The 72089-nt window shown below is 48.0% G+C and overlaps 2 protein-coding genes across 2 annotated transcripts in view; both read left to right on the top strand.

Annotated features, from left to right (window-relative positions):
- The window catches only part of ARHGDIB (Rho GDP dissociation inhibitor beta), a 39792-nt gene extending 22705 nt beyond the window's left edge, over window positions 1-17087 (top strand). The window contains exons 3-6 of the mRNA XM_077467455.1: window positions 8539-8622; window positions 13372-13448; window positions 13563-13626; window positions 15990-17087. Of these exons, the coding sequence (XP_077323581.1) occupies window positions 8539-8622; window positions 13372-13448; window positions 13563-13626; window positions 15990-16195 (431 nt within the window). The 3' untranslated portion in view covers window positions 16196-17087. The remainder of the gene's footprint in view (window positions 1-8538; window positions 8623-13371; window positions 13449-13562; window positions 13627-15989) is intronic.
- A 4833-nt stretch (window positions 17088-21920) lies between these two features.
- ERP27 (endoplasmic reticulum protein 27) lies at window positions 21921-49238 on the top strand. Its single transcript, XM_077467454.1, has 7 exons — window positions 21921-22086; window positions 26347-26438; window positions 29165-29302; window positions 30782-30898; window positions 34916-35041; window positions 41137-41334; window positions 49092-49238. Exons 1-7 carry the CDS (start codon window positions 21984-21986, stop codon window positions 49131-49133), a joined length of 816 nt encoding a protein of 271 aa, XP_077323580.1. The 5' UTR covers window positions 21921-21983; the 3' UTR covers window positions 49134-49238.
- The last annotated feature ends 22851 nt before the right edge of the window (window positions 49239-72089 follow it).

Genomic DNA, 72089 nt, shown 5'->3' with positions numbered 1-72089 from the left:
CGAGGAAACACTCCGTGCATTCCCAGTACACTGAGCTGACTCTGCAATCAGGATGTGCGGTCTGCTACAGGAAGAGCGGAGGGGACATTTCACAACTCTTCCTGCAAAATGCTACATTGTATGTTCTCTACATTGTATGTTCTCTACATCGCTCTGCTACACCCATGGAGACATTGTTATATCATCGTTGCACCCGTGGAGACATTGGGGTTAATTTTACTAAAACTGGAGAGTACAGAATCTGGTGCAGCTGTGCATAGAAATCTGGAAATACAAAGAGCTGCGCCAACAGGGAAATAATTTATACCCAACTACCCAGAATAAAAAGAAATTTTAAAGATTATAAATGGTTGATACATTCAAAATAAAAAAATAAAAAATATCAACCATTTATAATCTTTAAAATTTTATTTTTATTCTGGGTAGTTGGGTATAAATTATTTCCCTGTTGGCGCAGCTCTTTGTATCTCACTTACTGCTGCTGCCTTCTTTATAGATTATTGCACCCTTTTTTTTTTTTTCCCCCTTTTTCTTGTTTGTTTAGCGGTCTCACTCAAGCGCAGTTTATTTTTCCTTTGTGCATAGAAATCAGCTTCCAGGTTTTTTATTTTTTTGGCAAAGCTTAAAGTGGAGGAAACTCCCTTCCTTCCTTGTATAATGTTTACTTATAGGTAAGGCTGACCTATAGGCAGAGCTGATGCTACCATTAGGCCCCTGCCTAGGGCACACTGCCACCTAGGGCGCTGCCCCAGGCAGTTCCACATATCAATCCTAGAGCCGCCTTCCCTCCCAGCCACTCACCGCAGCTGAAGTCAGCCCAAAGCCCCACTTGCTGCCTGTCGTTGCCCGCCAGCGTGGGGGTGGGGGTCTTGGCGTGGCCGGTCTGCAGGACTGTACCGGAGGGGGGAGAGGGAATGTCAGCTATACGGGAGGCCATGCAGCCGCTGCAAGCTGACATGGAGGATTTCAGGCGCAGGTACGGCGAGGTGGCTGATGGATGTGCTGCACCTGGCGGGGTCCCTCTCCCGGACCTTCACTAACCTGCAAAGTGAGAACCTGAGTCGGCGGGGGGGGGGGGAGAGGGGCAGGTGAACAAACATGGCTGCCGGTGAAATTGCGGTGGGACTGAGCAGGGACGGACAGACCGGGTACTTCAGCCATGTGCTGCCTGCTGTGTCCAGCATGGCGGCTCAGGTCAGTTTAATGAGGGGGCAACAATCATCACAGTGTAGGTGTAGGGTTAAAGGGGGGGGGGGCATTATATGCAGGGGGGCAGTGTGTAAAGTTTTATTTTGGGGGGGGGGGGCAGTAGCTGGTATTCCTATGGTGCAAAATAGTCTAGCACCGACCCGGCCTATAGGTACAGTAGATATCTCCTAAACGTGCGCCGTTTAGAAGATTTTTACTATGGCTGCAGCTGGTGACGTCACCGACGCATGGCATACCGTGCCATTCCTTCAGAGCCGTGCCGTAAGCAGTGACTCCGTGTGCACCCGCAGGAGTGCCGCCATCGCTGGCTCAGCCATTCATATCTTCAAAGCCCGCAAACCCAGAAGGAAGAGCGGGTGAAGATGGAAGCGCCTTCAGTGGTGACGGCGTGCCGCTGGGAGGCTTCATTTCAGGCAAGTCTCTCCTCATGTGCTAGTATGCGATGCGCCCCACACATTATGACCGAACTACTTGCCGACTGATATACAAGGCGGCTCGGCTGCGAACCAATATACCCGTACCTTCGTCCATACATGTGATTGTGTGGGCGTGCGCCGGCCACCCGCAATCACTCCTCACAGAGGCAGAACGGGGATCTGCCAATGTAAACCAGGCTGATCACCGTTTTGCCAGGGGAGGAGAGAGCGAGATTTACTGTTCCTAGTGATCTGAAACATCCCTCTCCCTGTTAGTCCTTGCGCCGCCCCCCCCCCCCCCCCCCCAGTAAGAACGCACCTCCCTAGGAAACACTTAACCCCCTTGATCACCCCCTAGTGTTAACCCCTTTCCTGACTGTTTGTTTATACAGTGACGGTGCATTTTTCTAGCACTGATCACTGTATTGGTGTCACTGGTTTCCAAAAAGTGTCAAATGGTGTCAGATTTGTCCGCCGCAGTCCAGCTAAAAATCGCAGATTGCCACCATTACCAGCAAAATAATAAAAAAATTCAAGTCCCTAAATCGATCCCCTATTTTGTAGATGCGATAACTTTTGCTTAAACTAATCCAATATGTGCTAATTTTTTGTTTAAAAAAAAAAAAAATGTAGGAGAATACAATTTTTGAAAACCATTTATCTTCCTTCCACTTCACAATTATGTGACACTTTGTGTTGTTCTATCACATAAAATCCCAATAAAATACAATTGTTTTTGGTTGTAACATGAGAAAATGTGGGGAATTTCAAGGGGTATGAATACTTTTTTAAAGAGGAAGTAAACCCCTTCAGACCACTTTGACCTACAGGTAAGCCTAGTTGAAGGCTTACCTGTAGGTCCAAGCAATATCTCCTAAACCTATATGGTTTAGGAGATATTTGCCCGAAAATGGGCACTGCTGTCTACGGCGCATGCGCCGTAGACAGCGGCGCACAGGCGCACTAAATGTGGCAAGTCCAAGAATGGATTTGCCTAATTTGTCGACTCCCGTGCGCATGCGCGGGAGTGACGTCATCGCGGCTTCGCCGAATGTCAGCGGCGGAGCTGCGAGACGCGACTCCCGTGCGCAAGCGCGGGAGTGACGTCATCGCGGCTTCGCCGCTGTCATTGGTCGGAGCTGCGAGACGCCACCAGCAAGATGGATGCGGCGGACTACAGGGATCAGCGGCGACTTCGCTGGCTCCTGTGTCAGGTAAGTGACACATAATGAGCTACTATGCGATGCGATGCGATGCGATGCATAGTAGTCCATTATGCTTTACCTTTGCAGGGAAAAAAAGAGGAAGTAACACCCATCAGGGTTTACTTCCTCTTTAACCACTTGCCGACCGCCTAACGCCGATCTACGTCATCAGAATGGCACGGGCAGGCATAAGCACGTAGATGTACGTGTTTTGCCTCCCGCGGGTCGGGGGCCCGATCGGGCCCCCGCCCGGTGCCTGCGGCGGTCGGTTTTCGTTCGGGAGCGATCCCGGACGAGGGGACGGCCATTCATTCATGGCCACCCCCTCGCGATCGCTCCCGACGAATGGAAATCCCCGGTGACATCACTTCCTCTCCTGTAATGTAAACACAGGAGAGGAAGTGATGTATTCTCTCCTCCGTGTCGGTATTTTTCGTTCCGACACGGAGGAGAGCGGATCAGTGAGTTGCACCAACACATCCCACACACAGTAGAACATGCCAGGCACACTCACACCCCCCCTTTACCCCCCGATCACCCCCCCAATTACCCCTGCCCCCCAGTCACAGTGACACCAATGTCATTTTTTTTTTTTTTTTTTTTTTTTTTTGCATTGGTGTCATTTGTGACTGTAATAACTGTTAGGGCAGTTAGGGTTAGCCCCCTTTAGTTCTAATGTACCCCCCTAACCCCCCCAATAAAGGTTTAACCCCATGATCACCCCCCGTCGCCAGTGTCACTAAGGCTGGGTTCACATTGCAGCGGTTTATGAGAACGAATGTGATTCGCACCGCACTGCAGTGCAAATCACATCCGATCTCTGTGCGATTCGAGTTCAGCCATTCGCCGCACCCGCCGCACCCGCCACACCCGCCGCACCCGCCGCAAATTCGCACGGGACCCTTTTTTGGCCCGCAGCAGAATCGGATCGCATGGGTGTTCACACCATGCGATCCGAGTTTGCAGATCGCACTGCGATATGCGAACTGATCTGGGGGTGTCAGTAACATTTCACTGACACTCCCAGCAGTTCGCATAGGGCAGTGTGAACTGCCGCCGGGAGGCATGCGATGCGGGAACCCGCCGCGGATTCGCGGCGTTTCCGCATCGCTCCAGTGTGAACCCAGCCTAATAAGCGATCATTTTTCTGATCGCCGTATTAGTGTCACAGGTGACGCTAGTTAGGCAGGTAGGTATTTAGGTTCGCCGCAGCTTTTTATAGCGCTAGGGACCCCCATATACTACCGCATAAAGCCCCCTGATTGCCCCCTAGTTAACCCTTTCACCAGTGATCACCATATAACTGTTACAGGTGACGCTGGTTGGTTAGTTATTTTTTTATAGTTTCAGGGCACCCGCCATTTATTACCTAATAAAGGTTTAACCCCCTGATCACCCGGCAGGTGTCATTTGTGACTAATAACTGTTAGGGCAGTTAGGGTTAGCCCCCTTTAGTTCTAAGGTACCCCCCTAACCCCCCCAATAAAGGTTTAACCCCGTGATCACCCCCCGTCGCCAGTGTCACTAAGGCTGGGTTCACATTGCAGCGGTTTATGAGAACGGATGTGATTCGCACCGCACTGCAGTGCAAATCACATCCGATCTCTGTGCGATTCGAGTTCAGCTATACAGATAGTATGGCTGAATTCGTGTCGCACCCGCCGCACCCGCCGCAAACTCGCACGGGACCCTTTTTTTGGTCCGCAGCAGAATCGGATCGCATGGGTGTTCACACCATGCGATCCAAGTTTGCAGATCGCACTGCGATATGCGAACTGATCTGGGGGTGTCATTAACATTTCACTGACACTCCCAGCAGTTCGCATAGGGCAGTGTGAACTGCCGCCGGGAGGCATGCGATGCGGGAACCCGCCGCGCATTCGTGGCGTTCCCGCATCGCTCCAGTGTGAACCCAGCCTAATAAGCGATCGTTTTTCTGATCGCTGTATTAGTGTCACAGGTGACGCTAGTTAGGCAGGTAGGTATTTAGGTTCGCCGCAGCTTTTTATAGCGCCAGGGACCCCCATATACTACCGCATAAAGCCCCCTGATTGCCCCCTAGTTAACCCTTTCACCAGTGATCACCATATAACTGTTACAGGTGACGCTGGTTGGTTAGTTATTTTTTTATAGTTTCAGGGCACCCGCCATTTATTACCTAGTCTCACTAGTGTACCCCTAAATTTAGGGGTGTCTACTTTCTAAAATGGGGTCATTTGGGGGGGGGGGTTTGTGCCATCTTGGCATTTTATGGCCTTCAAAACTGTAACGCCCTTAGAAAGCCTGAAGGCGGTGCTTGGTTTTTGGGGCCCCGTACGCGGCTAGGCTCCCAAAAAGTCCCACATATGTGGTATCCCCGTACTCAGGAGAAGCAGCAGAATTTATTTTGGGGTGTCATTTCACATATGCCCATGGCATGCGTGAGCAATATATCATTTAGTGACAACTTTGTGAAAAAAAAAAAAAGTTTGTAATTTTCCCGCAACTTGTGGCAAAATATAAAATATTCCATGGACTCAACATGCCTCTCAGCAAATAGCTTGGGGTGTCTACTTTCTAAAATGGGGTCATTTGTGGGGGTTTTGTGCCATCTTGGCATTTTATGGCCTTCAAAACTGTAATAGGTAGTGAGAAGTGAACTCAAAAAATTACGCCCTTAGAAAGCCTGAAGGCGGTGCTTGGTTTTCGGGGCCCCGTACGCGGCTAGGCTCCCAAAAAGTCCCACATATGTGGTATCCCCGTACTCAGGAGAAGCAGCAGAATTTATTTTGGGGTGTCATTTCACATATGCCCATGGCATGCATGAGCAATATATCATTTAGTGACAACTTTGTGAAAAAAAAAAAAAAAAAAAAAAAAGTTTGTAATTTTCCCGCAACTTGTGGCAAAATATAAAATATTCCATGGACTCAACATGCCTCTCAGCAAATAGCTTGGGGTGTCTACTTTCTAAAATGGGGTCATTTGTGGGGGTTTTGTGCCATCTTGGCATTTTATGGCCTTCAAAACTGTAATAGGTAGTGAGGCGTGAAATCAAAAATTTACGCCCTTAGAAAGCCTGAAGGCGGTGCTTGGTTTTCGGGGCCCTGTACGCGGCTAGGCTCCCAAAAAGTCCCACATATGTGGTATCCCCGTACTCAGGAGAAGCAGCAGAATTTATTTTGGGGTGTCATTTCACATACGCCCATAGCATGTGTGAGCAATATATCATTTAGTGACAACTTTGTGTAAAAAAAAAAAAAAAATTTTTTTTTTGTCATTATTCAATCGCTTGAGGCAAAAAAATAAAATATTCAATGGGCTCAACATGCCTCTTATCAATTTCCTTAGGGGGTCTACTTTCCAAAATGGGGTCATTTGGGGGGGTTTTGTACTGCCCTGTCATTTTAGCACCTCAAGAAATGAGATAGGCAGTCGTAAACTAAAAGCTGCGTAAATTCCAGAAAACGTACCTTAGTTTGTAGATGTGACAACTTTTGCGCAAACCAATAAATATACAATTATTGACTTTTTTTTTACCAAAGACATGTGGCTGAATACATTTTGTCCTAAATGTATGACTAAAATTGAGTTTATTGGATTTTTCTAATAACAAAAAGTAGAAAATATCATTTTTTTTCAAAATTTGCGGTCTTTTTACGTTTATATCGCAAAAAATAAAAATCGCAGAGGCAATCAAATACCATCAAAAGAAAGCTCTATTTGTGGGAAGAAAAGGACGCAAATTTTGTTTGGGTACAACATTGCATGACCGCGCAATTACCAGTTAAAGCAGCGCAGTGCCAAAGTGTAAAAAGACCTCTGGTCATTTACCAGCAAAATGGTCCGGTCTGAAAGTGGTTAAGGCTCTGTACATTCTGTGCAACACCTGTGTAGTAGACATGTGCAGAGTAAAATATTTCGTTTCGGAATTTCGTTTTCGTCCGAAAGCTTAATTTATTTAGTTACTCCCGAAATTCGTTTTTATTTATTTTGTTTTTCGTTCAAAAATTGCATTCGTCCGAAAATCCACATGAATTACGGTCGAATCTGTCTTTGAAGGCTTATGGTGTCTGTCGAATGTATAAAGAAGATTCGACGGAGCTAGTATATATACTATATAGCATACTTTAAAAAATTTGACGTGGGGTTCCCCCTAAAAATCCATACCAGACCCTTTATCCGAGCACGCAACCTGGCAGGCCGCAGGAAAAGAGGGGGGGACGAGAGAGCGGCCCCCCTCCCTCCTGAACCGTACCAGGCCGTACCAGGACACCGTGCAGTGTCTCCGTGGAGGAGACAGAAGAAGGACGAAGGATTCGCTGCGCTGGATGAGATGAGACATCGCTGGAGAGATGACCGTCCGTCGCTGGATAGCAAGAGTGGATTACCGCCGCTGGAATCTTTTTTTTATTTTTTTATTTTTAATAAAGGAATTTTTCAAAAGTGTGTTTGTTTTATTTAACCATTTTTTACACTTTCTTTGTGAAATGGTAGGGGTACTTTTGTACCCCCTTACCATTTCAAACAGGGGGGGGGCCGGGATCTGGGGGTCCCCTTGTTAAAGGGGGCTTCCAGATTCTGATAAGCCCCCCGCCCGCAGACCTCCACAACCACCGGCCAGGGTTGTGGGGATGAGGCCCTTGTCCTCATCAACATGGGGACAAGGTGCTTTGAGGGGTCACGGACCCCCAAAGCATCCTCCCAATGTTGAGGGCATGTGGCCTGGTACGGTTCAGGAGGGAGGGGGGCCGCTCTCTCGTCCCCCCCTCTTTTCCTGCGGCCTGCCAGGTTGCGTGCTCGGATAAAGGGTCTGGTATGGATTTTTAGGGGGAACCCCACGTCAAATTTTTTCTTAAATTTGAGGCAGGGTTCCCCTTAATATCCATACCAGACCTGAAGGGCCTGGTAATTGAATTTGGGGGACCCCAACGCTTTTTTTTTTATTTATTTATTTTTTTATCAATGACCTTCAATGAGTGTTCTCTGTATTACGGAGCCGACAATTCATTATAGCTGCGAGTGATTTTAAAGGACTTTTTTTCCTGCATAAATGACACTTTGTGCAGGGACAGTTCTAAGCACGGGAAACATGCGCTCCTTCACAGGCATACTATAGACAACCCCCCCTACGAAATTTAAAGGAATATTACACTTTTATTGTTTCACTTTAATCATTATTAAAATCACTGCTCCCGAAAAAACGGCCGTTTTTAAAACTTTTTTTTGCATTGATCCATGTCCCCTGGGGCAGGACCCGGGTCCCCAAACACTTTTTAGGACAGTAACTTGCAGAATCTTTTCTCTCTGTCAAATCTTTTTTCTCTGTCGAATATTTTCTCTATATAATCTTGGACTAATAGAGGTAAGGTTAGGCACATTCGACCAAAGGTTCTATAGACACAGATTGTTGTGAGTCACGTCGAATCTCCTATTCTATATCGAACTGTTGTAACAATGAAAACGAAAATAAAGCATTTATTTATGTCGGATCTTTCGTTTTTCGGATTTTGTGCTTTCGTTATCGTTTGTCAAAGCGAAAACGAAAATAGCTGAAATTCGGACGAAAATGCATTCGGACGAAAACGAATGCACATGTCTACTGTGTAGTAAAGCAATTCTTTACAGAAAAACAATTGATACATTGACAATTATTGAAATGTTTATTGATATTCAATTTTCTTCCTTTTTTTTTTTTTTTTTTTTTTTTTTTTTTTTTTTTGTTATAGATCCATCAGTTCCAAATGTAAAGGTAACCCGACTCACACTGGTCTGCAACACGGCCCCCGCACCAATCACCATGGACCTCACCCGTAGGTGACATCATTCATGTGATAAAAAAAAAATATATATATATATATATATATAATAAAATAAAATATATTATGGGGCTAACAACCCAGGCTAATCCAAAATTAATATTTCTGTGCAAACTATCTCATCTCTTCTTCTAAGTCCAGGGCCATCCTAAGTTAAAACAAACTTTGACCATTTTTTTTTTGTTTTTTTAGTCATGACTTACCAGGTGATAAACTTATATATATATATATATATATATATATGTCCTTCTCAAAAAATTAGCATATTGTGATAAAGTTCATTATTTTCTGTAATGTACTGATAAACATTAGACTTTCATATATTTTAGATTCATTACACACAACTGAAGTAGTTCAAGCCTTTTCTTGTTTTAATATTGATGATTTTGGCATACAGCTCCTGAAAACCCAAAAATCCTATCTCCAAAAATTAGCATATTTCATCCGACCAATAAAAGAAAAGTGTTTTTAATACAAAAAAAGTCAACCTTCAAATAATTATGTTCAGTTATGCACTCAATACTTGGTCGGGAATCCTTTTGCAGAAATGACTGCTTCAATGCGGCGTGGCATGGAGGCAACCAGCCTGTGGCACTGCTGAGGTGTTATGGAGGCCCAAGGATGCTTCGATAGCGGCCTTAAGCTCATCCAGAGTGTTGGGTCTTGCGTCTCTCAACTTTCTCTTCCCAATATCCCACAGATTCTCTATGGGGTTCAGGTCAGGAGAGTTGGCAGGCCAATTGAGCACAGTAATACCATGGTCAGTAAACCCTTTACCAGTGGTTTTGGCACTGTGAGCAGGTGCCAGGTCGTGCTGAAAAATGAAATCTTCATCTCCATAAAGCTTTTCAGCAGATGGAAGCATGAAGTGCTCCAAAATCTCCTGATAGCTAGCTGCATTGACCCTGCCCTTGATAAAACACAGAGGACCAACACCAGCAGCTGACATGGCACCCCAGACCATCACTGACTGTGGGTACTTGACACTGGACCTCAGGCATTTTGGCATTTCCCTCTCCCCAGTCTTCCTCCAGACTCTGGCCCCTTGATTTCCGAATGACATGCAAAATTTGCTTTCATCCGAAAAAAGTACTTTGGACCACTGAGCAACAGTCCAGTGCTGCTTCTCTGTAGCCCAGGTCAGGCGCTTCTGCCGCTGTTTCTGGTTCAAAAGTGGCTTGACCTGGGGAATGCGGCACCTGTAGCCCATTTCCTGCACACGCCTGTTCACGGTGGCTCTGGATGTTTCTACTCCAGACTCAGTCCACTGCTTCCGCAGGTCCTCCAAGGTCTGGAATCGGTCCTTCTCCACAATCTTCTTCAGGGTCCGGTCACCTCTTCTCGTTGTGCAGCGTTTTCTGCCACACTTTTTCCTTCCCACAGACTTCCCACTGAGGTGCCTTGATACAGCACTCTGGGAACAGCCTATTCGTTCAGAAATTTCTTTCTGTGTCTTACCCTCTTGCTTGAGGGTGTCAATGATGGCCTTCTGGACAGCAGTCAGGTCGGCAGTCTTACCCATGATTGCGGTTTTGAGTAATGAACCAGGCTGGGAGTTTTTAAAAGCCTCAGGAATCTTTTGCAGGTGTTTAGAGTTAATTAGTTGATTCAGAGGATTAGGTTAATAGCTTGTTTAGAGAACCTTTTCATGATATGCTAATTTTTTGAGATAGGAATTTGGGGTTTTCATGAGCTGTATGCCAAAATCATCAATATTAAAACAAGAAAAGGCTTGAACTACTTCAGTTGTGTGTCATGAATCTAAAATATATGAAAGTCTAATGTTTATCAGTACATTACAGAAAATAATGAACTTTATCACAATATGCTAATTTTTTGAGAAGGACCTGTATATATATATAATTTATTAGTATTGCTTGCATTCTCTTATTCAAAAAAAAAACAAAAAACGCTTATTATCTTGGTCAAAAAAAAAAAAGACAGAATGCAAGTAATACTAATTCTATTTAATAATTATAAAAAATAGTATTGCTTGCATTCTCATTTTATTTGTTTTGACCAAGATAAACAGTGTGTGTGGGCTTTTTTTTTTTTTTTTTTTTTTTTTGGTCCTTTTTTTTATATTTACCATTTGTAGACAGCAGGTGGATCCCTGGGTTTTATTTCTACTTTTTAGCAGCTGGAATGTATTCCTTTGCTGTGTAATAACCTTGATTGTGAAAAGATCGCAGGAGCCCATCTTGGTAAAAAAAAAAAAAAATCGAAGTACACACAAATGCTATACACCCAGTGAGTACTAACGCTAGGTAGAGACTCCTTTAATTCTTCATGCCATGGAATCCACAAACCTTCATTTTTAGGATTTTATGTTGATGTTACTGAATAAGAGAAGTTTTGCAGATTTCTCAGCCGCACATTTATGCTGCAAATCACCCGTTCTATCGCTTTCCAAAGGCAGGGCTGCTAATAAGACAGTAAAGCCAGCCCTCCTGTACCAGGCCGGGCCCCATCAGTTCTGCCGAGCAGGAGGGCCGACCGTACTGCACTATTGCTGACACGTGTGGATCCAGTGCAGCTGAGGTTGAACAAGGGACTGATGAATCCGTCTTCAGACATCAGGGGTCTGTTTAAAAAAGAAATGTGTATATAAATGTGTAATTCTAAGTTAATAAAAAAAAAATAATTTGGGGACTTATGCAAATGTTTTATATTGCCCCCTCACTGGCTGTTTTAACTCCACATGGTTGCGGAGCAGTACTATGCAACTGAATGGGTATTCATCGGTGAGGGTATAGTTTATACCAGGGATATGCAATTGGCAGACCTCCAGCTGTTGCAAAACTACAAGTCCCATCATGCCTCTGCCTCTGGGTGTCATGCTTGTGTCTGTCAGTCTTGCTATGGCCTCATGGGACTTGTAGTTCTGCAACTGCTGGAGGTCCGCTAATTGCATATCCCTGGTTTATACCATGGCAGCATCGTAAGCATGGCATCTTAGTGAAAATATTCATTTTGATCTTTTCAGAGGTGGGGGGCTGTATGGAACCCCATGATTTTATGACCGCAGCCCTGCCCAAAGGCAGGCATGTACTGGCCATCGGGACTACCAGGAGTTTCCCGGTGGGCCGATGGCTCAGTGGGCCACTCTGATGTAAGGGGGCTGGTGATGGGACACTCTGTTGTAAGGGGGATGGTGATGGGACTCTCTGTTGTAAGGGGGATGGTGATGGGACACTCAAAATGTAAGTGGGCCAGTCTGGATGAAGTCCAGGGCCAGATTTCTGTCCCAGTCCAGCCCTGCCCAAAGGTGTACTATTGGCTCCAGATGCAATGACTGTGTTGTACCATCTATGCCTCCTCCGCGCCCGCCGCCCCCCCCCCCCCCCCCCAGCAGAAATTTTGAATTCATTGGACCAGCCTCTTATTATTCAGGATTCATACAGCACCACCAACAGTTTGCTCAGGGACAGTTACAACACAATTCAAGACAAATAAGGTTAGCGGGGTGCCACTCCTGAGAGCGTTCAATCCTAATGGGAGGAACAAATGATACAAAAGGTAATAATAAGGGGTGAGTTGATGGAGGAAGTAAAAGTTCAGGTGTTGGTTGGAGGAGGGATAGACTCCCCCTGAAGAGATGAGTTTTCAGGGATCGCCTAAAGGAGGTGTCTGGACAGATTGGTTTAGGGAATTCCAGAGGACAGCGGAGGCTCTGGAGAAGTCCAGTAGGTGAGAATGGTAGAGTGATGGAGAGCAGGAAGTCTTGAGAGGACGGTTTGGGTGATATTTTGAGACGAGGTTGGTGATGTAGCTCGGGGGGTTGTGTGGTGGCTTTGTATGTTGAATTTTATTCAATGGGTGAGTAGATGCCAATCGAGGGATTGGCAGTTGGAGGTGGTGGTCACTGAGTGAAGGGATTGGTAGCGAGGGGTGGAGGACAATGAGTAGAGGCCAGTGGAGGGAATTGACGTGATGAGTAGTGGCCAGTGGAGGGAATTGACGTGATGAGTAGTGGCCAGTGGAGGGAATTGACGTGATGAGTAGTGGCCAGTGGAGGGAATTGACGTGATGAGTAGAGGCCAGTGGAGGGATTGGCAGAGAGGGGTGGAGGACACGGAGTGGTTGGGAAGGTTGATGACTCTTGAAGCATTCTTGATAGACTGGGGGGGGGGGAAGCCTGTGTAGCGGAAGGCCAATGAGAAGGAGTTGCAATAGTCAAGAGATAACAAGAGTGAATTAGTAGGTTGGTTGGTGTCATTGGTTAACATGGAGTGAATTTTGGAAATGTTATGGCAGTGAGGGCAGCAAGATTTGGATAGGGATTGGATGTGGTGTGGAAAGGAGATGTTGGAGTCCAGGATTACACCTAGCACCCTGGTGTGGAGAGTAGAATGGTAGTTGTGCTATTTATTCTCCATGGAAAAGTTTCGGGGGGGGGGGGCACGCCACACATTTATTTTTCAGTCCTGTGACTGTACATTTTTGGGTATCCTGTGCCCACCACAGCCTCGGCTTTCTGTTCTTGGCTGACCGGAATGGACGCTGATATGGTCTTCTCCTGTTGTAGCCCATCCACCTCAAGGTTGAACATTTTGTGCATTCTGAGATGACATGAGATAAATCCTACTTTGTATGCCCCCAATAATCTTGATCAAAAATAATTCTTACTGGTTGCCGTCAGTCGTGGTGCGTTACACATCGCTCTTTGGTATTAGTATATAAGGGTGACAGAGTTCTTGCAGTCGGTACGGATTCTGTTTCATCTCCGGTTATCATTTGCAGAGGACCTGGAGAAACTCAAGAAGACGACGTTTGTCTTAAAAGAAGGTTCAGAGTACCGAGTGAAAATCCACTTTACGGTTAGTGTTTTTTTTTTTTTTTTTTTTATGAACTACAATACACGCTACAATACACGCTTAGCTACATTTTATTGTAATATAAAGAACTAAAAAAACTTGCTATGTGTCTTGCAGGTATGCAGAGAGATCGTATCCGGACTAAAGTATGTGCAGCACACCTTCAGGACCAGCGTGAAAGGTAAATCTCTGCTGGCAAATATTATTTTTGTTGCCAAAATCTGAAAGGGGTTAGGTGTACAGGACACCAGGAATGGGTCGTGGATGGGAGGCATAGGCGTGCGCACAGGGTGTGCCTGGGAACACCCTAACGCGTGTCCTGAGATCTGCTATAAAATTCTGCAAGAGACTGTATAGGGAGCTGCCTGTGAGATGGTTTCACATGGAGCAGTCGGGGAGGCATGTAAGAGCCGCTCAGTGCTTGAAACTGTAAGGGCCGGTTCACACTGCAGGCGATGCGAGGCGACACCGACTTGCCTCGCCGCGACCTGCCGCGACCTCAGCGGCAACTTGCAGATGACTTCTGTATAGAAGTCAATGCAAGTCGCCCCGAGGTCACCCGAAAGTAGTACAGGAACCTTTTTTCTGAGTCGGAGCGACTCGAGTCGCTCCTCTCAGAACGGTTCCATTGTACAGAACGGGGGCGACTTGTCAGATCGAGGCGAGGCAAGTCGCGTCGCCTCGCTTAGCCCGCAGTGTGAACCGGCTCTAATGTGATGTCACTGCTTGCAGAGACCAGCTGTCAAAACTCATCGCTGATGTGGTGGGTGGGCAGGACCGAACAGCTAGCCTATCGAACACAAGCCAGTGGGATATGGGCTGGGTAGGATGCTCTGTGTATGTGGCTCTGCCCCCTTGCTATTAAACACCAGCCAACGATTGTGCTGCTTGAGAAAGGGGGCGGGGCCACATACACTGAGCGGCCCGCCCAGCCCCTATTCCGTTGGCTGGTGTTTGATGGCTGATATATTTTATATTATATAAGGCCTCTTTCACACTACCGATCCGTTCAGGTCCACCTGTCAGTTTTTCAGGCGGACCTGAACAGATGCTCCATAGAGGTGACACCCGACCCGCTCCGATCCGAAAAAGTGTGACGGAGGAAAAAAAACTACTTTTCCATCCGTCATCGGATCGGGTGACGACGGACACTGCGGTCCGTCTTCATCGGATCTCCCATAGGGGAGAGCGGCACTCTGACAGGTCTGTCCCTGCACAGTGTGCAGAGATGGCCCTGTCATCTTCCTGCTCAGCGGGGATCAACGGAGAGATCCCCGCTGGGCAAGCGGATGTCCACAGGGGTGGATCATCGCTGATCCGCTCTGTGTGAAAGGACCCTAACAAGAGTGTTACATGGAACTGGAAAGCTTTGGGTTGGAAAGAGCTTTCCCACCCTGATTGCGGGAACTTTGGCCTTGAAAGGCTTAGCCTGCCTATGGATGAGGCTGGTAAGGAACAGTAAGGAGTCATCGGGTGTCTGTGAGGTGCAGTTGTGAGAAGAATGTAGGCTGTTGAACAGCGGAGACCCTGCTAGGCTCTTGTTAACTTTCTGGAACCCTGGAACAGGTGGGGACTTTAAAACCCTATTGAGGGACAAGTGTTGGTGGCGGTGAGCCGTAGTTTTGTATACCAGTAGCTGTGGACTGTTTTATCTTATGTTGATGAGGAGCTATTTGTTTTGACAATAAAAGACTTTTACAAAGTTGGCTGATTGGTGATCCTAGAGTCCCCCATGTTTATGGGAAAAATAAATTGCAACAAAATCCATACGCCACTTTTCTCCAAGAAGTCCCAGTATGATTGTAACCCTATATTGGCTAGGGAGTATCGAAAGGGGGCTGGATACTAAGCACTGAAAAGGGAATGACTACTCTGCATAGTACAGGAGGTGGAATGTAGCACAAGCAATCGTCTGCTGTCAAAGCAATATTTGGCCTTAAGATAGCCACAAACTAACCGATACTACCCTTCATCTGATGTTCCAGTAGGCCAAGGATTTAACAATTTTGGGCTGCTCTAGCAAGCAATAACCAGAACTTCCGACCACATGAAGAACTAGTTAGAAAACTACAACATTTTCCATCTGTGTGATGGGGAAGCAAGAGGTTTGGACTGGAGGAAGTTAAATGATCATGTGTGTGTGCTGCAACCATCCATCATACACAACACACGTAGGCGGGTTCCATTGCGTTTGAGGACAGGTAGATGTTTCCCAGCCCTTCATTCTCAGGAAATCTATCTATGGTCACACTTGGGAATGAAAACCAAAGGCATTTGGTTCCAGAAACCACTGTAAGCTCTGCAGTTTCTAGTTTGGTTCCTCACTTGTTGCACTTGGCCGTTTTGGGGATCTAAAATATTTTATTTTTATTTTTTTGCAATCAATGAGGAACTAGTCTAGAAACTGCAGAGCTAGCAGTGGTCCCTGAAGCCAAATGCTTTTTGCTCTTCTTCTTCGTTTTTGCCTTTTTGTCCTACATTTTATTTGCAATTTCTGTGGCTGTTTCCAGACAATTCTTTTTTTTATCTGGTTATTCCTCACAGTTGCCAAAGCCACATTTATGGTGGGAAGCTACGGACCCCGAGCCGAAGAGTACGAGTTTCTGACCCCCTTAGAAGAAGCCCCCAAAGGAATGTTATCGCGAGGAACGTACCACAACAAGTCCTTCTTCACCGACGATGACAATCACAACCACCTAACTTGGGAGTGGAATCTGTCCATCCGTAAGGAGTGGGATGACGCCTCCTAAATTCCCGCGTTGGCCAACAAGTGTCCGCAGTGTGCATTATTTCCCCCTCGTTGTATTGTACCACCCAATGTGCTTCATTACCTTCCAGCTCAGAGACACATAAAGCTACTCAAATGTGGACCAATTTGATCCATCTGCTTGCTCATTTTTGACCAAATGGATGAATGTGTTTTTGTCCCTCCTACAGGAAATCCCTTGCCCAAATGCATTGAACATAAAAAAATCTGGTTATTGATGTTGATATATATTTACAGTCACTGACCAACCAGGTAGAAATAAGTTCTGATGGGACAATTAAATATAATCTTTTAATCTGAAATATGAACAAGTGATTTTTAATGTCTAAGGATTTTCCATCAGCTGAATGACCAAACCCATCTACTATGACTAAAAAGTTTGAACTGCCTTTTCCCGCAAGATTGTGATAACGAGCAAAGCTCCCCAACTACTGCATGTTCTGCCACTGCCACTGGCTTCCAGGTCTTCTATCCCATAGTGTGGTATATTTTTAGGTGTGCACATGTTTGTTCTTCAGTGATGGCCTCCAAACCATGCAGTTCTAGGGAAGGAGGGGGGCAGGGAGGTCACATGGTTTCCTGACCACCACAGAAAAAAAGTAGGCAGGAGTTCTCCATGCAGCTTATGTAAAAACCAAAAATATCTTGGTTGAGATCTATTGTAAAGGCAGAAAGAGGACAACCAGAGGAACATGTTCACAAATACATCCTTAGATGGGCTTCCTAAAATATTAACACATAGCTTTGAAAATTTTTATATTTCAACCTGACCCCCCCACCCATGAATGGTCTCTGGAGCTTTTCATGAAAAGTCTTACTGTAAATTGTAATGTCTGTGCTAAAATCTAATGCAATAATAAAATTCTATTTGGTAATTTCCTCTTTGATACCCTTTTTCAATGGAAACCTACAGCCTGGGAATTTTTGTCTATTGGGATCCTACGGTGTTTGTGCATGGTTTTACAGGGTTGAGGTTTGTGTTGCATGAAAGTTGACTTTGACACATATATTAAAGTGGCTGTAAACCCTTACAACACACTTTGACCTACAGGTAAGCCTAGATTAAGGCTTACCTGTAGGTCCAAGAAATATCTCTTAAACCTATACGGTTTAGGAGATTTTTGCCCGAAGACAGGCACCGCTGTCTACGGCGTATGCGCCGTAGACAGTGGCGCACTGAGCGCAGCATCTTCAATGACGGAGCTGCCGCGCGTGTCGGCTCCCGTGCGCATGCGTGGGAGTGACGTCATCGCGGCTTCGCCGAATGACAGCGGCGGAGCTGCGAGACCCCACCGAGAAGATGGATGCGCCGGACTACAGGGGACATCGGTGACTTCGCTGGCTCCTGTGTCAGGTAAGTGACACATAATGGACTACTATGCGATGCGATGCATAGTAGTCCATTATGCTTTGCCTTTGCAGGGAATGAAAGAGGAAGTAAACCCATGAGGGTTTACTTCCTCTTTAAAACACATGAAGGCAAAGTGTAAGTCTTCTGTTTCACAACCCCCCCCCCCCCCCCCCAGTTAGGTGGCTGGGAAATTTTTTTGTTTTTTTGCTCCATTTTAATCAGTGGCGTGGTGGTTGATTGATTTAGTTCTGCTCAGGATTTCTAGGCTGAGAGTTTGATTGTTCCTCCCTGCCTCTGGAAGAAGTTTCCAGAAGTATAAGGCAGGAGATTCAAGTGATCATCTTGAATATTTTATCATGCCCCTGGAAAGAGGCATCCAGAACGTGGCTGGGGAGGTGATAAATGTGCAGGAGCCCAGAGAAGACCTTTCTCGTCAGAGTTCCAGCAGCTCCTGGAGCTGCTGCCCCTAGGAGGGGGAATCACTAAGACAAGAAACCACCATTTGGGCGTCAGCATTTGCAGCGCTAAGGGTCTAAGGAGGACACCTAAAAAGAGGATTTCTGCTGAAGAACACTGCTCGAGTCCAGGTCTGAAGGAGGACTTTGCCACTTTCCCCTTTTTAAGGATCTGCCTGTGGAGACTTGATGGCAGACAGCTCCTAGGACACTAATGCTGGATTCACACCTAGGGCATTTTTAGTGCTTTTTGCAGATTTGCACTACAGTCCATTTAGCATGGTTTCCTATGGAAAACGTTCTGTAGTGCAAATCTGCAAAATGCACTAAAAATGCCATAGGTGTGAATCGGGCCTTAGTTAGAACCGTGATGGGGAATGATAGTTGCATAGAAGCAGAGAGGGACTGACTGCCCTATGGTCTACAGTTGTGGGGGCTTGAAAATACTGACATCCCCAGTTGTGTCCAAAGAGGCTGATATTGAGAACCTAGATGGCTTATTTTTTGCTATTTTATAGTGTGGAGTATTCCATGACCCAAGACCCCTCTCCTGTTAAGGTCCGTGAGCAATAAATACTAAAGATTTGGGAAAAATAATAGGAAACAAAAAAATACTAAAGACTTCCCAGGACTGACCTTTTATTGACAGTGTGCTTGGGTGACTGGTGGCCTCTGTACTTCTTATGGAGAACCTGTCTGTTTCCAGTGGTCCCTTTGGCAGTAACGTTCAACATGCTGAATATTTATAACTAATATATTAAACAAATAATAAATATTTATAGCAATGCTGAATTTCTATTATCTTTTTACCCTTTTTTTTAAATTTTGCAGCACTTTTGTTATATTTTATAATAAGGTTTTGCCATTTTTATTTTAATGCAGTATTAAATTGCCTAGTTTGTTGTCTTGACAAAGTAAGCCAAGAAATGGTATAAAAAAAAAAAAAGCAAAGAACACAGACTAAGTGTACTGGGCGTGAAAACATTAAAAAAAAGGAGACAAGCTCTCTTGAAAGACCTTTTTGGTCCCGAAACATGTTGCCATGCCCCCTTGATGTCACTTCCTTCCTATCCTCCTCTGTGCTCCATCAATCCACCTGTGCTGCTTCCTGTTTCCTGTCCCGTGTCTCCCCAGCTACCACACATCGCCCCTTGCAGGGTCAGCGCCACTTTGGAATCCTGGATACCTCCTCCTCCCAGCTGCAGATGCCCACCAATGACTGTAATGCATGAGATCATCCAAACGCTGAGTTGCCAATTGTGTTCTGTGTCCGATTCTCCACTTTACTGCACTTAGATTGTCACCCCCTTTGGTGTCTCTCTTGGGTATTGTAGGTGCCATCCAGCCCATATCCAGTGTATCCGTTGTGGCGTTTTTCTTTGGTGTCCTCCCCAGCTGGGAATTTTTTTTTTTTTTTTTTTTTTAGAACCATCATAAGCAAAATTTGATTAATTTCATTAATTTGCTAATTGTTTTCCTTTGTTAATAAATGTTTACACACCCGCTGCACTTGCGCCCCATTCACACCTGACCGTTTTGTATCTTGAAGCTACAAAACGCTAGAGGGGGAAAAAAATCTATTATTCTCAATGGAGATGGTTCACATCTCCACTCCATGTCGCCTGAAGCCGAACGCCTGAAGCTCCAACAAGTTCTGGACCCTTTTTTGTCGCTCGAATGCAGCAGATTTGGGCGTTTTTCTTCTTTTTTACATTGGTGACCTTCAGGCTGGGTTCACACTGATGCGATGCGGGAACGCTGCGAATCAGCTGCGGGTTCCCGCATTGGCATGCCTCCCGGCGGCAGTTCACACTGCCCTATGCGAACTGCTGGGAGTGTCAGTGAAAAGTTAATGACACCCCCAGATCAGTTTGCATATCGCAGTGTGATCTGCAAACTCTCTGACAGGAATCGGATCGCATGGTGTGAACACCCATGCGATCCGATTTTGCTGCAGACCAAAAAAAGGGTCCTGTGCGAGTTTGGGCTGGGTGCGATGCGAATTCAGCCAGACTATCTGTATGGCCGAACTTGCATCGCACCAGAGATCGGATGTGATTTGCAGCGCGGTGCGAATCGCATCCGATATTATCACCGCAGCAGTTTGAACCCAGCCTCAGCCCTGCATAAAATCGTGGCAAAACGCCGTAAAAAAGCCACAAAATCGCAGTAAAGCAGAAAATCGCGCAAATTTACCGCGATTTTGTGCAGGGCAAAAGGTCACCAATGTTAAAAGAAGAAAAACGCCCAAATCTGCTCAATTCGAGCGACAAAAAAGGGTCCCGGAACTTGTTTGAGCTTCAGGCTGGGTTCACACTGCTGCGGTGTACGAGATCGGATGTGATTCTCACCGCACTGCAGCGCAAATCACATGCGATCTCTGTGTGACACGATTTCAGCCATACAGACAGTATGGCTGAATTCGCATCGCATCCGGCCTAAGCTTGTACAGGACCCTTTTTTTTTTTTTGGTCTGCAGCAGAATCGTATTGCATGGGTGTTCACACCTTGCGATCCGATTCCTGTCAGAGTTTGCAGATCGCACTGCGATATTCGAGCTGATCTGGGGGTGTCATTAACTTTTCACTGACACTCCCAGCAGTTCGCATAGGGCAGTGTGGACTGCCGCCGGGAGGCATGCGATGCGGGAACCTGCAGCGGATTCGCAGTGTTCCCGCATCGCAGCAGTGTGAACCCAGCCTCAGGCGTTCGGCTTCAGGTGCCATGGAGTGGAGATGTGAACCATCTCCATTGAGAATAGATTTTTTTTTTCCCGTCTAGCGTGTTGTAGCTTTAGGCTGGGTTCACACTGCTGCGATACGGGAACGCTGCGAATCTACTGCGGGTTCTCGCATCGCATGGCTCCCGGCGGCAGTTCACACTGCCCTATGAGAACTGCTGGGCCTTCAAGCTACAAAACGCTCAGGTGTGAATGGGGTCTAAATTCGCGCGATTTTCTGCTTGAAAACGCTACGCTCGGGTGTGAACGCAGCCGTAGGCTGGGTTCACACTGGAGCGATGCGGGAACGCCGCGAATCTGCTGCGTTTTCCCGCATCGCATGCCTCCCGCCGGCAGTTCACACTGCCCTATGCGGACTGCTGGGAGTGTCAGTGAAACCTTAATGACACCCCCAGATCAGTTCGCATATCGCAGTGCGATCTGCAAACTCGGACAGGAATCGGATCGCATGGTGTGAACACCCATGCGATCCGATTCTGCTGCGGACCAAAAAAAGGGTCCTGTATGAGTTTGGGCCCGGATGCGATGCGAATTCAGCCATATTATCTGTATGGCTGAAATCGCATCGCACAGAGACTGCATGCGATTTGCCGTGCAGTGCGAATCACATCCAATCTCATAAACCGCAGCAGTGTGAAACCAGCCTTAGTCTGCACAGTTTACATCTGTCCGCTGCTTGGAGATCTCTTCAGTCTCTCGGAAGTGTTGTATTATGTGTGCTGGATTGGATTCTTCAGCGGCCCCCCCCCCCCCCAAAGCCAAAGGATTTGTCCTGAGGGTTTGGACCACCCTGCGCCTTCCATCCATGTAGTTAGTCTCAGGCCAGGCTGCACCCATCGTGCCATATTGACCATTTTTATTAAAGAAATAGTTTAATCCCAAATCCAACTATATTTGTTGCTGGCTACTATGATACAAACTATTCACATCGAACGCATGCGTGGCCCTTTTCAATAGAATTGGAACTTGTGGGAATTCTTTGACCAACTCCAACGTTTTTCAGATAATTCCTCCTGAATGGCCCAGCTGTATTCAGGGAAAGCCGTGTATGAAATCGGCACGGTCGGTCTCCACCAATCACCTCTGGCCTGTTATCTCGACGAGTAGAATGTGAGAACAGGTGTTGAGTTCTCAGAGCTTCGAGGTCTTCGGCATCGTCACCATTTCTCTGTACAATGAGTCACTTCTGAAGACGGCGAGCAACGACCGGCCACCAACAGACCCAATGGACAGAAGAAGAATGCTCTCTACCTTATCCGTCTTACTACTTCTCAACTTAGTGAATACTTCACTATGTACAGAGGATGGGAACAGCACTTCTATTGAAGGTAACTGATATATGATATTGATATAGGGTGTTTCTTTATTGTATAGATGTGAAAACTAGACCTGGATGTAAAGGGTGCCATGAGCTCTCCAAACCTCCAACCATCTGAAGGCTCTCCTCTTCAATGCCCTCAGTCAATGTCATGATGGGGTTATTTTATTCAAGACCTGGAAACAAATGAAAGAGATGAAGTATAGTGGGTCTGGGGTTGGTTGGTTGTAGTGGGTCTGGGTTGGTTGGTTGTAGTGGGTCTGGGGTTGGTGGGTTGTAGTGGGTCTGGGGTTGGTTGGTTGTAGTGGGTCTGGGGTTGGTTGTAGTGGGTCTGGGTTGGTTGGTTGTAGTGGGTCTGGGTTGGTTGGTTGTAGTGGGTCTGGGGTTGGTTGGTTGTAGTGGGTCTGGGTTGGTTGGTTGGTTGTAGTGGGTCTGGGGTTGGTTGGTTGTAGTGGGTCTGGGTTGGTTGGTTGTAGTGGGTCTGGGTTGGTTGTAGTGGGTCTGGGTTGGTTGGTTGTAGTGGGTCTGGGTTGGTTGGTTGTAGTGGGTCTGGGGTTGGTTGGTTGTAGTGGGTCTGGGGTTGGTTGTAGTGGGTCTGGGGTTGGTTGGTTGTAGTGGGTCTGGGTTGGTTGTAGTGGGTCTGGGGTTGGTTGGTTGTAGTGGGTCTGGGGTTGGTTGGTTGTAGTGGGTCTGGGTTGGTTGGTTGTAGTGGGTCTGGGGTTGGTTGGTTGTAGTGGGTCTGGGTTGGTTGTAGTGGGTCTGGGGTTGGTTGGTTGTAGTGGGTCTGGGTTGGTTGGTTGTAGTGGGTCTGGGTAGGTTGGTTGTAGTGGGTCTGGGGTTGGTTTTTCAAACTAAATCTGTTGATAGTTAAAGCTGAGGACCCCTTTTATCTGTGGCGCTTCACCATGACCTTCCATCTACAGTGTTGGTCTCCATGAAGAAAATTGAGAGGAATTGACAAGAAAGAAAAGGAACCCCAGTTAGTGTGATCTTCACGAGGGGCCCTTGATTTTTGGTTTGAATGCTACCTCTTTTTTCCTCCTTTTTTTTTTTTTTTTTGAGAACTCATGGGTGCCTTCTCCAAGTCACCCTTAAGAGGTGGGCACAGCAGGAACTCAGTAGCATGCATGGATGGTGGGAATTTGTCATAATGGGCACAACAGCTGATCAGCACCAGGAACAGTGCAAAGACGGTGAAAACCTTTTGTTTTGTGCACAGTAGGTGTGCCAACCCAGGAAATCAGAGCTAGGCTGGTGGGAAACCCTTATAATGAGCACCAAATGTGTGCAGTGATGGTGGGAACCCCTCATATTGGGCACAGCAGGTGTACAGACCTGGGAACTTGGCACAGGGAAGGTGGGAACCCCTCATAATGGGCACAGCGGGTGTACAGACCCAGGAACTAAGCACAGGGATGGTGGGAAACCCTCATAATGGGCACAGCGGGTGTACAGACCCGGGAACTCAGCACAGGGATGGTGGGAACCCCTCATAATGGGCACAGCGGGTGTACAGACCCGGGAACTCGGCACAGGGATGGTGGGAACCCCTCATAATGGGCACAGCGGGTGTACAGACCCAGGAACTCAGCACAGGGATGGTGGGAACCCCTCATAATGGGCACAGCGGGTGTACAGACCCGGGAACTCAGCATAGGGATGGTGGGAACCCCTCATAATGGGCACAGCGGGTGTACAGACCCGGGAACTCAGCACAGGGATGGTGGGAACCCCTCATAATGGGCACAGTGGGTGTACAGACCTGGGAACATGGCACAGGGATGGTGGGAACCCCTTATAATGGGCACAGGAGGTGTACAGACCCGGCAACTCAGCACAGGGATGGTGAGAACCCCTCATAATGGGCACAGCAGGTGTACAGACCTGGGAACTTGGCACAGGGATGGTGGGAACCCCTTATAATGGGCACAGGAGGTGTACAGACCCGGCAACTCAGCACAGGGATGGTGGGAACCCCTCATAATGGGCACAGCAGGTGTACAGACCCGGCAACTCAGCACAGGGATGGTGGGAACCCCTCATAATGGGCACAGCAGGTGTACAGACCTGGGAACTTGGCACAGGGATGGTGGGAACCCCTTATAATGGGCACAGGAGGTGTACAGACCCGGCAACTCAGCACAGGGATGGTGGGAACCCCTCATAATGGGCACAGCGGGTGTACAGACCCGGGAACTCAGCACAGGGGTGGTGGGAACCCCTCATAATGGGCACAGCGGGTGTACAGACCCGGGAACTCAGCACAGGGGTGGTGGGAACCCCTCATAATGGGCACAGCGGGTGTACAGACCCGGGAACTCAGCACAGGGGTGGTGGGAACCCCTCATAATGGGCACAGCGGATGTACAGACCCGGGAACTCAGCACAGGGATGGTGGGAACCCCTCATAATGGGCACAGCGGATGTACAGACCCGGGAACTCAGCACAGGGGTGGTGGGAACCCCTCATAATGGGCACAGCGGATGTACAGACCCGGGAACTCAGCACAGGGATGGTGGGAACCCCTCATACTGACACATCTTTCACATAAACCAGCTTCTCATTGAAGGAAGACAGTCCAATCCATTTTATTTCCCCCAGCATAGGTATTCACGTTCCGCGGACTCGCACGGATATCCTTCACCTGTATCGAGCTGCCTGCAGGTTTGTGATCTCTGTAACACAACATCTGCCTCACTTTACATTACAAATTGTCAGGCAGAGAGTGTCAGGTGCGGAGAGGCCGATCGGAGGTCCCAGGAGATGGAAGGAAATTATTATAATCAATCCTCATTATAACAAAATGGAAAAATGGTGTCCGGTGGGAGCAGACGGCGGCCCCCATGGACATGTCACGCGGATCTACCGAATCCCATAGAGCCAACAATGATCCGTGTGGAGTGTCAGCTCATGCTCCAGAAATTAATTCAAGAGGAGCGGCATAGGAGAAATGTGGGGGGGGGGGGGGTACAAGCAAGACGTTGATCACTGACCTAGTCAATGTTTGTTTGTTGTTTTTTTTTTACTTTCATAAAGGGACAATTTCTAAGATTTAAAAACGTTATTTTTGATAGTAAGGGAGGGAGGTCCACACTAAACAATACTGAAGACCAGGAGAAGTGCAGAAGCATGAACCAGCCCCATCCCTAGGTTCACATCTATGCGGTTGATGCAGTTTTTAGACACGTTTTGTGGTGCGCTTTGAACGTGCGTTTTTTTGTGTTTTTTTTTTGTCTTTAACAAGCTGGTATAGCTGGTTGCTAAGGAGCAGGCCGGGAAGCCGCCACGTCATTAACAACCAATGAGTCGTCAGCGGGCTTCCCCACTGACAGCTGAATGTAAAGACAAGAATTGCCGGCAATAACAAAATCTCAAAAAAAAAACAAAAAAAACATGCAGTCCATACTTGGCCCTTTGGGTCTGGTATGGATTTTGAGGAGAACCACATGCCTAAATATTAAAAAATGGCGTGGGGTCCCCCCCAAAATCCATAACACACCCTTATCTGAGCATGCAGCCCCCCCCACAACCATACCGGGTTACATGCCCCCAACATGGAGTGGGGTGCTTTTAAGGCAGGGGGGCTCTTCCTACCCCCAAAGCACCTTGTCCTGTGGGCGGTGGGCTTATCCAGAATCTGTAAGCCCCCAGATCCCGGTGCCCCTCTCCCCATGTGAATGAGTACGGGGTGCATAGTACCCTGACCCATTCACAAAAAGAGTATAAAAAGTGGCCCCACCCCCACCACAAAGCACCCACCCCCCCCCCATCATGTTGAGGGCATGTGGCCTGGTATGGTTCAGGTTTCCTGCCCTGCCGTTCTACATGCTCGGATAAGGATCTGGTATGGAATGTCGGGGGGAACCCAAGCCATTTTATTTTATTTATTTTTTTGGTGCAGGGAACTTGGCTGACCTGCACAGACCTCAACCCGATAGAACACCTTTGGTATGAATTTGAGCGCAGACTGCGAGCCAGGCCTTCTCATCCAACATCAGTGCCTGACCTCACAAATGCTCTTCTGGAAGAATGGTCAACCATTCCCATAGACACCCTCCTAAACCTTGTGGACGGCCTTCCAAGAAGAGCTGAAGCTGTTATAGTTGCAAAGGGCCAACTCAATATTGAACCCTATGGACTAAGACTGGGATGCCATTAAAGTACATGTAAAGGCAGGCGTCCCAATACTTTTGGTAAAATCGTGTGGATAGATAGATAAGATGTCTTCACTTTACATTAACAGGCATTAAAATATTTTATATCTTGCAGTTCCAGAAAATAAAGCTATAGTATTACCTGATGTGCCTTCAGCCAAAGCGTTCATTGATTCCACTGACGTAGCCGTGATTGGCTTTTTTACGGTAAGTCGCTATTTTTCTGTCCAATAATCTGAGACAACATCTAACAAAAAAATGTACAATATGTTTGAGGGGAAACTTTACATGTTTGGGGTCAGTTTTATTTATTGGGCTGTAAAACATGGTGTCACTCCTCCCCATGTTTTACCGCATCGCTCAGGAGGGCGCTATGTACAGGATGCAAGGCTCAGGAGGGCGCTCGGCTCAGGAGGGCGCTATGTACAGGGTGCAAGGCTCAGGAGGGAGCTATGTACAGGGTGCAAGGCTCAGGAGGGAGCTATGTACAGGGTGCAAGGCTCAGGAGGGAGCTATGTACAGGGTGTAAGGCTCAGGAGGGAGCTATGTACAGGGTGCAAGGCTCAGGAGGGAGCTATGTACAGGGTGCAAGGCTCAGGAGGGAGCTATGTACAGGGTGCAAGGCTCAGGAGGGAGCTATGTACAGGGTGCAAGGCTCAGGAGGGAGCTATGTACAGGGTGTAAGGCTCTGGAGGGCGCTATGTACAGGGTGCAAGGCTCAGGAGGGTGCTATGTACAGTATGCAAGGCTCAGGAGGGTGCTATGTACAGGATGCAAGGCTCAGGAGGGTGCTATGTACAGTATGCAAGGCTCAGGAGGGTGCTATGTACAGGGTGCAAGGCTCAGGAGGGCGCTATGTACAGGGTGCAAGGCTCAGGAGGGTGCTATGTACAGGGTGCAAGGCTCAGGAGGGCGCTATGTACAGGGTGCAAGGTCCAGGAGAGCGCTATGTACAAGGTGCAAGGCTCAGGAGGGCGCTATGCACAGGGTGCACGGCTCAGGAGGGCGCTATGTACAGGGTGCAAGGCTCAGGAGGGCGCTATGTACAGGGTGCAAGGCTCAGGAGGGCGCTATGCACAGGGTGCAGAGTTCAAAAGTTCCTGCTTCACAGGACAGAAGAGAGGACAGATGGTCAATAGGGTTTAGGTCTGGAGACATGCTTGGCCAGTCCATCACCTTTACCCTCAGCTTCTTTAGCAAGGCAGTGGTGGTGTTGGAGGTGTGTTTGGGGTGGTTATCATGTTGGAATACTGCCCTGCGGCCCAGTCTCTGAAGGGAGGGGATCATGCTCTGCTTCAGTATGTCACAGTACATGTTGGCATTCATGGTCCCCTCAATGATCTGTAGCCCCCCCAGTGCCAGCAGCACTCATGCAGCCCCAGACCATGACACTCCCACCACCATGCCTGACTGTAGACAAGACACACTTGTCTTTGTCCTCCTCACCTGGTTGCCCCCACACACGCTTGTCACCATCTGACACCAAATACCTTTATCTTGGTCTCATCAGACCACAGGACATGGTTCCAGTAATCCATTTCCTTAGTCTGCTTGTCTTCAGCAAACTGTTTGTGGTCTTTCTTGTGCATCATCTTTAGAAGAGGCTTCCTTCTGGGATGACAGCCATGCAGACCAATTTGATGCAGCGTGCGGCGTATGGTCTGAGCACTGACAGGCTGACCCCCCCCACCCCTACAACCTCTGCAGCAATGCTGGCAGCACTCATACGTCTATTTCCCAAAGACAACCTCTGGATATGACGCTGAGCACGTGACCTCAACTTCTTTGGTGGACCATGGCGAGGCCTGTTCTGAGGGGAACCTGTCCTGTTATACCGCTGTATGGTCTTGGCCACCGTGCTGCAGCTCAGTTTCAGGGTCTTGGCAATCTTCTTATAGCCTAGGCCATCTTTATGTAGAGCAACAACTCTTATCTTCAGATCCTCACAGAGTGCTTTGCCATGAGGTGCCATGTTGTACTTCCAGTGACCAGTATAAGAGAGTGAGAGCGATAACACCAAATTTAACACACCTGCTCCCCATTCACCCCTGAGACCTTGTAACACCAACGAGTCACATGACACAATTGGGCCCAATTTGGACATTTTCACTTAGGGGTGCACTGACTTTTGTTGCCAGCGGTTTAGACATTAATGGCTGTGTTGAGTTATTTTGAGGGGACAGGAAATTTACACTGTTATACAAGCTGTACACTCACTAATATTAATAAATATATGTCAACATTTATTGTTTGTCAAGGGATTCAGACTTTCAGTCTGGGTTTGTCTGAATCCCCAAACTAAGCGATCTAATAATAATGAGGGATTCTTTGCTATTAAGGATCAGCTTCTGTCAGCACAGCTAAAAGCTGAAATAGCTGAATATGAGAAAAATAGAGTAAAGCTCCATCTACTGGTTGAAGTTAGAACTACATAATATTTATATACTACATTTCAAAATTCTCCTAATTAAAAAAATAAATAAATATATATATATATATATATATATATATATATATATATATATATATATATATATATATATATATATATATAGTTTCATATGCAATATGTAAAAAAATATATATGTATTTTTATATGCAATATGTAAAAAAAAAAAAAAAAAAAAATATATATATATATATATATATATATATATATATATATATATATATATATATATATATTTTTTTTTTTTTTTTGTTTTGTTTTTTTTTTTTTTTTATATGCAATCTGTAAAAAAAAATATATATATATATATATATATATATATATATATATATATATATATATATATATATATATATATATATTTTTTTTTTTTTTTTTTACATATTGCATATAAAGTTTTTTTTTTGAGGGAACAACTTTTGAAAACCTTGGAGTCTCTGATAAAGCAAGTATTTCAGGTGTATGTTGTACATATCTCTCGCAGGACTTAGATGAACCAGAAATAGAATACTTTGAGACTCTGGTGAAAAATCACCCAGAATGGGATTACGGCACCAGCACCACCCGAGAGGTCTTAAAGCACTACAAGATAAAGAGCAACACGATCACCATCTTCCGCAAGGTAAGTCCCCCGACCAAAGATCGCCAAGAGCAGGACATTCCCCATGTGAGAAATCATATAAGCTTATGACTTAGGACAGTAAAACGTGAAACACAGCAATAAAAAGCTATAAGCCAATCAAAAGAAGCAGGAAATTCGTTTTTGGGGGATTTAAACACAGTGTGGAAATAGCACCCTACATATATATATATATATATATTTTTTTTTTTTCTAAGGCACATTGAAAAGACGGGGCGTGCTGGGAAGGTAGGATGAAGGACGTTGGCTGCACCCCCTCAGTGTTATATTGATGACTGACAGTGAAAATATTACGGGTTTCCATAAAGAATTACTGCAATAAAATGTACCCATCTAAAATCGCCCAGCTCTGATATAAACTTCTGGATATTCTTCTGCCAATGGCGGTGTGTCCATAAGGGCACACGGGCACCGCCCCCTCTCTTCAGCCACCCCCTCTATCACCAATAGATAGATCCATGCAATGCATGAATCTATCTATGGCCGCAGCTGCCACACCCTATTTCAGAATTACAGCGGCGGGGTATTATTTTTTTTTGAAGCACCTTATTAGAGCCATAGGCTGTAATAGGTGTCAAAGAAGGTAAACAGCGAGTGCCATGCTTGGCGCTCGCAGTTCACTCAACTGTGTTAGGAAAGCGAATGAATATTCGGTTTCCTAACACTGAACCGCCTCTCCGCCAATCAGGTGCTCGGGTCTGTTACCTGGCTGAAACGACAGGCACTGTGATTGGATGCCTATGAGGATGCTTCTGATGGGCACAGTGGCTGCGTTGGATGGGCACAGTGGCTGCTTCTGATGGGCACAGTGGCTGCGTTGGATGGGCACAGTGGCTGCGTTGGATGGGCACAGTGGCTGCGTTGGATGGGCACAGTGGCTGTGTTGGATGGGCACAATGGCTGCGTTGGATGGGCCCAGTGGCTGCGTTGGATGGGCCCAGTGGCTGCGTTGAATGGGCACAGTGGCTGCGTTGAATGGGCACAGTGGCTGCGTTGAATGGGCACAGTGGCTGCTTCTGATGGGCACAATGGCTGCCTTGGATGGGCACAGTGGCTGCGTTGGATGGGCACAGTGGCTGCTTCTGATGGGCACAGTGGCTGCGTTGGATGGGCACAGTGGCTGCTTCTGATGGGCACAGTGGCTGCTTCTGATGGGCACAGTGGCTGCGTTGGATGGGCACAGTGGCTGCTTCTGATGGGCACAGTGGCTGCTTCTGATGGGCACAGTGGCTGCTTCTGATGGGCACAGTGGCTGCGTTGGATGGGCACAGTGGCTGCTTCTGATGGGCACAGTGGCTGGGTTGGATGGGCACAGTGGCTGCGTTTGATAACACAGTTAGGCTGCAATTGATGGGGGTTATTTTTTACAGAATTTTTCAGTTTGTTTGCGGCCCCCCAAAAAAATTTAAGCACCAGCCTCCACTGTCTTCTGCTGAAGTTTTTTAAAATATTTAATTCCAGGCTGACAACTGGAGGGATGACTTGGTGGTGAAAGAAAACGAAGGCATCAACACAGCCAAATTGTACCGGTTCCTGACCATCAACGATCTGAGGCTGGTGACAGACTACAACCCCATGGTAGGATCACATGGTGCCCTTCTGGACTATGTTGGGGGGATACGGGAGCCTCGGGTGCAGCAGGCTGAGATCTGTGCACTGCATCCTGTGTAGGATAGCAGGTGCAGTAAGTGAGGAGGGTAGGTTGGCGGGTGCAGTACGTGGGGAGGGTAGGTTAGCTGGTGATGTAAATGAGAGAGATCAGGTATAGGAAGAAAGGAGGGTATGATAGTGGGTGCAGTAAGCTTAAATGGGAGGGTAGTTGGTGCAGTGAGGAGGGTGGGTTAGCAGGTGTAGTAAGTGAGGAGGGTGGGTTAGCAGGTGTAGTAAGTGAGGAGGGTGGGTTAGCAGGTGTAGTAGGTGAGGAGGGTGGGTTAGCAGGTGTAGTAAGTGAGGAGGGTGGATTAGCAGGTGCAGTAAGTGAGGAGGGTGGGTTAGCAGGTGTAGTAGGTGAGGAGGGTGGGTTAGCAGGTGTAGTAGGTGAGGAGGGTGGGTTAGCAGGTGCAGTAAGTGAGGAGGGTGGGTTAGCAGGTGTAGTAGGTGAGGAGGGTGGGTTAGCAGGTGTAGTAGGTGAGGAGGGTGGGTTAGCAGGTTTAGTAGGTGAGGAGGGTGGGTTAGCAGGTGCAGTAAGTGAGGAGGGTGGGTTAGCAGGTGTAGTAAGTGAGGAGGGTGGGTTAGCAGGTGTAGTAAGTGAGGAGGGTGGGTTAGCAGGTGTAGTAAGTGAGGAGGGTGGGTTAGCAGGTGTAGTAGGTGAGGAGGGTGGGTTAGCAGGTGTAGTAAGTGAGGAGGGTGGGTTAGCAAGTGCAGTAAGTGAGGAGGGTGGGTTAGCAAGTGCAGTAAGTGAGGAGGGTGGGTTAGCAAGTGCAGTAAGTGAGGAGGGTGGGTTAGCAAGTGCAGTAAGTGAGGAGGGTGGGTTAGCAAGTGCAGTAAGTGAGGAGGGTGGGTTAGCAGGTGTAGTAAGTGAGGAGGGTGGGTTAGCAAGTGCAGTAAGTGAGGAGGGTGGGTTAGCAAGTGCAGTAAGTGAGGAGGGTGGGTTAGCAGGTGTAGTAGGTGAGGAGGGTGGGTTAGCAGGTGTAGTAGGTGAGGAGGGTGGGTTAGCAGGTGTAGTAGGTGAGGAGGGTGGGTTAGCAGGTGCAGTAAGTGAGGAGGGTGGGTTAGCAAGTGCAGTAAGTGAGGACTATAGGGTAGGAGGTGCAGTAAGTGAGGACTGTAGGTTTGTGGGTGCAGTATGGGGGGGGGGCGGGAGGGGGTAGTGGGTGCAGTAAGTGAGTAGAGTAGGTTGGAGGGTAAAGTGAAGACAGTAGGATAGCACATGCAGTAAAAGTCAGAACAATGGATTATGGGGTGCAGTAAGTGAGGAGGGTGGGTTTGTGGGTGCAGTATGGGGGGGGGGGGGGGGTAGTGGGTGCAGTAAGTGAGCAGAGTAGGTTGGAGGGTAAAGTGAAGACAGTAGGATAGCACATGCAGTAAAAGTCAGAACAATGGATTATGGGGTGCAGTAAGTGGGGAGGGCAGGTTAAGGGGTGTAGTGAGTGAAGATTGTAGGTTGGGAGGTTTAGTAGGTAAAGCGGGTAGGATAGCAGGTGTAGTAAGAAAAGAGGTTATGGGTATGTTCCTGTTGAGTTAAGTTTTTTTGTGACTCACATTTTAAATGATTCCTCTTTTTTAATTGCTAAAATATATAAAGATTGTTACATTAGCCAGTAGAGGGCGCTCTGACTAATATACAAATCTAGGAGCCTTATTCAGTCTCCCTGCTTAACAAACACTGAGATGAGCTGCACTATATGGCACAACGTGTTTGGATGTCTGACCTCAACACTTACAGTATATAACCTTGTTGGACATCCCAGTTTCAAGCCATGATTTGCCCCTTCCCCCATGGCCATTAATATGAAGTTTCTCCCCTCCCCCCATGGCCAATAATCTGGAGTTGCTCCCCTCCCCCCATGGCCGATAATATGGAGTTGCTCCCCTCCCCCCATGGCCGATAATATGGAGTTGCTCCCCTCCCCCCATGGCAGATAATATGGAGTTGCTCCCCTCCCCCCCATGGCCAATAATATGGAGTTGCTCCCCTCCCCCCCAGGGCCGATAATATGAAGTTGCTCCCCTCCCCCCATGGCCAATAATATAGAGTTGCTCCCCTCCCCCCCATGGCCAATAATATGGAGTTGCTCCCCTCCCCCCCATGGCCGATAATATGAAGTTGCTCCCCTCCCCCCATGGCCGATAATATGGAGTTGCTCCCCTCCACCCATGGCTATTAATATGGAGTTGCTCCCCTCCCCCCATGGCTATTAATATGGAGTTGCTCCCCTCCCCCCATGGCCAATAATATGGAGTTAATCCCAATCCCCCCCGGTTCACCATCAGCGTTCCAATTCACCCCAAAGGTCTTCAGTAGGAATGAGGTCAGTTCTCTGTGTAGAACCCTCGAGGTTCCTCCACACCAAACGGGTCCGTGTTTAAACACCTGGCTGGCTGCACCCCTACCTACCCCCAAGGGTCCCAACCTTCACATAGATGGGGGAAGGAGATATGGACTGGAGCACCACACAGAAGGATTGAGATCCAAAGAAGTTCATTCCAATAATAAAAAAAAAATATTTCAAAAGCCAAAGTGTTTCGGAGGTTCAAAGGTGCCTCCTTCATCAGGGCATGCAGGGCCGTCTTTAATAAAGATTGGGCCCTGGGCAAACTTTTTCTTGCCCCCCACCCCCATGCAATTTCCCTCTCCACCTACTCTGAGACATACAATAAATAGCAGCTAGACTTAAAATCAGTTTTCTGTATCAGATCAGGCAGCAATTGCGATTGGTTGCCAGCAGTTACAGCTTACTGACTGGTTGCTAGAGGTTACAGCACACATTACGGCTCACTGATTAGTTGCTAGAGGTTACAGCACACATTATGGCTCACTGATTAGTTGCTAGAGGTTACAGCACACATTACGGCTCACTGACTAGTTGCTAGAGGTTACAGCACACATTACGGCTCACTGATTAGTTGCTAGAGGTTACAGCATATCATTACAGCTCACTGACTAGTTGCTAGAGGTTACAGCACACATTACGGCTCACTGACTAGTTGATAGAGGTTACAGCACACATTACGGCTCACTGATTAGTTGCTAGAGGTTACAGCACATCACCTCCTCACAGCAGGGGAACATGATATACATAGGAATGCCGCCTTTATGTACATATCAATGCCGCCAGCCGCAGCTATTTACTTAGTATTGTCGCCCCTATTTACATACTAATGCCTGTTATTTACATGTAAACACAGGGTCTGCAGGTGAGTCATCTGTACACAACAATAGGGCAGACCTGGGCAGCATTAGTACCAGCTCTTCACACTGAGATATCGGGACACAGCACAGGACTAAAACTTCAAGGGACGAGGGAATTTAAACCTGGATATTTGGCAAGTATGAGGCAGCTGTTTTGGGCCACCACAACAATGACAGGGCCCAGGGCAGCTGCCCCTTTTGCCCTGCCTTAAAGACGGCCCTGGGGGCACGTTGGTGGATGTTGGACTTGGAGTAGAAGGATCAATGGGTTTTGACAAGTCTACTGGGAACCGGTCATAATATTGTGATTTCCATACCCCGAGTCCACAATCCGGCAACTTTTTCCATCCTCAAACCCCGGTGAAGAAGACACCTCTGAAGACCCAAAACACAGGAGCTTCAGATAAAGGTTCAGCTTGAAACTTTTTCACTGTAATAGAAAAGTGTTTCTCTCAAGATTGAGCATGCGAGATACTGTTATACTTTGTTCTGAATTGGTTACTGAATCCTGTTTAGATTCTTCTTCCTTTTATTTCATGTAATCACTTTATGATTGCTGTATATGATACATCATGTATTTGTGGTTAAAACTCAATAAAAACTATTGAAAGAGAAAAGAGTTTCTCGGGACTTGGTGCTCAGGTCCTCTCATCATTCTTCATCTTTGCTCCCTATCATCCTCCCTATCACTGACATTCCAGAAGAGATTCCGGCTCACTTGTACTCCTTCCTTTTATTATCAGAATGCGATCGGCTTAATCGCCTGCGAGGTCGAGGTCCACCTTCTCTTCTTCAGCGACAAGGTTGTTGAAAACGAAGCTGAAATAATAAAGGAGCTGCGAGAGGTCGCCAACGATCTGCGTGGGAAGGTCAGTAATCCAGGGCATGCTTCTATTCTTTCCAGCGAGGATTTCAGGAGAGGAGAGTTTTATAGAGGAAGGAGCAGAGTCCTCCATCTGTGCAGAGTATATCAGGAGAGGAGAGTTTTATAGAGGAAGGAGCAGAGTCCTCCATCTGTGCAGAGTATATCAGGAGAGGAGAGTTTTATAGAGGAAGGAGCAGAGTCCTCCATCTGTGCAGAGTATATCAGGAGAGGAGAGTTTTATAGAGGAAGGAGCAGAGTCCTCCATCTGTGCAGAGTATATCAGGAGAGGAGAGTTTTATAGAGGAAGGAGCAGAGTCCTCCATCTGTGCAGAGTATATCAGGAGAGGAGAGTTTTATAGAGGAAGGAGCAGAGTCCTCCATCTGTGCAGAGTATATCAGGAGAGGAGAGTTTTATAGAGGAAGGAGCAGAGTCCTCCATCTGTGCAGAGTATATCAGGAGAGGAGAGTTTTATAGAGGAAGGAGCAGAGTCCTCCATCTGTGCAGAGTATATCAGGAGAGGAGAGTTTTATAGAGGAAGGAGCAGAGTCCTCCATCTGTGCAGAGTATATCAGGAGAGGAGAGTTTTATAGAGGAAGGAGCAGAGTCCTCCATCTGTGCAGAGTATATCAGGAGAGGAGAGTTTTATAGAGGAAGGAGCAGAGTCCTCCATCTGTGCAGAGTATATCAGGAGAGGAGAGTTTTATAGAGGAAGGAGCAGAGTCCTCCATCTGTGCAGAGTATATCAGGAGAGGAGAGTTTTATAGAGGAAGGAGCAGAGTCCTCCATCTGTGCAGAGTATATCAGGAGAGGAGAGTTTTATAGAGGAAGGAGCAGAGTCCTCCATCTGTGCAGAGTATATCAGGAGAGGAGAGTTTTATAGAGGAAGGAGCAGAGTCCTCCATCTGTGCAGAGTATATCAGGAGAGGAGAGTTTTATAGAGGAAGGAGCAGAGTTCTCCATCTGTGCAGAGTAAATCAGGAGAGGAGAGTTTTATAGAGGAAGGAGCAGAGTCCTCCATCTGTGCAGAGTATATCAGGAGAGGAGAGTTTTATAGAGGAAGGAGCAGAGTCCTCCATCTGTGCAGAGTATATCAGGAGAGGAGAGTTTTATAGAGGAAGGAGCAGAGTCCTCCATCTGTGCAGAGTAAATCAGGAGAGGAGAGTTTTATAGAGGAAGGAGCAGAGTCCTCCATCTGTGCAGAGTATATCAGGAGAGGAGAGTTTTATAGAGGAAGGAGCAGAGTCCTCCATCTGTGCAGAGTATATCAGGAGAGGAGAGTTTTATAGAGGAAGGAGCAGAGTCCTCCATCTGTGCAGAGTATATCAGGAGAGGAGAGTTTTATAGAGGAAGGAGCAGAGTCCTCCATCTGTGCAGAGTATATCAGGAGAGGAGAGTTTTATAGAGGAAGGAGCAGAGTCCTCCATCTGTGCAGAGTATATCAGGAGAGGAGAGTTTTATAGAGGAAGGAGCAGAGTCCTCCATCTGTGCAGAGTATATCAGGAGAGGAGAGTTTTATAGAGGAAGGAGCAGAGTCCTCCATCTGTGCAGAGTATATCAGGAGAGGAGAGTTTTATAGAGGAAGGAGCAGAGTCCTCCATCTGTGCAGAGTATATCAGGAGAGGAGAGTTTTATAGAGGAAGGAGCAGAGTCCTCCATCTGTGCAGAGTATATCAGGAGAGGAGAGTTTTATAGAGGAAGGAGCAGAGTCCTCCATCTGTGCAGAGTATATCAGGAGAGGAGAGTTTTATAGAGGAAGGAGCAGAGTCCTCCATCTGTGCAGAGTATATCAGGAGAGGAGAGTTTTATAGAGGAAGGAGCAGAGTCCTCCATCTGTGCAGAGTATATCAGGAGAGGAGAGTTTTATAGAGGAAGGAGCAGAGTCCTCCATCTGTGCAGAGTATATCAGGAGAGGAGAGTTTTATAGAGGAAGGAGCAGAGTCCTCCATCTGTGCAGAGTATATCAGGAGAGGAGAGTTTTATAGAGGAAGGAGCAGAGTCCTCCATCTGTGCAGAGTATATCAGGAGAGGAGAGTTTTATAGAGGAAGGAGCAGAGTCCTCCATCTGTGCAGAGTATATCAGGAGAGGAGAGTTTTATAGAGGAAGGAGCAGAGTCCTCCATCTGTGCAGAGTATATCAGGAGAGGAGAGTTTTATAGAGGAAGGAGCAGAGTCCTCCATCTGTGCAGAGTATATCAGGAGAGGAGAGTTTAACACCCCTTTCACACCAGGGCGTTTTGCAGGCGCTATAGCGTTAGAAATAGCGCCTGCAATCCGTCCTAAAGAAGCTGCACCATTGTGTGTAGTGTGATCCCCCCGAGGGATTTCACACTGGAGCGGTGCGCTGGCAGGACGTCAGGGAAAAGTCCTGCCAGCAGCTTCTTTGGAGCGGTGAAGGAGCGGTGTGTTTCCCGCTCCTCCACCGCTGCTTCCCATTGAAATCAATGGGGCAGCGCTGTAATACTGCCGGCAAAACACCGCTATTGCGGCGTATTGCCGGCGGTTTTAACCCTTTCGCAGCCGCTAGCAGGGGGGGGTAAAAGCGCCCCGCTAGCGGCCGAAATGCGCCGCAAATCTGCCGCAAATCCGGCGGTAAAACGCCGCTAAAAATAGCGGCGTTTTACCACCGACGCAATGGGCTTGTGTGGTGGGAAAGGGGTCTTGTAGAGGAAGGAGCAGAGTCCTCAAGCAGAGCAGAGTATTTCAGGAGAGGAGAGTTATAGAGAGAGGAGCAGAGTCCTCCAGCAGAGCAGAGTATTTCAGGAGAGGAGAGTTACAGAAGAAGGAGCAGAGTCCTCCAGCAGTGCAGATTATTTCAGGAGAGGAGAGTTATAGAGGAAGGAGCAGAGTATTTCAGAATCAGGAGAGGAGCGTTATAGAAGAAGGAGCAGAGTCCTCCAGCAGAGCAGAGTATTTCAGGAGAGGAGAGTTACAGAAGAAGGAGCAGAGTCCTCCAGCAGTGCAGATTATATCAGGAGAGGAGAGTTATAGAGGAAGGAGCAGAGGATTTCAGAATCAGGAGAGGAGCGTTATAGAAGAAGGAGCAGAGTCCTCCATCGGTGCAGAGTATTTCAGGAGAGGAGAGTTATAGAGTAAGGAGCAGAGTCTTCCAGCAGTGCAGAGTATTTCAGGAGAGGAGAGTTATAGAGGAAGGAGCAGAGTAATCCAGCAATGCAGATTATTTCAGGAGAGGAGAGTTGTAGAGGAAGGAGCAGAGTCCTCCAGCAGAGCAGAGTATTTCAGAATCAGGAAAGGAGCGTTATAGAAGAAGGAGCAGAGTCCTCCAGCAGAGCAGAGTATTTCAGGAGAGGAGAGTTGTAGAGGAAGGAGCAGAGTCCTCCAGCAGAGCAGAGTATTTCAGGAGAGGAGAGTTGTAGAGGAAGGAGCAGAGTCCTCCAGCAGAGCAGATTATTTCAGGAGAGGAGAGTTATAGAGGAAGGAGCAGAGTATTTCAGAATCAGGAGAGGAGCGTTATAGAAGAAGGAGCAGAGTCCTCCAGCAGAGCAGAGTATTTCAGGAGAGGAGAGTTGTAGAGGAAGGAGCAGAGTCCTCCAGCAGAGCAGATTATTTCAGGAGAGGAGAGTTATAGAGGAAGGAGCAGAGTCCTCCAGCAGTGCAGATTATTTCAGGAGAGGAGAGTTATAGAGGAAGGAGCAGAGTCCTCCAGCAGTCCAGATTATTTCAGGAGAGGAGAGTTGTAGAGGAAGGAGCAGAGTCCTCCAGCAGAGCAGAGTATTTCAGGAGAGGAGAGTCATAGAGGAAGGAGTAGAGTCCTCCAGCAGAGTATTTCAGGAGAGGAGAGTCATAGAGGAAGGAGTAGAGTCCTCCAGCAGAGTATTTCAGGAGAGGAGAGTCATAGAGGAAGGAGTAGAGTCCTCCAGCAGAGTATTTCAGGAGAGGAGAGTCATAGAGGAAAGAGTAGAGTCCTCCAGCAGAGTATTTCAGGAGAGGAGAGTCATAGAGGAAAGAGTAGAGTCCTCCAGCAGAGTATTTCAGGAGAGGAGAGTCATAGAGGAAGGAGTAGAGTCCTCCAGCAGAGTATTTCAGGAGAGGAGAGTCATAGAGGAAGGAGTAGAGTCCTCCAGCAGAGCAGAGTATTTCAGGAGAGGGGAGTCCTAGAGGAAGGAGTAGAGTCCTCCAGCAGAGCAGAGTATTTCAGGAGAGGAGAGTCCTAGAGGAAGGAGTAGAGTCCTCCAGCAGAGTATTTCAGGAGAGGAGAGTTATAGAGGAAGGAGCAGAGTCCTCCAGCAGAGCAGAGTATTTCAGGAGAGGAGAGTCATAGAGGAAGGAGTAGAGTCCTCCAGCAGAGTATTTCAGGAGAGGAGAGTCATAGAGGAAGGAGTAGAGTCCTCCAGCAGAGTATTTCAGGAGAGGAGAGTCCTAGAGGAAGGAGTAGCGTCCTCCAGCAGAGTATTTCAGGAGAGGAGAGTCATAGAGGAAGGAGTAGAGTCCTCCAGCAGAGTATTTCAGGAGAGGAGAGTCCTAGAGGAAGGAGTAGAGTCCTCCAGCAGAGTATTTCAGGAGAGGAGAGTTATAGAGGAAGGAGCAGAGTCCTCCAGCAGAGCAGAGTATTTCAGGAGAGGAGAGTCATAGAGGAAGGAGTAGAGTCCTCCAGCAGAGTATTTCAGGAGAGGAGAGTCATAGAGGAAGGAGTAGCGTCCTCCAGCAGAGTATTTCAGGAGAGGAGAGTCATAGAGGAAGGAGCAGAGTCCTCCAGCAGAGCAGAGTATTTCAGGAGAGGAGAGTCATAGAGGAAGGAGTAGAGTCCTCCAGCAGAGTATTTCAGGAGAGGAGAGTCATAGAGGAAGGAGTAGAGTCCTCCAGCAGAGCAGAGTATTTCAGGAGAGGAGAGTCCTAGAGGAAGGAGTAGAGTCCTCCACCAGAGCAGAGTATTTCAGGAGAGGAGAGTCCTAGAGGAAGGAGTAGAGTCCTCCAGCAGAGTATTTCAGGAGAGGAGAGTCATAGAGGAAGGAGTAGAGTCCTCCAGCAGAGTATTTCAGGAGAGGAGAGTCCTAGAGGAAGGAGTAGCGTCCTCCAGCAGAGTATTTCAGGAGAGGAGAGTCATAGAGGAAGGAGCAGAGTCCTCCAGCAGAGCAGAGTATTTCAGGAGAGGAGAGTCATAGAGGAAGGAGTAGAGTCCTCCAGCAGAGTATTTCAGGAGAGGAGAGTCATAGAGGAAGGAGTAGAGTCCTCCAGCAGAGTATTTCAGGAGAGGAGAGTCCTAGAGGAAGGAGTAGCGTCCTCCAGCAGAGTATTTCAGGAGAGGAGAGTCATAGAGGAAGGAGTAGAGTCCTCCAGCAGAGTATTTCAGGAGAGGAGAGTCCTAGAGGAAGGAGTAGAGTCCTCCAGCAGAGTATTTCAGGAGAGGAGAGTTATAGAGGAAGGAGCAGAGTCCTCCAGCAGAGCAGAGTATTTCAGGAGAGGAGAGTCATAGAGGAAGGAGTAGAGTCCTCCAGCAGAGTATTTCAGGAGAGGAGAGTCATAGAGGAAGGAGTAGCGTCCTCCAGCAGAGTATTTCAGGAGAGGAGAGTCATAGAGGAAGGAGTAGAGTCCTCCAGCAGAGTATTTCAGGAGAGGAGAGTCATAGAGGAAGGAGTAGAGTCCTCCAGCAGAGTATTTCAGGAGAGGAGAGTTATAGAGGAAGGAGCAGAGTCCTCCAGCAGAGCAGAGTATTTCAGGAGAGGAGAGTCATAGAGGAAGGAGTAGAGTCCTCCAGCAGAGTATTTCAGGAGAGGAGAGTCATAGAGGAAGGAGTAGCGTCCTCCAGCAGAGTATTTCAGGAGAGAAGAGTCATAGAGGAAGGAGTAGAGTCCTCCAGCAGAGTATTTCAGGAGAGGAGAGTCATAGAGGAAGGAGTAGAGTCCTCCAGCAGAGTATTTCAGGAGAGGAGAGTTATAGAGGAAGGAGCAGAGTCCTCCAGCAGAGCAGAGTATTTCAGGAGAGGAGAGTCATAGAGGAAGGAGTAGCGTCCTCCAGCAGAGTATTTCAGGAGAGGAGAGTTGTAGAGGAGCAGACACATGTAGTTATATGCAGGAACACTGAAGGGCAGGTCACTTCCTCGGATATGTTGGTAATTGTGGGAGGTCTCGTTTCCTCTTCAGGTTCTCTTTGTGAAGATGGATTTGGGAAAGCCGTACACTCAGAAAATTGCCGGTTTTTTCAAGATCCAGAAAAGTGACCTCCCTCTGATCTCCATCTATAACACCGACAGCAATAAGAAGCTGATCATGCCACGCGGGGAGATCACCGCCGAGACGGTGAAAGAATTCTGCGGGAAGTTCCTCTCCGGGGATTATACGGTGAGAAGAGGCGGAACCGCCAACTAATGTTGTTCTTTAGAGCCGAGCGCCGGACAGAGATAAATACAGGAATAGAACTTCATAATAATCAGTCATTTAATATATTCCCTGCAGAGCTAAGACTGGAGGAGGGAGAAGCAGCACAAGAAGCCAATTAGTTGTGCTCATGTGATAACAAGGAACTAACTCCATTGGAACAATATTTATAAACAATGTTACTTTATATCTCTCTCATCTTACATAGTAGGTGAGGTTGAAAAAAAGACACAAGTCCATCCCATGTGTGTGATTATATGTCAGTATTACATTGTATATCATGTATGTTGTGTGATTATATGTCAGTATTACATTGTATATCATGTATGTTGCGGTCATACAGGTGCTTATCTAATAGTTTCTTGAAACAATCGATGTCCCCCGCTGAGACCACATCCTGTGGAAGGGAATTCCACATCCTTGCCGCTCTTACAGTAAAGAACCCTCTATGTACTTCAAGGTTAAACCTCTTTTCTTCTAATTTTAATGAGTGGCCACGTGTCTTGTTAAACTCCCTTCCGTGAAAAAATTTTCTCCCTATTGTGGAGTCACCAGTCCGGTATTTATATATTGTGGGGTCACCAGTCCGGTATTTATATATTGAGGGGTCACCAGTCCGGTATTTATATATTGTGGGGTCACCAGTCCGGTATTTATATATTGTGGGGTCACCAGTCCAGTATTTATATATTGAGGGGTCACCAGTCCGGTATTTATATATTGAGGGGTCACCAGTCCGGTATTTATATATTGAGGGGTAACCAGTCCGGTATTTATATATTGAGGGGTCACCAGTCCGGTATTTATATATTGTGGGGTCACCAGTCCGGTATTTATATATTGTGGGGTCACCAGTCCGGTATTTATATATTGAGGGGTTACCAGTCCGGTATTTATATATTGAGGGGTCACCAGTCCGGTATTTATATATTGTGGGGTCACCAGTCCGGTATTTATATATTGTGGGGTCACCAGTCCGGTATTTATATATTGAGGGGTCACCAGTCCGGTATTTATATATTGAGGGGTCACCAGTCCGGTATTTATATATTGAGGGGTCACCAGTCCGGTATTTATATATTGTGGGGTCACCAGTCCGGTATTTATATATTGTGGGGTCACCAGTCCGGTATTTATATAATGAAATCATATCCCCTCTCAGGCGTCTCTTCTCCAGAGAGAATAAGTTCAGAGCTCCCAACCTTTCCTCATAACTAAGAATTTATTGCCCTGCTTAGCTTAGTATTGTCCGCAAATACAGAGATTGAACTGTTTCCCCCATCCCCCTCCTCCAGGTCATTTATGAATAAATTAAATAGGATTGGTCCCAGCACAGAACCCTAGGGGGCGCCACCACCCACCCCTGACCATTCCAATCATTCATCTGATCAATGTTTATAAACAATGTTACTTTGTTTAGAAACATTGATCAGACAGGAGATCGAGAGATACATTGTTACAATGTAAAATAATGCATTTGGGTGGCAAAAATCTGAATGCAATCTATAGACTGGGGGGAGGGGAACCTCTGGGGGGGATGTAGGATGGAGAAGGACCTGGGGGTCCTAGTAGATGATGGGCTCAGCAATGCCAAGCTGCTGCTAACAAAGCAAACAGAATATTGTCATTAAAAAGGGATCAACTCCAGAGATAAAATGATAATTCTCCCCTCTACAAGACTCTGGTCCGGCCGCACCTGGAGTATACTGTCCAGTTCTGGGCACCAGTCCTCAGGAAGGATGTACTGGAAATGGAGCGACTACAAAGAAGGGCAACAAAGCTAATAAAGGGTCTGGAGGATATTAGTTATGAGAAAAGGTTGTGAGCTCTGAACTTATTCTCTCTGGAGAAGAGACGCCTGAGAGGGGATATGATTTCATTATATAAATACCGGACTGGTGACCCCACAATATACAAATACCGGACTGGTGACCCCACAATATATAAATACCGGACTGGTGACCCCACAATATACAAATACCGGACTGGTGACCCCACAATATATAAATACCGGACTGCTGACCCCACAATATATAAATACCGGACTGGTGACCCCACAATATATAAATACCGGACTGGTGACCCCACAATATATAAATACGGGACTGGTGACCCCACAATATATAAATACCGGACTGGTGACCCCACAATATATAAATACCGGACTGGTGACCCCACAATATATAAATACCGGACTGGTGACCCCACAATATACAAATACCGGACTGGTGACCCCACAATATATAAATACCGGACTGCTGACCCCACAATATATAAATACCGGACTGGTGACCCCACAATATATAAATACCGGACTGCTGACCCCACAATATATAAATACCGGACTGGTGACCCCACAATATATAAATACCGGACTGGTGACCCCACAATATATAAATACCGGACTGGTGACCCCACAATATATAAATACGGGACTGGTGACCCCACAATATATAAATACCGGACTGGTGACCCCACAATATATAAATACCGGACTGGTGACCCCACGATATATAAATACCGGACTGGTGACCCCACAATATATAAATACCGGACTGGTGACCCCACAATAGGGGGAAAACTTTTTTGCGGAAGGGAGTTTAACAAGACTCGTGGCCACTCATTAAAATTAGAAGAAAAGAGGTTTGACCTGAAACTATGTAGAGGGTTCTTTACTGTAAGAGCGGCAAGGATGTGGAATTCCCTTCCACATGCGGTGGTCTCAGCCGGGGGGCATCGATAGTTTCAAGAAAGTATTAGGTAATCACCTGAACAACCGCAACATACATGATATACAATGTAATACTGACATATAATCACACACATAGGATGGACTTGTGTCTTTTTTCAACCTCACCTACTATGTAACTTTGTATCTCTTGATCTCCTGTCTGAACAATGTTTGCAAACACTGTATCAAAGGGTCCTTTTTTACAGAAACTCCAAGTTTGACTGTCAAGAATTGCCAGAAAGTACAAGTGGGGGGAGGGGGATGAGAAGCTGCTGAGAGGCAGAAGGATGGGGCAAATTGTTATATTACACACATCCTGTGCACATTGATGGCGTTCTTTTTCTCCAAACTATTTTAGTACTATGCTGTGATATAGGCATGAATAGCAGGAGAGATCAGATTGCACACACATCTGATTACCTCTGCCCCCCCCCCCCCCCCCCCCGGGGCTATTAACACTTGGAGATTGGTGGTGGATCATCATCAGATGTTCCTGTAGAGCTGAAGAGAGAAGGAATGTGTTTTGCTTGTCGGGTATCAGCCGATCTCCAAACATCAGAATATTTTGTTCTCACATCGGATATTCAGCGGAGGATATTTTTGGCCTTCTATAAAAACACGTACAATCTCATTTCCCTTCATCGTGCAGCCTCCGGTCACATGGGGGGGTTTGATAGATATGAGAATTTCTTCCAGTAAATGGCAGTCAGGAGCCTCAGGAAGAGCCGCACTCCACCAGAGGGAGCAATTCCGGCAACTTCTTCATTCCACACAAATCAGAGGAAGAGAAACAAGCGAGTCCAGAGAGGCGAATAGAGAACCTTCTAAAGGAGTCACAGCATACAAAACTATTTATAATTCACAATACGACCCCCAGCACTGACCCCCCACCCCACTCCACCACCACCATCACCACCACCCCACTCCACCACCACCACCACCCCACTCCACCACCACCACCACCCCCACCCCACTTCACCACCACCACCCCACTCCACCACCACCACCACCCCCACCCCACTCCACCACCACCCCCACCATAACCACCATCCCACCACCCCACTCTACCCCTACTCCACCACCCCATCCCATACCTTCCCACCACTCCACCACCACCACCACCCCCACCATCACCACCACCCCACTCCACCACCACCACCACCCCCACCATAACCACCATCCCACCACCCCACTCTACCCCTACTCCACCACCCCATCCCATACCTTCCCACCACTCCACCACCACCACCACCCCCACCATCACCACCACCCCACTCCACCACCACCACCACCCCCACCATAACCACCATCCCACCACCCCACTCTACCCCTACTCCACCACCCCATCCCATACCTTCCCACCACTCCACCACCACCACCACCACCACCATCACCATCACCACCACCACCACCCCACCACCCCACTCTACCCCTACTCCACCACCCCATCCCATACCTTCCCACCACTCCACCACCACCACCACCCCCACCATCACCACCACCCCACTCCACCACCACCACCACCCCCACCATAACCACCATCCCACCACCCCACTCTACCCCTACTCCACCACCCCATCCCATACCTTCCCACCACTCCACCACCACCACCACCACCATCACCATCACCACCACCCCACCACCCCACTCTACCCCTACTCCACCACCCCATCCCATACCTTCCCACCACTCCACCACCACCACCACCCCCACCATCACCACCACCCCACTCCACCACCACCACCACCCCCACCATAACCACCATCCCACCACCCCACTCTACCCCTACTCCACCACCCCATCCCATACCTTCCCACCACTCCACCACCACCACCACCACCACCATCAACACCACCCCACTCTACCCCTACTCCACCACCCCATCCCATACCTTCCCACCACTCCACCACCACCACCACCACCCCCACCCCACTCCACCACCACCCCCACCATAACCACCACCACCCCCACCCCACTCCACCACCACCCCCACCATAACCACCATCCCACCACCCCACTCTACCCCTACTCCACCACCCCATCCCATACCTTCCCACCACTCCACCACCACCACCACCACCACCATCACCATCACCACCACCCCACCACCCCACTCTACCCCTACTCCACCACCCCATCCCATACCTTCCCACCACTCCACCACCACCACCACCCCCACCATCACCACCACCCCACTCCACCACCACCACCACCCCCACCATAACCACCATCCCACCACCCCACTCTACCCCTACTCCACCACCCCATCCCATACCTTCCCACCACTCCACCACCACCACCACCATCACCACCACCCCACCACCCCACTCTACCCCTACTCCACCACCCCATCCCATACCTTCCCACCACTCCACCACCACCACCACCCCCACCATCACCACCACCCCACTCCACCACCACCACCACCCCCACCATAACCACCATCCCACCACCCCACTCTACCCCTACTCCACCACCCCATCCCATACCTTCCCACCACTCCACCACCACCACCACCACCACCATCACCACCACCCCACCACCCCACTCTACCCCTACTCCACCACCCCATCCCATACCTTCCCACCACTCCACCACCACCACCACCCCCACCATCACCACCACCCCACTCCACCACCACCACCACCCCCACCATAACCACCATCCCACCACCCCACTCTACCCCTACTCCACCACCCCATCCCATACCTTCCCACCACTCCACCACCACCACCACCACCACCATCACCACCACCCCACCACCCCACTCTACCCCTACTCCACCACCCCATCCCATACCTTCCCACCACTCCACCACCACCACCACCCCCACCATCACCACCACCCCACTCCACCACCACCACCACCCCCACCATAACCACCATCCCACCACCCCACTCTACCCCTACTCCACCACCCCATCCCATACCTTCCCACCACTCCACCACCACCACCACCACCACCATCACCATCACCACCACCCCACTCTACCCCTACTCCACCACCCCATCCCATACCTTCCCACCACTCCACCACCACCACCACCCCCACCATCAACACCACCCCACTCTACCCCTACTCCACCACCCCATCCCATACCTTCCCACCACTCCACCACCACCACCACCACCACCATCACCACCACCCCACCACCCCACTCTACCCCTACTCCACCACCCCATCCCATACCTTCCCACCACTCCACCACCACCACCACCCCCACCATCACCACCACCCCTACTCCACCACCACCACCACCCCCACCATAACCACCATCCCACCACCCCACTCTACCCCTACTCCACCACCCCATCCCATACCTTCCCACCACTCCACCACCACCCCCACCATCACCACCACCCCACTCTACCCCTACTCCACCACCCCATCCCACCACCCCCACCACTCCCACCACCTTCCTACCACCCCAACATCACCACTACCCCATTCTACCCCCACCCCACCACCTTAACATAACCCCACCACTCCACCCCAACACTCCATCCCACTCCACCCACCACCACCATTACCACCACTCCACCCCCACTCCATCACCACCATTACCACCACTCCACCCCCACTCCTCCACCACCACTACCACCCCACCACTCCACCACCACCACACTCTACCCCTACTCCACCACCCATCTCACCACCATCCCACCGCCCCCACCACTCCCACCATCACCACCTCCCCAACACTCCACCATCTCCACCACCCCAACCCACTCTACCCCCACCACCTAAACACCACCCCACCACTCTACCACCCCACCACTACTCCACCACCACCGCCAACACCATCCCACCCCACCACCACCACCACCCTACCACACCATGCCGCCACCTCCCCACTATCCCACCCCACCACTCCACCCCACCACCATCCCACCACCTCCCCACCATCCCACCCCACCACTCCACTCCACCACCATCCCACCACCTCCCCACTGCCTAAACCCCCCATTCCCACCCCACCCCACCACCACCACAACCCCCACCACTCCGCCCCACCTCCACGCCACCACTCCCACCACCACCTCCCCACCCCTCCACTCTATCCCTACTCCACCAACCCCACCCCACTACCCCATCCCACCACCATCCCACCACAACCCCCACCACTCCGCCCCACCACCACCACCTCCCCACCCCTCCACTCTACCCCTACTTCACCAACCCCACCCCACACCCCCACCACTCCCACCACCTTCCCACCACCCCAACACTCCACCATCACCACCACCCCACTCTACCCCCACCCCACCACCTTAACATCACCCCACCACTCCATCCAACACTCCATCCCACCCCACCCACCACCACGACATCACCACCCCCACCATTACCATTACCACCACTCCACCACCACCATTACCACCACTCCACCCCCACTCCACCACTACCACTCCACCACCGCCGTCACCACCACCACATCCCCCACCACCACCACCGTCATCACCACCGCCTCCCCACCAATGCCATCACCACCACCACCACTCCACCCCACGCCAACAACACCACTCCACCACATCCCCCAACATCATCCCCACCACCACCACCGCCGCCATCACCACCACCACTCAAACACTCGCACAATCCAACCACCCCACTCCACCACTCCCACCACCACTCCACCACCCCACTCTACCCCCACTCCACCGCCATCACCACCACCACACTCATCCACCCCACTCCACCACCCCACCACTCCAGTCTACCCCCACTCCACCCCCACTCCACAATCACCACCACCCCCACCATCACCACCACCATCACCACCACCCCACTCCACCACCCCACCACCATGGCCATCACCATCACCACCACCCACCCCACTCCACCACCCCACCACCATAGCCATCACCACCACCACCCCACTCCACCACCACCTTATGTATGCATTTTGTATGGGATGTCTTATGTATGCGATGTCTTATGTATGCCATTGTGTGTGTTATTTTATTTATTTCCTTATTTTCTTTTACAGGAAGAAGAATTGGAAAGCAACAGGGAGAAGATAGAACTCTGATATTTATTAAATAGACGGAATGTGTTCATTTGTCCCAAACTCTTTTTTTGACCTTAAAATATTTTTACATTTCTGAAATAAAAAGGTTACTTTGTCGGTATCGGATCGCTGGATGGACCCGCATCATTATTATGTCATTGTGTGCAGTATTATGAGGCCCCATTCACACTCCGCGCCCCGGAACTGTGGGCAGAATTGCGTGGCAATCGCTGAAAAAAATAAAAATAAAGCATGTATTTGGGTGCCATTGTCCTTCAGTGGCACTCCAAATGCGATGCGATTCTGCCATGATTGTTGTGCAACAGGATCGCACGGCAATCACAGCACACTGCGCATTTACACAGCGTGTTCTAACTGTAGGGGGGATGGGCTTACTGAAACATGACAGAGATCACTGGGAACAGTAGACCCCTGATAGGTCACTAGGACAGAACAGGGAAATGCCTTGTTTACATAGGCAGTGCCCTGTCCTGCCTCTCCTTACCGCGACCGCGGGCCACCGGCGCACATTGAGCCCGAGGGCACGCTCCCACCTGCTATGCTGCTTTTACGAACTGACGTTACAGATACGGCAGTTTGCGCAGGAGTGCCATTCTGCCGACGTATCGGAGTGAGCCGGTCGGCAAGTGGTTAAAAGACGCATTGGTGGTGTTTTACTAAAACTGGAGAGTGAAAAATGCTAGTTCAGCTCTGCATAGGAACCAATCGGCTTCCGGGATTTTTTTTGGGCAAATTGAACAAGCGGAAGTTAGAAGCTGATTGGCTCCCATGCACAGCTGCACCAGATTTTGCACTCTCCAGTTTTAGTAAACCGACCCCAACGTGTAACTCTATGCATGACAGTGTGAGTCGCAATAAAGTGTATGCCGGCGTCATTGCGTCATAACGCCCTATAGAGAGAAAAGGGCTGGTGTGAATAAGCAGGGCTGGTGCTACTAGGCAGCCGCCTAGGGTGCACTGCTGCCTAGGGGTGCCCGGCCGCTGATTTCCCTCAGCATGCTCTGAAGGCTGCAGCATGTAACTCAGCCAGTCTCAGGCAGCTGCTCTGCTGGCCGGTAGTGTAATTAGAGGTGCAGCACTGGAGTGAGCGCTAGAGGAAGCAAAGCCGATACTTCCTGTATAGCGCTGCCTCCTGTCACATGAGCATGGCAAAAAGGAGGTGGAGCCAATGGGGCGGCAAGATTAGGTTTCGCCTAGGGTGTCAAAAATCCTTGCACTAGCCCTGTGGATAACCCCCGACTCAGGAACCATTCTCCTGGTCTTTGGGTAGAAATTCTCACTATATTTAGGCCACCAGTGGGCGGAGCTAATCTCCAAGGTTGGCGATTTACAGATGATCCAACATTACTCTCCCAATAAGTTTGTGAGGATTAAGATTCTGTTTTCCTATTTGTAAATGACGGGTCTGTAGAAAATAGTGTAAGGTTACAGCCTTTCCCTCTCTAGCTAGTAGTAGTTAGGCCGGATTCACGCCTTTGGCATTTTTTGTGGTTTTTGCATTTTGCAGATTTGCACTACAGAACATTTATCATGGTTTCCTATGGAACACGTTCTGTAGTGCAAATCTGCAAAATGCAAAAACCACAAAAAATGCCCTAGATGTGAATCCAGCCTTAGGTTGGACGCATTTTACATGGTCGTACTTATGTGTATATTTATGAGATCCACGGATTCTGGGTCTCTTGTTTGGGTTCATATGTAGAAAGACCACTAGAGGGAGCTCCAGACTACCAGAGATAAACAGAGGGTTGCATGACATTGAAAAGAATACATCTGAACATTCTCATATAGAATTCAGCGGACTTTCTCCACTTATTTAATATGGAGGAACCTTCCAGATAACTTTCCAATCAAGCGACAATGTACTGTGTCTACACCTCGGGGTACATTGGTGGTCAGTGGGAAGAATCCCCCATTTATAGATAGTTAAAAAGATCTTTGATGTAACTAGTTACAAGGAACCTCTAGCAACCTCTGCAGTTCCCGGGTCTGTACACCCGCTGTGCCCATTATGAGGGGTTCCCACCATCCCTGTGCTGAGTTCCCGGGTCTGTACACCCGCTGTGCCCATTATGAGGGGTTCCCACCATCCCTGTGCCGAATTCCCGGGTCTGTACACCTGCTGTGCCCATTATGAGGGGTTCCCACCATCCCTGTGCTGAGTTCCCGGGTCTGTACACCCGCTGTGCCCATTATGAGGGGTTCTCACCATCCCTGTGCTGAGTTCCCGGGTCTGTACACCCGCTGTGCCCATTATGAGGGGTTCCCACCATCCCTGTGCTGAGTTCCCGGGTCTGTACGCCCGCTGTGCCCATTATGAGGGGTTCCCACCATCCCTGTGCTGAGTTCCCGGGTCTGTACCCCCCCCTGTGCCCATTATGAGGGGTTCCCAACATCCCTGTGCTGAGTTCCTGGGTCTGTACACCTGCTGTGCCCATTATGAGGGGTTCCCACCATCCCTGTGCTGAGTTCCCGGGTCTGTACACCCGCTGTGCCCATTATGAGGGGTTCCCACCATCCCTGTGCTGAGTTCCCGGGTCTGTACACCCGCTGTGCCCATTATGAGGGGTTCCCACCATCCCTGTGCCGAATTCCCGGGTCTGTACACCTGCTGTGCCCATTATGAGGGGTTCCCACCATCCCTGTGCTGAGTTCCCGGGTCTGTACACCCGCTGTGCCCATTATGAGGGGTTCTCACCATCCCTGTGCTGAGTTCCCGGGTCTGTACACCCGCTGTGCCCATTATGAGGGGTTCCCACCATCCCTGTGCTGAGTTCCCGGGTCTGTACGCCCGCTGTGCCCATTATGAGGGGTTCCCACCATCCCTGTGCTGAGTTCCCGGGTCTGTACCCCCCCCTGTGCCCATTATGAGGGGTTCCCAACATCCCTGTGCTGAGTTCCTGGGTCTGTACACCTGCTGTGCCCATTATGAGGGGTTCCCACCATCCCTGTGCTGAGTTCCCAGGTCTGTACACCCGCTGTGCCCATTATGAGGGGTTCTCACCATCCCTGTGCTGAGTTCCCGGGTCTGTACACGCACTGTACCCATTATGAGGGGTTCCCACCATCCCTGTGCTGATTTCCTAGGTCTGTACACCCGCTGTGCCCATTATGAGGGGTTCCCACCATCCCTGTGCTGAGTTCCCGGGTCTGTACACCCGCTGTGTCCATTATGAGGGGTTCCCACCATCCCTGTGCTGAGTTCCCGGGTCTGTACACCCGCTGTGCCCATTATGAGGGGTTCCCATCATCCCTGTGCTGAGTTCCCGGGTCTGTACACCCGCTGTGCCAATTATGAGGGGATCTCACCATCCCTGTGCTGAGTTCCCGGGTCTGTACACCCACTGTGCCCATTATGAGGGGTTCCCATCATCCCTGTGCTGAGTTCCCGGGTCTGTACACCCGCTGTGCCCATTATGAGGGGTTCCCACCATCCCTGTGCTGAGTTCCCGGGTCTGTACACCCGCTGTGCCCATTATGAGGGGTTCCCATCATCCCTGTGCTGAGTTCCCGGGTCTGTACACCCGCTGTGCCAATTATGAGGGGATCTCACCATCCCTGTGCTGAGTTCCCGGGTCTGTACACCCACTGTGCCCATTATGAGGGGTTCCCATCATCCCTGTGCTGAGTTCCCGGGTCTGTACACCCGCTGTGCCCATTATGAGGGGTTCCCACCATCCCTGTGCTGAGTTCCCGGGTCTGTACACCAGCTGTGCCCATTATGAGGGGTTCCCACCATCCCTGTGCTGAGTTCCCGGGTCTGTACACCCATTGTGCCCATTATGAGGGGTTCCCACCACCCCTGTGCTGAGTTCCCGGGTCTGTACACCCATTGTGCCCATTATGAGGGGTTCCCACCACCCCTGTGCTGAGTTCCCGGGTCTGTACACCAGCTGTGCCCATTATGAGGGGTTCTCACCATCCCTGTGCTGAGTTCCCGGGTCTGTACACCCATTGTGCCCATTATGAGGGGTTCCCACCATCCCTGTGCTGAGTTCCCGGGTCTGTACACCCGCTGTGCCCATTATGAGGGGTTCCCACCACCCCTGTGCTGAGTTCCCGGGTCTGTACACCAGCTGTGCCCATTATGAGGGGTTCCCACCATCCCTGTGCTGAGTTCCCGGGTCTGTACACCCGCTGTGCCCATTATGAGGGGTTCCCACCACCCCTGTGCTGAGTTCCCGGGTCTGTACACCCGCTGTGCCCATTATGAGGGGTTCCCACCATCCCTGTGCTGAGTTCCCGGGTCTGTACACCTGCTGTGCCCATTATGAGGGGTTCCCACCATCCCTGTGCTGAGTTCCCGGGTCTGTACACCCGCTGTGCCAATTATGAGGGGAATCTCACCATCCCTGATGGATTGATTTGTATTTTGTATTATGGAGAATATAACAGGAGGAACTGGAACACACAAAGGTAGGTTGGGACACCTAAAATTCCAAGATGGACAGGACCTAGGAATCATGGCCCTTATGCATGCAGATGATGCACCATATTCTATCAAATGACCTCGTTATGAAATCTGCACCTCTTTTAGGACAGCAGGAAATGTCGGAGAGCAGCGTCCACCTTCCCCCCGCTGACCCCTCACCAGTGCTGACCAGCGTGGTTCACCACCGATGGTTGGCAGGAGAACTTGGCAGGCGAAGCGTTCGGCAAACATGGATGTGAAAATATTTTTATACACCTCGCGCTTTGCTCCCGTTTGACCTGTAAAGAGGACCATCCCCCGATCTGTCTACCAAGCTTTGATTTGTATATCTAACCAACATGCAATTTGATCAAAACAATCGAATCTGCAAAGAAGTCTCCGGAACTTCCTTTTCTGTTACTTTAGGCTCATTTTTGATTGCAAAGCGGGTCAGTCGGCCAGGAAAGAATACGATTCAACACTTTGCATCAGTCTGAAGCCCTGAGATATTTAATTCATGAATAAGACGCGTGCGACTCATTTCGTTACGAATCGAAAACTCGCCCAAAATTTTCATTATTCAAAAATTCAGATTTTTCTGAAGATCCAGAAAAATAATTGTAGCGAATTTCAATGAATCCAAAATAAATGATAACAAAACAACAAAATGCATTTGTTTCATTCAGATGTTTGACGCATCCGAAGTCATGAATGATCCAAACTGATTTGTCAATAGCTGGTTGTTAAGGAGCGGGTGGCTGCCACGTCCTTAACAACCATGATTCATCTGCTGTCAGTGGGCTTCCCCGCTGACAGCAGAATGTAAAGAAAAGAAGAGCCGTCATCAGACAATTATAAAAAAAAATAAAAAATTAAAAAAATAACCAGGAGGAGGAAGAAACCGGGATGAAGAAGTAATTTTTAACACAGGACTCTATTGTCTTTTGTCAGTTGTCACACTATGCTACCTTTTTTTTTTGGTGAATGTGAAGGGGTACAATGTACTTGTATCATTCACATGGAAGGGAGACTGGGATCTGGGGGCCCACTTGTTAAAGGGGGCTTTTGGATTCTGATAAGCCCCCCGCCTGCAGACCCTGACAACCACCAGCCAGGGTTGTCGGGAAGAGGCCTTTGTCCCCAACATGGGGACATGGTGCTTTGGGGTGGGGGGGATGCAGAGGCCCCCCTGCCCCAAAGCACCCCCCCCCCCATGTTGAGGGCATTTGGCCTTGTATGGTTCAGAGGGGGAGGGGGGGGGCGCTCGCTCGTCCCCTCCCTTTCCTGCCGGGCTCTGTGCTTGCATAAGGGTCTGGTATGGGGGGGGGGGGGCACCATGCCATTTAAAAAAAGAGGGATTGTCCCCTCTGAATCAATATTAGACCCAAGGAGCTAGTATGGACCTGGGGGGGACCCCACGCAGTTTTTTTCACAATGTTTCTTTAGCCGGCAATTCTTTTTTTTTTTTTTTTTTTTACATTTAGCTGTCAGCGGGGAAGCTCGCTGACAGCTGATGACTCATCGGTTGTTAGGGACGCAGCATCCGGCTTCCCATCCCCCTCCTTAGCAACCAGTGTAAAGAAAATTCAAAAACATGGTACTTGTGTTTTTGGATGCGGGGCCATTGAAGTCTATCACATGCAAAACGCTGCGGGGGAAAAAGTCCCTGACCCTTTCCAAAAACGCAGAGGCACAAAAATGCACGGATGTGAACGTGTTCCATAGGATCCCATGTTAAAGAAAATACCTGCATTTCTGAAAAATGCATCAAAAAATGCATTCGTGTGAATCGAGCCATACCAGACTCTTATCCGACCCCCCCCCCCATGTTTACTTACCAGTGGGAGAGAAGCAGCCGTCTCTTGCAGAGGGTCTCTGGACCGGTTGTGTTTGACTGGCAGCGGGATTTTTATTTTATTTTTTTGGTGGCAGCGGCCAGTGTTCATTGTGATTGATGCTGGACGTACATCGGGGGACATGTTGTTATTTTTTATTTTATTTTTTAAAGAGAGGAATTGTCAAAAACTGTTTCATTTACCTTTCACATTGTTTGGTGAATGAGTATTATGCACCCCTATTCATTCACATGAGGGGAAGCTAGGATCTTCCTGCTTGCAATAAGCTACCCCCCCCCCCCCCACCCACTCTGCATAACCCAATGATGATCACTGAGCCAGGGTTGGGGGGGGGGGGGGGGAAGAGGCCTTTGCCCCCTTATCAACACGGGGGCAAGGTGCTTTGGGGCAGAGGCCTGTTGAGGGCATGTGGCTTGGTATGGTTTAGGAGGGGGAGCACTTGCTCACACCCCCCCCCCCTCCTTTCCTTGCCTGCCGGGCCGCATGCAAGGATAAGGTTCTGGCATAGGCTTGCGCAGGGGGTGTGCCAGGTGTGCCTGGGCACACCCTATTCACTCTCTGCGGTGCCAACTCCCTCCTACTGCCCGGGCTCCCCCCTCCCCCCCACCATGTTGGCCCTCCACAGTGCTTCTGTCTCCCCCCCCCCCCCTTCTCTCCCTTTGGCTGTTGTGGGGGATGATAATTTAGGATGTAAGGCAAAGGGCTAGTCAATATGCCACTTGAACACACTCACTCGCTGTGTTCATTCACCATTGAAACATAGTCAACTGTGTTTACAAGCTTCGTTTTTTTTTTTTTTTTTTCAATGAACAGGAAGCCAATCAGCACAGAGCACTGATCCAGTGCAGCTGAGGCTGCAAAGAAAGGCGTGTGTGTTTCAGCTTTGGGGGGGTGCACACCCTAATGCAATAGGCTGCACACACCTAAGGGGTCTGGTATGGATTTTAGAGGAGGGGGGGGGGACCACGCACCATTTTTTTTTTTTTTTGGCACGGCGTCCCCCTTAACCACTTGCTTACTGGGCACTTAAACCCCCCTCCTGCCCAGACCAATTTTCAGCTTTCAGCGCTGATGCACTTTGAATGACAATTGCGCGGGCATACAACACTGTACCCAAATGAAATTTTTATCATTTTTTTCCCACAAATAGAGCTTTCTTTTGGTGGTATTTAGTTACAGCTCGGAGTTTTATTTTTTGCTAAACAAACAAAAAAAGATGCAAAAAAAATAAAAATAAAAATCATGTTTAATAGTTTGTTATAAAATTTTGCAAACGGGTCATTTTTCTCCTTCATTGAAGTGCGCTGATGAGGCGGCACTGATGGGCTGCACTGGTGGGCACTGATGGGCTGCACTGGTGGGCACTGATGGGCTGCATTGGTGGGCACTGATGGGCTGCATTGGTGGGCACTGATGGGCTGCACTGGTGGGCACTGATGGGCTGCACTGGTGGGCACTGATGGGCTGCATTGGTGGGCACTGATAGGCTGCACTGGTGGGCACTGATAGGCTGCACTGGTGGGCACTGATAGGCATAGTTAAGGCGGCACTAATAGGCACAGATAAGGCGGCACCGATGGGCACAGATAAGGCGGCACTGATGGGCAAAGATGGGCACAGATAAGATGGCACGGATGGGTGGCACGGATGGGTGGCACGGATGGGCACTGATAGGTACCACTGATAGATGGGCACTGATAGGTGGCACTGATAGGTGGCACTGCTGGGCACTGATGGGCGGCACTGCTGGGCACTGATGGGTGGCACTGCTGGGCACTGATGGGCGGCACTGGGGTGCAGCACCTTTGAGGTAGATTGTGGGCACTGCTGGGTGGCACTGCTGGGTGGCACTGTGGGCACTGCTGGGTGGCACTGACAGGGGGCACTTACTTTTAATAAGTGGGGCACTGCAGGGGGCAGGTGGGCACTGTCAGGGGGCAGGTGGTCGCTAGCAGGGCTGGCCATGATCGGGACTGATGTCCCGATCACGGCCGCCGGTGATCGGCTTTTTTTTTTCTCTCCTCGCGCTGTCAGCGCGAGGAGGAATAATAGCCGATTACCGGCTCCGTTATATCACATGATCAGCTGTCATTGGCTGACAGCTGATCACGTGATAAGGGGTCGGGATCGACCCCTTGCACGGATCGGTGATCAGGTGAGTCTCATGGACTCGCCGATCACAGAGCGCGCCGCGCACGCCCTTTAGGGGGCGCGCAGGCCACTCGTGCACGGGACTACGTCAATAGACGTAGTCCCGGAAAAGGAGATCCGCGCTGTAGCCGTCAATTGACTATAGCGCGGATCTCAAGTGGTTAAAATCCATAGCAGTCCATGCCAGCCCCAGGACTTTGCGAATGCACGCGTTTCTGGGCGCACCAATCTGCTTGGTACCGTAGCACCATGCGGTTCAGTGTGGCGTGTTTTTGTAAAAAGAGACGGGGACTTTTTTTTTTTTTTTCCATTTCTGGGGCGTAGGGCGGCTAATTAAAAAAAAAAGTGGGTTCACTATATTACCAAAAGTATTGGGACACCTGCCTTTACACACACGTGACCTCTAATGACATCCCAGTCCTAGTCTGCAAGTGAGGAATGGATGAGAAATGCTGGGAAAGGCGCCCCCCTGTGAGCGGGAACCAATATCTGATATCCGCCCGGAGCTCTGCATTGCGGCCGTCTCTGGTAATGGCGGCGATCTTGTAGGTCACATGTCTCGGTATAATAAACACGTGTTGTCGATCTGCCGGCACGTTATATAATTTGTAACATTCTTCCACCTTCGATCTCTTCCTCCTTCCAGATCCTCAATTCCCCATCTGATACAGAACATTACACTCGTCTCTGCTCCGCCTTTAATTGGCTCCAGCTTATCTCTGGCGTTGACTCATCTTCGCCGCGCATTAAACATGAAAACGCCGCCGACTCTCCACATCTGTTTGGCGTTTGCCGATTCCTCCCCGGTGCCGGTCACGTGTCCTGAGGGGAATACAGAGAGGCCTAAAAATAGTGTTTTTTATTTTTTTTCCCTTTCCTGTTGTTGAAGTTGCCCTCCTACATCTGCCTCTTATTGGTTTATCTGCCCCCCCCCCCCCCCCGTTTCCGGGCGGCGTGCCAGAATCACCTGTTGGTTTATGGAGAACATTTCACAATTCCACTCAGGAAATGAGCCGCCGCTCTGCCGTTGACTAACATGCTAACCCTTGCCTGCCCGTCCAATGGCGGCTCACCGGCTACAACTGCCGCCGGTCAACCCGGCATTGTGGTTAGAATGTCCTGCGCAGGGCCGTCTTTAATAGTGATTGGACCCCGGGGCAAACATTTTCTTAGGGCCCCCCCCCCCCCTCCCATGCAATTTCACTCTCCACCTGCTCTGAGACATACAATAAATATCAGCTAGACTTAAAATCAGTTTACCGGATCAGATCAGGCAGCGATTGCGATTGGTTGCCAGAGGTTGCAGCATATCATTACTGCTCACTGACTGGTTGCTAGAGGTTACAGCACATGATTTCTGCCTGTTAATTAGTTGCTAGAGATTACTGTACAGTAATACTGATTAGTTGCTGGAGGTTACAGCACATCATCTCCTCACTGCAGGGGGGCATGATACACATATGAATGCTGCCTTAGTTTATTTACATATCACCTGATGTAAGGGGGGGACTCTCATAGGGACACCTGATGCAAGGGGGGACTCTCATAGGGGCACCTGATGTAAGGGGGGACTCTCATAGGGGCACCAGATGGAAGGGGGGACTCTCATAGGGGCACCTGATGTAAGGTGGGACTCTCATAGGGGCACCTGATGTAAGGGGGGACTCTCATAGGGGCACCAGATGGAAGGGGGGACTCTCATAGGGGCACCTGATGTAAGGGGGGACTCTCATAGGGGCACTTGATGTAAGGGGGGACTCTCATAGGGACACCTGATGCAAGGGGGGACTCTCATAGGGGCACCTGATGTAAGGGGGGACTCTCATAGGGGCACCAGATGGAAGGGGGGACTCTCATAGGGGCACCTGATGTAAGGGGGGACTCTCATAGGGGCACCTGATGTAAGGGGGGACTCTCATAGGGACACCTGATGCAAGGGGGGACTCTCATAGGGGCACCTGATGTAATGGGGCCTCTTATAGGGACACCTGATGTAAAGGGGGACTCTCATAGGGGACACCTGATGTAAGGGGGGACTCTCATAGGGACACCTCATGTAAAGGGAGGTCTCTCATAGGGACACCTCATGTAAAGGGGGGACTCTCATAGGGGACACTTCATGTAAGGGGGGGACTCTCATAGGTACACCCGATGTAAAGGGGGGCTCTCTTAGGGACACCCGATGTAAAGGGGGCCTCTCATAGGGACACCTGATGTAAAGGGGGGACTCTCATAGGGGACACCTGATGTAAGGGGGGGGGACTCTCATAGGGACACCCAATGTAAAGAGGGGACTTTCATATGAACACCTGATGTAACAGGGACTCTCAAAAGGACATCTGGTGTAAGGGGGACTCATATAGGGACACCTGATGTAAAGGGGGGATTCCCATAGGGACACCTGATGTAAGGGGGACTCTCATAGGGACACCTGATGTAAGGGGGACTCTCATAGGAACACAAGATATAAAGGGGGGACTCTCATAGGGACACCTGATGTAAGGGGAACTTTCATAGGGACACTTGATGTAAGGGGGCACTCTGATGAGTACATGTGATGTAAAGTGGGGACTCTTATGGGGATCTTGATGTGAGGTGGGGATCTCATGGGGACCATGAATCAAGGGGACACTCCGATGGGAACACCTGATGTAAGAGGGACTCTCACAGGGACACCTGATGTAAGGGGGACTCTGATGGGGATTTTCTTCATTAATGTTTGGCGGTTTGTCTAATCTTCAGGCCTAAAATGTGCATTTTAACATGTGTGTACAAAACAGGAAAATGGCTCTGGTAGACAAGTGGCATAAAATATATATTTTTTTAAATAAATATATAATATGTATCTCCTATGACATGATCTATAATTCACTATATTACCAAAAGTATTGGGACACCTTTACACACACGTCACCTCTAATGACATCCCAGTCTTTGTGCGGAGGGTTCAATATTGAGTTGGCTCCGCCCTTTGCAGCTATAACAGCTTCACCTCTCCTAGGAAGGCCGTCCACAAGGTTTAGGAGGGTGTCTGTGGGAATGTTTGACCATTCTTCCTGTGAGGTCAGGCACTGATGTTGGATGAGAAGGCCTGGCTCGCAGTCTCCGCTCCTAATCCATCCCAAAGGTGTTCTATTGGGTTGAGGTCAGGACTCTGTGCAGATCCTCCACCCCAAACTCACTCATCCGTGTCTTTATGGACCTTGCTTTGTGCACTGGTACGCAGTCATGTTGGAACAGGAAGGGGCCGTCCCCAAACATTCCCCATAGACACATCTCCTAAACCTTGTGGACGGCCTTCCCAGAAGAGGTGAAGCTGTTATATCTGCAAAGGGCCAACTCAATATTGAACCCTCCGGGCTAAGACTGGGGGGGCCATTAAAGGTCGTGTGTGTGTAAAGGCGTCCCAATACTTTTGACAATATATTGTATGTATTTCTTATAACAGGATCTATAATAAAATCCAATGTAACACCGGAGCACATCTAATGCCACATTGAATTTTATTTGCATATATAGGGTGGGAAGATATTTACTGATAGCAGCTACCTACCTACACATCAATATACATTATTATCTTTTGCATAATAATAGGTAGAGCGGGATTGATCAATTACACAATTTCAGGATCTATAGTATGTATCTCGTATAGCAGGATCTATAGTATGTATCCCTTATAGCAGGATCTATAGTATGTATCTCTTATAACAGGATCTATAGTATGTTTGTCTTATAACAGGATCTATAATATGTATCTCTTATAACAGGATCTATAGTATGTTTGTCTTATAACAGGATCTATAGTGTGTATTTCTTATAACTGGGTCTATAGTATGTATCTCGTATAGCAGGGTCTATAGTATGTATCTCTTATAACAGGATCTATAGTATGTATCTTTTATAACAGGATCTATAGTATGTATCTTGTATAGCATGGTCTATAGTATGTATCTCTTATAACAGGATCTATAGTATGTATCCCTTATAACAGGATCTATAGTATGTATCTCGTATAGCAGGATCTATAGTATGTATATCGTATAGCAGGGTCTATAGTATGTATCTCTTATAACAGGATCTATAGTATGTATCTCTTATAACAGGATCTATAGTATGTATCTCTTATAGCAGGATCTATAGTATGTATCTTGTATAGCAGGGTCTATAGTATGTATCTCTTATAACAGGATCTATAGTATGTATCTCTTATAGCAGGATCTACAGTATGTATCTCTTATAGCAGGGTCTATAGTATGTATCTCTTATAGCAGGATCTATAGTATGTATCTCTTATAACAGGATCTATAGTATGTATCTCTTATAACAGGATCTATAGTGTGTATTTCTTATAACTGGGTCTATAGTATGTATCTCTTATAACCGGATCTATAGTATGTATCTCTTATAACCGGATCTATAGTATGTATCTCTTATAGCAGGATCTATAGTATGTATCTCTTATAGCAGGATCTACAGTATGTATCTCTTATAGCAGGGTCTATAGTATGTATCCCTTATAACAGGATCTATAGTATGTATCTCGTATAGCAGGATCTATAGTATGTATCTCTTATAACAGGATCTATAGTATGTATCTCTTATAACAGGATCTATAGTATGTATCTCTTATAGCAGGGTCTATAGTATGTTTGTCTTATAACAGGATCTATAGTATGTATCTCGTATAGCAGGGTCTATAGTATGTATCTCTTATAACAGGATCTATAGTATGTATCTCGTATAGCAGGGTCTATAGTATGTATCTCTTATAACAGGATCTATAGTATGTATCTCTTATAACAGGATCTATAGTATGTATCTCTTATAACAGGATCTATAGTATGTATCTCTTATAGCAGGATATGTAGTATGTATCTCTTATAACAAGATCTATAGTGTGTATTTCTTATAACTGGGTCTATAGTATGTATCTCTTATAACCGGATCTATAGTATGTATCTCTTATAACCGGATCTATAGTATGTATCTCTTATAACCGGATCTATAGTATGTATCTCTTATAGCAGGATCTATAGTATGTATCTCTTATAGCAGGATCTACAGTATGTATCTCTTATAACAGGATCTATAGTATGTATCTCTTATAGCAGGGTCTATAGTATGTATCTCTTATAGCAGGATCTATAGTTTGTATCTCTTATAGCAGGATCTATAGTGTGTATTTCTTATAACAGGGTCTATAGTATGTATCTCTTATAACAGGATCTATAGTTTGTATCTCTTATAACAGGATCTATAGTATGTATCTCTTATAACAGGATCTATAGTATGTATCTCTTATAGCAGGATATGTAGTATGTATCTCTTATAACAAGATCTATAGTGTGTATTTCTTATAACTGGGTCTATAGTATGTATCTCTTATAACCGGATCTATAGTATGTATCTCGTATAGCAGGGTCTATAGTATGTATCTCTTATAGCAGGATCTACAGTATGTATCTCTTATAGCAGGGTCTATAGTATGTATCTCTTATAGCAGGATCTATAGTATGTATCTCTTATAACAGGATCTATAGTATGTATCTCTTATAGCAGGATATATAGTATGTATCTCTTATAGCAGGGTCTATAGTATGTATCTCTTATAGCAGGATCTATAGTATGTATCTCTTATAACAGGATCTACAGTATGTATCTCTTATAGCAGGATATGTAGTATGTATCTCTTATAACAAGATCTATAGTGTGTATTTCTTATAACTGGGTCTATAGTATGTATCTCTTATAACCGGATCTATAGTATGTATCTCTTATAACCGGATCTATAGTATGTATCTCTTATAACCGGATCTATAGTATGTATCTCTTATAGCAGGATCTATAGTATGTATCTCTTATAGCAGGATCTACAGTATGTATCTCTTATAGCAGGGTCTATAGTATGTATCTCTTATAACAGGATCTATAGTGTGTATTTCTTATAACAGGGTCTATAGTATTTATCTCTTATAACAGGATCTATAGTGTGTATTTCTTATAACAGGGTCTATAGTATGTATCTCTTATAACAGGATCTATAGTATGAATCTCTTATAACAGGATCTATAGTATGTATCTCTTATAGCAGGATCTACAGTATGTATCTCTTATAGCAGGGTCTATAGTATGAATCTCTTATAACAGGATCTATAGTATGTATCTCTTATAGCAGGATCTACAGTATGTATCTCTTATAGCAGGGTCTATAGTATGTATCTCTTATAGCAGGATCTATATTATGTATCTCTTATAACAGGATCTATAGTTTGTATCTCTTATAACAGGATCTATAGTATGTATCTCTTATAACAGGATCTATAGTTTGTATCTCTTATAACAGGATCTATAGTATGTATCTCTTATAACAGGATCTATAGTATGTATCTCTTATAGCAGGATCTATATTATGTATCTGTTATAACAGGATCTATAGTATGTATCTCTTATAGCAGGATCTATATTATGTATCTCTTATAACAAGATCTATAGTATGTATCTCAGAGGATCTATGTACGGTTTGTGTCGTTATTTTCCGGGTGTTTTCGGTGCTGAAGTGTGAACTGTAGACCTCAGGGACGGGTCAGCGCCGGGCGCACCAAGTGAACAAACAGCGGCGTGTCACCGGGAGTCCGGCCAGGATCTGGACACGGAAAATAGAAGGCGGCTATAAAAAAAGGATGTTTATAAATAAACAAACTATTTAGAGAAATAAAATAATAACATGACCTGGGAGCAAAACAAGCACATCATTTATTTACAAACACAGCGATTTTGCTCGTAACCCCGGTGACCGGTCCACTTTTATCCGCCTTCACCTGATTGGTCGATTCAGTTTCCTGAATAAATATATTGTATATCTGGAGGAAGAATTACAGAAATGTGAAAGATGACTGACGATTTGTGCAGATGGGTCTGTGGATGGTCTCTGGTAGGGATGAGCCTGATGATGGCGCCGACGTACGTTCGACTCGAACATCGGGCGTTCACCGAATACCGAACATTATGGAGCGTTCGCGGGAAATGCGAGCGCCTGCGAAACGCGCCATGATGACCGACGAGAACGTCAATGCACTGCCAGATCCCAATGCATTGACGGCTGCTGGTTGGCCAAAGCCTGCGCCTGACCTGCATGCTTTGGCCAATCACAGCGCACTCTGCTATGAGAGCCATGATTGGTCAAAGGCAGGGGGCCTTTGGCCAATCACGGATCAGGGGGCTGAGTCCGCGCCCCCTTACACTATGTAAGGCTACTTACATGGCGGCTGTACATAGTTTTATCAATGAGAGCAGCAAAATGACATTTGTAATAGAAAAAAATGTCATTTAAAACTGCTCACAGCTGTAATGTATTGTCAGATCCCAGCAATATACATACAAATCATTGGGGAAAAAAATATCATTTAAAACTGCTCACGACTGTAATGTATTGTTGGATCCCAGCAATATACAAACAAATCATTGAAAAAATATATAATTTAAAACTGCTCACAGCTGTAATGTATTGTCAGATCCCAGCAATATACATACAAATCATTGGGGAAAAAAATATCATTTAAAACTGCTCATGACTGTAATGTATTGTTGGATCCCAGCAATATACAAACAAATCATTGAAAAAAAATATCATTTAAAACTGCTCACAACTGTAATGTATTGTTGGATCCCAGCAATATACAAACAAATCATTGAAAAAAAATATAATTTAAAACTGCTCACGACTGTAATGTATTGTTGGATCCCAGCAATATACAAACAAATCATTAAAAAAATATATAATTTAAAACTGCTCACAGCTGTAATGTATTGTCAGATCCCAGCAATATACAAACAAATCATTGAAAAAAAATATCATTTAAAACTGCTCACGACTGTAATGTATTGTTGGATCCCAGCAATATACATACAAATCATTGAAAAAAAATGTCATGGGTTCCCCCCCACCCCAGTCCATTACCAGGCCCTTTGGGGAACCCCGTACCAAAATTTTAACAAAAAAAATTGCTTGGGGACCCCCCCCCAAAATCCATAAAAATCCCTTCAGGTCTGGTATGGATATTAAGGGGAACCCTGGGAACCCTGCACCAATTTTTTTTTTAAAAATGGCATAGGGGTCCCCCCAAAATTCATACCAGGCCCTCATCCGAGCACGCAACCTGGCAGGCCGCAGGGAAAGGGGGGGAGGGAGCCACCCCCCGGAACCATACCATTACACCCCCACCACCAGACTGAACTGGGGACACAAGGCAGGGTAGACCCATGCGTCAAATTCTGACCCCACCATCTGAATGTCGCGGCTGAAATCCAGACTCGTCAGACCAGACAACGTTTTTCCAATCTTCTATTTTGGTGATTCTTGTGCCAATTGTAGCCTCAGTTTCCAGGTGTGGCACCCGGTGTGGTCTTCTGCTGCTGTAGCCCATCTGCTTCAAGGTCGGGTGTGTTGTGCGTTCAGAGATGGTATTCTGCATATCTTGAGTGTAACGAGCGGTTGAGTTACTGTTGTCTTTCTATCATCTGGAACCAGTCTGCCCATTCTCCTCTGACCTCTGACCACAACATTTTCCTCCACACACCCGCCGCTCACTGGATATTTTCTCTTTTTCCCCACCATTCTCTGTAAACCGAGAGATGGTTGTGTGTATAAATCCCAGAAATACTCAGACCGGCCCGTCTGCCACCAACAGCTATGCCACCTTCAAAGTCACCCAGATCCCCTTTCTTCCCCGTTCTGACGCTCAGTTTGGACTTCAGCAAGACAGAAAACTGCTCACAGCTGTAATGTATTGTCAGATCCCAGCAATATGCATACAAATCATTGAAAAAAAAAAATTTAAACTGCTCACGGCTGTAATGTATTGTTGGATCCCAGCAATATACATACAAATCATTGAAAAAAAATATCATTTAAAACTGCTCACGGCTGTAATGTATTGTTGGATCCCAGCAATATACATACAAATCATTGAAAAAAAATGTCATGGGTTCCCCCCCCCCCCAGTCCATTACCAGGCCCTTTGGGGAACCCCGCACCAAAATTTTAACAAAAAAATTGCGTGGGGACCCCCCTCCCAAAATCCATAACAATCCCTTCAGGTCTGGTATGGATATTAAGGGGAACCCTGCACCATTCTCTGTAAACCCCCAAGAGACGGTTGTGCGTGAAAATCCCAGAAATACTCAGACCGGCCCGTCTGCCACCAACAACCATGCCACCTTCAAAGTCACCCAGATCCCCTTTCTTCCCTGTTCTGACGCTCAGTTTGGACTTCAGCAAGTCGTCTTCACCACGTCTAGATGTCTAAATGCATCGAGTAGCTGCCATTTGATTGGCTGATTAGAAATTTACGTGTTACGAAGCAATTGAACAGGTGTACCTAATAGAGAGGCCGGTGAGTGGATATCTGGTGTCAGGTCTACTTTCTCGGCCCGTTTGACCTAAAGGAGGTAAATGGCGAAACCATAGATCCCCCCCTCCCCCCCATGAACTGGTTTGACTTTCCTACAGCTTAGGAAAAGAAATATTAGTGCGGTGTGGACAGAACCTTTAATGTTAAGTGCCGAGTCAGCGATTTCTACTTCCTGAGCACACAAGCAATTACCGCGAGCCGCGGTTGAAGGGTGGCGTTGATTGGCCCCAGGTGCCCCCCCCCCCATGTTAATATTTGGAGTGTCCGAAGGTTGGGGGCATGGAGTATACTGACACACTGACGTCCATGAATGGCGCAGTATTCCGTCGCCACCGAACACCCGAAGGTGTGATAATGAGCTGTGACAATGTCGTCGCCAGGCAAAACCACTCGGCAAACAAGAAGCTTACGCTCTAATTCATGGAGCTGGCAGGGAGGTCCGGAGTGAGAGCCGGGGGAGGGGGAGGGGTCAGTGAGGGCGAGCTGTACGCTGCTAATAGACTTCATTAGACCCGACAACGTCAGCGCCGCGCCGCTAATTCTGCTGCAACAAAGTGTCCTATTTACCTGCATCCAAATCTGGAGGTCAACAATGTCACAATGTAACAATCCCGAGTATTCATTACTTTACACTGCTGTGCTTGTACAGGCTCTGGAAGGAAACATTGCGACCAACTGCGGGGTCTGTTTATATAAAGACTTATTGGATGAATGTGACCAGCAATCGCCCATCCTTGACTAATGCTGGTTTGTGTAGTTCTTAAAGGAGGACTAAATGATTTTCCCTGCAGAGTATAAATCCCTGACACAAAATGTTGTATTAGTATTATAGTATTATTATTGTATTGTGTTGGCCATCCCTGTAGCTGCTGCTTTTGCTTTCCTCAAAACAGTCATCAGGGAGGATGATACATCAACTTCCTGCTAATTGCAAAAGTGAAAGAACATGTTCCCAGGGGACCCTTTAGATGTGCATGTTCCAGGGAGGAAGCTAAACGCTGAATGGTGTAGACCACGGGGTGTCAAACTCAATGTCATTGCTGGACGCATCAGCATTATGGTTGCCCTCAAAGGGCCAGTTATATCCGTAAGACTATTATTTGTCACACACTAGGGGTGTGGTGCATATCGAGTGTAGGGTTCAGGGGTGCACTATGTACAGAATGCGGGGGTTCAAGGGTGCGCTGTGTACAGAGTGCAGGGTTCAGGGATGTGCGGTGTTCAAAGTGAAGGTTTCTGGGGTGCCCTGTGTACAGAGTGCAGGGTTCAAGGTGCGCTGTGTTTGAAGTGCAGGATTCAGGGGTGCGCTGTGTTTGAAGTGCAGGATTCAGGAGTGTGCTATGTACAGAGTGCAGAGTTCAAGAGTGTGCTGTGTACCAAGTGCAGGGTTCAGGGGCACGCTATGTACAGAGTGCAGAGTTCAGGGGTGCGCTGTGTACAAAGTGCAGAGTTCCGGGGATGCTGTGTACAGAGTGCAGAGTTGGGGTGTGCTGTGTACAGAGTGCAGAGTTCAGGGGTGCGCTGTGTACAGAGTGCAGAGTTCAAGAGTGAGCTGTGTACAGAGTGCAAAGTTCAGGGGTGCGCTGTGTACAGAGTGCAGGGTTCAGGGGTGCGCTGTGTTTGAAGTGCAGAATTCAGGGGTGCGCTGTGTTTGAAGTGCAGGATTCAGGAGTGTGCTATGTACAGAGTGCAGAGTTCAAGAGTGTGCTGTGTACCAAGTGCAGGGTTCAGGGGCACGCTATGTACAGAGTGCAGAGTTCAGGGGTGCGCTGTGTACAAAGTGCAGAGTTCCGGGGATGCTGTGTACAGAGTGCAGAGTTGGGGTGTGCTGTGTACAGAGTGCAGAGTTCAGGGGTGCGCTGTGTACAGAGTGCAGAGTTCAAGAGTGAGCTGTGTACAGAGTGCAAAGTTCAGGGGTGCGCTGTGTACAGAGTGCAGGGTTCAGGGGTGCGCTGTGTTTGAAGTGCAGAATTCAGGGGTGCGCTGTGTTTGAAGTGCAGGATTCAGGAGTGTGCTATGTACAGAGTGCAGAGTTCAAGAGTGTGCTGTGTACCAAGTGCAGGGTTCAGGGAAGTGTTGCGTGCAGAGTTCAGGGGTGCGCTGTGTACAGAGTGCAGAGTTCAGGGGTGCGCTGTGTATTGAGTGCATCTCCCTTGTCCGTGCTGTGAGTGCAGGGCAGGCAGGAATCTGTGAGAGCCACTGAGTGGAAAGCTGTCCTTGTAAAGCCAGAAGGCTTCTGTGACATTGGTGAGCAGAGGATGAGAACCGAAGGTAGCGGAAAGGAGCTGAGCCACATTCTGGCTGAAAAAAGCCCTGGGTGCGAGGGCCACATGAAATGGTCTGGGGGGGGCCGGATTCGGCCCGCGGGCTTCGTATTTGACACGTGTGGTGTAGACTTTCGCTATCTGCCTGTAGTAATCTGCCAATCAGCTGCTTCTGACAAAGTAATCAAGCAACCAATCAACACTGCTAAAGTCTGCACCATCTAGAATCAAGTAGGGAGGCACATGGGTGTCTAATAGGATGCCAGAGATGTGTTCTTTAACTTAGATTTATCACTTGTTATCATTTACACTCTCTATCTCAGTGCATCTGAATGTCTGACTGCAATGGGAGATATTAAGAGGATGAATTGTAGAAATGGGGATAAGGAAAATTAAAGTATTTATGGGGAACAAATATGTGCAAAACTTAAAAAAAAAACCAGGATAAACCAATTGATACAGAATCAGCTGAGAAATAAAACTTGAGGCATGTATGTAATTTATGTTTTTAAACTTTAGTTACACTTTATTACAGCCGTTTCCTATGGTTGTCAGCCCCCTCTGGTGGCCAAAATATTGTATTTTACTGGCAGATAAAAGAAATGTATTATGACCACTAGATGGCGATTACAAACATAGAAAATCACCATATTAAGAAAGATATGGCCAGAGATCATCAAGGATAAGTGAATCTTTGTCACATTCCTACAACATTTATTTTTTTTATAAATAGACCTCATAGTCCACAAACTATGGAATATAACGTATCTCACAAAAGTAAGTACACCCCTCCCATTTGTGTAAATCTTTTCTTCTCTCTTTTCATGTGACAACACTGAAGAAATGACACTTGTCTACAATGTAAAGTAGTGAGTGTACAGCTTGTATAACAGTGTAAATTTCCCGTCCCCTCAAAATAACTCAACACACAGCCAGTAATGTCTAAACCACTGGCAAGAAAAGTCAGTACACCCCTAAGTGAAAATCTCCAAATTGGGCCCAATTAGCATTTTTCCCTCCCCGGTGTCATGTGACTCGTTAGTGTTACAATGTCTCGGGTGTGAATGGGGAGCAGGTGTGTTTAAATTTGGTGTTATCGCTCTCACTCTCTCATACTGGTCACTGGAAGTTCAACATGGCACCTCATGGCAAAGAACTCTCTGAGGATCTGAAAATAAAGAATTGTTGCTCTACATAAAGATGGCTTAGGTTATGAGAAGATTGCCAAGACCCTGAAACTGAGCTGCAGCACGGTGGCCAAGACCATACAGCGGTATAACAGGACAGGCTCCCCTCAGAACAGGCCTCGCCATGGTCCACCAGAGAAGTTGAGGTCACGTGCTCAGCGTCATATCCAGAGGTTGTCTTTGGGAAATAGACATATGAGTGCTGCCAGCATTGCTGCAGAGGTTGTAGGGGTGGGGGGTCAGCCTGTCAGTGCTCTGACCATACGCCGCACTCTGCATCAAATTAGTCTGCATGGCTGTGGTCCCAGAAGGAAGCCTCTTCTAAAGATGATGCACAAGAAAGACCACAAACAGTTTGCTGAAGACAAGCAGACTAAGGAGATGGATTACTGGAACCATGTCCTGTGCTCTGATGAGACCAAGATAAAGGTATTTGGTGTCAGATGGTGACAAGCGTGTGTGGGGGCAACCAGGTGAGGAGGACAAAGACAAGTGTGTCTTGTCTACAGTCAGGCATGGTGGTGAGAGTGTCATGGTCTGGGGCTGCATGAGTGCTGCCGGCACTGGGGGGCTACAGATCATTGAGGGGACCATGAATGCCAACATGTACTGTGACATACTGAAGCAGAGCATGATCCCCTCCCTTCAGAGACTGGACCGCAGGGCAGTATTCCAACATGATAACCACCCCAAACACACCTCCAACACCACCACTGCCTTGCTAAAGAAGCTGAGGATAAAGGTGATGGACTGGCCAAGCATGTCTCCAGACCTAAACCCTATTGATCATCTGTGGGGCATCCTCAGAGGGAAGGTGGAGGAGCGCAAGGTCTCCAACATCCACCAGCTCCGTGATGTCATCATGGGGGAGGGGAAGAGGACTCCAGTGGTGACCTGTGAAGCTCTGGTGACCTCCATGCCCAAGAGGGTGAAGGCAGTGCTGGAAAATAATGGCGGCCACACAAAATATTGACACTTTGGGCCCAATTTGGACATTTTCACTTAGGGGTGTACTGACTTTTGTTGCCAGCGGTTTAGACATTAAAGGAGAAGTCCAGCCTGAGCTTTTTAGGCTGGGCTCCTCCTATGGCTCACAGTTCTTTAACCCGTTTTCAGAGGAGAGAAGTCTCAAGCCCGCTGTCCGATGGCGTCACTCCAATCAGTTAGGAGCGCCTCATCCCGACGTCTGAAGTCTGGATCCTTAATTTTCCCATAATGAAAGTCCTGTATTTTAGTACCAGTGATGTCATCACCGGGTCTCTGAGCTTCTCTGTGCAATGCAGGCAGATCATGGGTGGTGGGAGGGGCTGGTGGGAGGGGCTGTACATCGCTTCCTGAGAGCACCACCCGACCTCCGTACTCCCGCTGCAAGCACTGGGCTGTCACCTGGGGAGGAGTTATGCAAATATCAAAATGTCCAGATGGGCGGGTGTCAGTCTGGAGGAGTGGGCGTTTACTAGACAGGCTGAATTTGCATAGGTAACGCCCACGTTTGATGTTGAGCCTCCATAATGGAAAGAGCTTTAATCCAATGAATGAATAGGGGCGGGACCTGGGACATAATGCGCTCTGCGTGACTTTAGGCGCTTTTTTTTTTTTTGCACATTTTACGTTTTTCGGGACCAAATCTGCGATTTTCGGGACACATTTAGCGTTTTCCAGACAACAAGTAGCAGG

Source organism: Lithobates pipiens, unplaced genomic scaffold, assembly GCF_037356315.1.
Source record: "Lithobates pipiens isolate NorthernLeopardFrog02 unplaced genomic scaffold, aLitPip1_a1.2 Scaffold_56, whole genome shotgun sequence".
NCBI classification, from domain to species: Eukaryota; Metazoa; Chordata; class Amphibia; order Anura; family Ranidae; genus Lithobates; species Lithobates pipiens.
This window is presented reverse-complemented; position numbering and strand designations above follow the sequence as displayed.

Coding starts and splice junctions, on each gene's coding strand:
- ERP27 (XM_077467454.1), top strand. CDS start 21,984: ATGGACAGAAGAAGAATGCTCTCTACCTTATCCGTCTTACTACTTCTC. Junction 30,899..34,915: donor TGACAGACTACAACCCCATG/GTAGGATCACAT, acceptor TTTTATTATCAG/AATGCGATCGGCTTAATCGC. Junction 41,335..49,091: donor TCCTCTCCGGGGATTATACG/GTGAGAAGAGGC, acceptor TTTCTTTTACAG/GAAGAAGAATTGGAAAGCAA.